Raw genomic sequence first — 72,089 nt, forward strand, 5'->3', positions numbered from 1 at the left:
ATTTAAACTTAGTTTAAATAACCAAGTGTCCCGTAACCTTTTTAATTATTCTACTCCAAGACAAATCAGATTGACATTTAGTTGAGACAGATCAGGCTGACAGATTACAAGACAAACATCGGACTTTCAAATACCAGATTCTCAGAACCGGTAATGGAAGTACATTGATGACCCAATCCAATTGATTACTCAAAGGATTATTAGAAGCAGTTTTCTATGTTCGACAAAGATGATTGTGATTCGTAAAAGATTCTATTGAAGACTAATTTGGTACTACTAACAGTGGATTTTGAAGAAGGTACTTCAGGCCTTGATCTGAGAAATTACTCCGACTTGATTATCAGATCACCAGATCAGGATGGGAATTTGCTACATATGCAATGAAGCATCTTTCCAGGGCTCGGAATGTCAACTTTGAATGATACCACTAGTAGTAGGAAAAGAGAAGTTTTTGTAGAAGAATCTTCAAGGGATTTCAATCTAACTCAGTGATTCAGGGATATACAATTACACAGTGAATTGTATCAATGCTAAATCCATCCAGAATCAACTGAACCAAAGACAGAGAACTGTGGAGGTTTATAGATATTTATCGAGTTACTACCACATCAAATCAGTTTCGTGCATTAATGTCAGAACCTTAGGATTGAACAGAAGAGTTTGTAACTGCTGAATCTGAGGAAGCTCAAGTCGATGAAAGTTTAACACTTTTAAAGAATGTGAGGACAAAACTTCAAGGATTAGCATAACACTGTCTGAGAGGTTTAGTCATGTCAGATTCAGATGGAATCTATTGGTTTCAAGTGGAGACTCTTCGGGGTTCAGTTCGACAGGTTGTTTGAAAACTGAGTTGGTCAGTGCACACAATATTGATTGGTATCTTTAGCAAAGAAGGGTTGCTATATATATTGAAGCCTCGACAAACAACGATGATGGGGGCTTGTCTGAAATTCAAGTGGATGTTTTGAAAGAAGCATCACAACAAGTTCTTATGCTATTTTAGGAAAGGTGTGAGATGGATCAATTGCTGATGAGAAGGATGATTATGGTTATCTGGCTATCCTAGCATTCTCTGAAGATGACTCAACTCGCACATCTCAGGTACGAATTCTTTCTAACTATGCAATACTTATTTCTTTATATTCAAAGCATGTTATAAATCTTCGAGTAGAATTGTTTAACACACAAGCACAAGCATGATAGCATCACAATAGATAATGTTGAACTAGTATGCTAGATCGCTGTTCTGGTAACTAGGATTGATGATAATCTTGTGCATGTGTCTTTAGCAAATTCTTAACATGTGTATGAATATTTAGGATTTGATTATTTGCAATGGTGAGATTAGAAGCTTTCCTTTCCAAAACAACTCTTAGTTTTAGGGGTTATGATCCTAGCATGTATAACTTTGTTAAAACACTTACTTTCAGATTCCCTAGTACAATTAGATTTGCTTATCTAATCTGAATTGTTTGTTAAGGATTTTATTTTGTTCTATGATGGAATGTCTACCTTGTGTTAGTAGAACTTTTAGAACTTCATGTTAGATCTAAAACTGACTTAGGTAATAGAGATAGTATAATGCCATATAACAACAGATTGGAATCAGATCCTTATGCTCTTAGAAGATTATTGAATATATGTAATTCTACTTGCTACCTGTTGCACTTGTGATAATTGGTTTAAGTAGAGAGTACTGAATCTTCTGAATTGCATAACTGCCTGTCTTGCTCTTGTCTTATCTTTGATTGTTTGTCATGTGTATTCAACATCATGTATGCTTATTTTCATGTCGTGAATGCATGTCTTTGTACTTGCATTGAATTTAGAAAAGCATGTTTGAGAATCACATTAGGGCAATGTCTAAATAAGAATTAGCATGTTAAGGTTGCTTCTGTTGTTACCATTGTTAAAGAAAAATCTCTAATCCATCTGGACCCAGTTATGATTGGGAACCATAGAACACTTTCCATTTGTCTTGCAGGTTACATATGATCCATATGATTTTTGGTGCACTCTGTTTGCTGAGTAGCTGAAATCATGTGATTCACCAAAAGTACCCTGTTAGCAAATGTGATCACGTGAGCAGTTCCGTCAATAATCTTTGAAAGATGACAACAAAGATTCTCTTGCGGGACATGCCTTTTTTTTCCTGGAATGTCATCATGGAAGCATATCTTTCTTGCAAGAAGTCAAAACACACATTCCTAGTATCAGACGGTTCTCTGACAAAGGACATTATGTCAGTTCATGGAATAGTATATTATCTCAAATCAGGAAAGATGTGAATCTGGTCGTAGCTAATATAGAACTTCAACTGAAGATGGAATGAGCTGTTTATATAGTAAAGCTTCATCAAATTAGTGTTAGCTATGGCATTTGAAGCTCTCGCACTTGTATGTCAAAACAAGGAGCTCTTTCTATTCGTAAGAAGAGAATTCGTGAGAGGACTACCTCATCTGGAATTCATTATGGATAAAGATTATGAGGTATGTCAATAGGGAAGTCGAAGGAGCAAAGATATGATCAACATTACTGAGCCGCTTCAGATGATACGTATGGATTTCTACGGATCAGCTAATGTCATGTCTGCAAACAAAGCTAGATATCTTTTTGCGATGATCATTAACTACTCTAGATTCTTTCGTGTTGTTCGTATGTGTTCGAAGGACAAGACATCACAAATAGAGGTTGATCAAGATGAACCCTGATTGTTGATAAATCCAGAAAGGCACCATTCTTGTTAGTGGCCAATCAGAAGCAAACACTATCCTTGGTATGTGTTTGGAGGAAAATGCTTCATCTCGAAATTAGTGTGAGCATCTTTGCAAGTCTTGCATTTGAATCTCAAAGAATACTTTCCTCGGCTACTCTATGGAGTCTACAGTCTACAGGGTGATTGTGATTAATCAATAGAAGGTGATTGTAAGTCTAGACAGGACATTGAACGACACTTTGCTCCAAGCTGTTAAAGGTGATATTATTTGTATTATAATGATTCAGATCCAAGCAGAATCTCTTTGCAAGGATAAGGATTGTTAAGGAAATCCCAGCAACAGCTTAGAGGGAGCATTTGGTGGATCCACTAGTCAAACTCAACACCACATTGAAGATGAACGGGACATATCAAGAACGTATCTGCTTAGACAAAGGGTTTGGATTCAATATCATTCCCGGGTTCTAGTTCTTAAATGTTCCTAATGGTGAAATGAAGACTAGGAGAGCTATTGTCAAAGAATGTTGTTTCTTTAGGTTTCAATCTGAATTGAAACTTGAGGAAGATTCGGAAGCTCTTAAAGGGATCCAGATTGAGTGATTGCACAGCAAGATGATCTCAATCAGTTTGAAAGCAGATTATGCGGAGTCTGATACCCTGACCTAATGACAATTCAGTACTTAGTATTTGTGGGGTATTTAGATTCCAACTGGATGTTTTTGGCTCTGTTACGAGGGACAAGCCAATTTGGTTGCTTAGAGTTATTACAAAGGAGAAGGTTATGAAGATGATGGAAACAGAATCTTCAAGTTCAGGACTCTACATCTTAGGGGACTCAACGACCTTCATGATTTAACTAAAGCACCATTGACGAGACTCGGGTTCAGGATATTACAGTGAGCTAGAAGATGAAGATTCATACAATATTTCAAGGACTTTGCAGTTGCAGATCCAACGGAATTTGTATACCTATTTCTTCACCAGCTCTCTATGAGTTGCTATCCAACACCTGATGATCGTCACAGACATGGTATGACTTCTGACTAGCATATTATTTGAATATCTATTTGCTAGAGTCATATTTGGTATTCAAATTATTACCTCTCATGATACAAGGCACACACAATATAATTATATGTGCTGTGATACCATGATTATATTATATGTGGACTAACGTCACTTGTGCAAGATAATTGCTAAGTGAATGCAGATTAGTAATATGATGAGTTTGTTGGAAAGTTGCAATTCTTTGTCGTCTACTAGTTAGCCTAAAGAATGATGGCAACAAAAGGAAGTCAAAGATCTTTTGAATATGCGCATTTTGGAAGATTCTAGACCTGCCAAGACTTAAGCCAACAACCACTGAACTTGATCATTACAAGAAAGGTACATCAACTGAAATGTCAAGTCTTAGAGGTATTCAACTCATCACTTTACTTAACTGCAAAATGATCACATGTTATATTTTCTTTATGTCAATGTTCATGGTTCCAAGTGGATTTTGGAGAACCTATCCATTTAGTTGTTAACAGGTTTATAGTTATTTTTGGGGATTGCCTAATCTATTGGAATGGTACCCTAAAGATACTGTGCTTATCCTGTACAACTATATAGATATTGTTTTACAGATTGTCAGAAAGACAGGGGATTTATTCTCTCATGAAGCCGTCATTCGTGGAAGGAGGTTGATTTCTTGTTATAATAAGAAGATGTCAAGAACAGGAAATAACTCCATTTCCAGCAACTCTGTGAAGCACTTTCTACTCCCTAGAACCTAAGGATCTTGCTATTGGAACCTAAGGACCTACTGCTCGATCTAGTGCTCGTTGACATAAGGTATTACTTCTTTCATGAGCATGTCTATCGTATTTCTTGAATGAATTCATGAGTATTAAATTGTCTATACATAGGACTTGTGAATTTATTTAAAATCCAGTACCTCGTGCTTTTTGCTATTATATGTAATTACCATGTTTATTGCTTTGCATGCTTAGATGGTGATTATGTGTTTTAGCATGAGTGTTTGTTATTTCAAATTATTTAAATTATGGTGCATGACAATTAAGTGACTTATTTGTTCATGATTTAAATGATTAGAGATGACATGAAGCATGACTTAGTTATGTTATTTTTCTTGATCTATACCTCTTTAAGAATTGGTATCTATTAGAGAAACTTATCATAATCTAGTTGCGATATATCTGTATTTGTGAACATACTTAGGATTATTTTCTAGGTTGAATTCATTTTTATAGGTATAAAATCTGAAGCATGACTTATTTATTTCTAGACTTGTGACTTGTATCAGTAATTGGCATCTGGTTAGAATCTAGTTAGAATTTAGTCATGATATACTAGTATTTGTGGAGTTACTTAGATTCTCTCTAGGCTGAATCCATTTATATTAGTGTATATATTTGAAGCATAGCTATTTGTGTTAGATATTTGATGATTTATTAATTGATATTTTATTTCATGTCTAACTGCATATAGTTTTGATACTTTTAGTGTTAGTGATATTATTGCATGCTTATATGTAGATCACTAATATTAATTGTTAATATTTTTCTGCGAGGAGTTGTGTGCGTTCACGTGTGTTTAATGATTATTTGTATAAGATTCGTGAACTTTTCTTCAACTTTCCCTCGGGATTGCGAATATGTTTGTATGATTGTCATGATTTTAGTTGTTATATGCTGATCTGACAATTATATGATATTGCGTAGGTAATTATTATTTTATCATAGTTATATTGTGATCCATGACAATTATATACTTATTTGTTTCATGATTGACTTTGATAGAATAATAGATGCATGATTAATTCATTTTTGAAATATTTAATTGGTATCTATTTTTGATGCTTTATTGATGTTTTATTTGTGAATTGATTGTGATGTATTGGCACTGGTGAAATATTGTTGCATATTTCTTAAAACCACTGGTGCTAATATATTTTAGGTGTTTAATATTCTGAGTACAAGGGAGACAACATAATCTTTATTCTGTCTCATATTTATGTTCTGGAGTGGTGAGTTTCTTCAAAGAAATTTTCTTATCAATTGATTTCAACAATTGGTATTCACTACTCTATTTCATAAATATTTCTTAGAATATTTTGCATCTATACATGTAGCGTCATAGGACGAGACATTGATTATCTTGTATTGGTGTACTTGGTGATCTTTGTCACTTGCAGCGTCTGTTTTGACGATGTGCTAGTATGAGGCCTTTTCACTAATTATTGTGGCGAGTGCTTTATACACTGTAGCGCATAAATTTTCTTGTTCCCTTTTTAAATTGTAGTGAGAAACAGGAGTCTGTGTCTTTTTCAAAGACAAGTTCATTTAAACCTTTTATGCATAGATTCAGACTCTCGTACTCAAACCAGTTTATAATGGAAAACTTCGATTCTTTCATCGGTTGTGATTGTCATTCTTTATGAAAATCATTTTACAGTCACAACTGATTCATTTTTCTCAAAAGATTAAATGCAATTGCTTTCATTCAAAATCATAGATTTTCTAAAATGCATTTATATCTCTTTATGTTCTTCGGAACTTAATCAGCCTCTTGGCTTTCCAAGATAGTCATAAGGTTGAAAACCAACAATCTTTATCCCAGACTATAAAACCAAATTCAGAACACATCCCAACTTTCCCCCTGGAGTGATAAGGAACTTATTAGACTAGAGGTCAATGAGGGAGAAACTGTACTTGTTGCAGCAAATAAGGATGTGAGGGATAGTGTACCCACAGCTCTACCTCTCAAGGAGAAAAGGTGTTTTTGAACTTGAGGTAACTGTTGCTCATCTGTATTCTCTCAAAAGAATATAGAGCTGAAAAGGCAATTAAACAGTCTCTGGAATCATTCTCTCAACAGGATGAGTCCATTGAAATTCGCTCGTCAGCCAGAGCATCTTGTATTGAGTCAAGCACATCATCAGTAATCACTCTGATGAAGAGCCTAAACAGAAAATCTTATGGACACAATACAAGAGAGTGCACAGTGAGGTTAAAGGTTTTGTTCCAGAAGCAACTTCTTCATTTACCATTTTACGGTAGATAAGATGGTTGATGCCTTTACAGGTGTAAGGAGGAAACGAGGATCTCAATTGCCAAATCTTCAGGATTCTCGTCTCCCTCCCCAGATAAGAACAGATCTGGATCCAATCGGAATGGATTTCCTATTTATAGGAGATCGGCAACTCTCTGACTATAAGTCAATTTATTGATGAGTCAGTTGAGGATCGGGGATTTACGAAACCCCATTGCACCGCCGGTGACCTCTCTTGAAGGGGCTATGGTGATTTTCTCATGCAGGTACAGAAGACCATACTTTGAGTGCTGAGAGAAACACTGTGAGCCAAACACTGAGAGTTAAACACTTGGTGAGATTCTGAGAAGAACTAGTGAGACATCAGAATGAGAAATATGTGAGCATGAGTGAGTGCAAACACATAGGATTTTGAGAAGAGTGAAACACTTGTGAGGTACATATAATACTAATTGGTATTGAAAGCTCACAAGTTGTTGAAAGAATTGACGGAAGCAACTATGGTTCATTCCATTTCACGGTGTGAACTTATGGTTGATGATTCTCTTGAATCAAGTGTCTTCACAGACATTGAGGAGGACTTAGGCCTTTGCCATAATTAAGCCTTTGTCTAACCTCCCAGAGCAAACAACTCTGGATCCTTAATTGGATAAGCCACTTAGTGGTTGGCAACTTGTGGACCATGATTCGGATTTATCTGATGAGTCTGCAGGGACTGGGAATTACGAACTCCCATTGCACCACCGGTGACCCCCTTTAAGGGTGGCTAAGGTGATTTTCTTGCAGGTACTCAGCATTTTGGAAGCTCGGTATTTGTGTGAAGGGATACACTTACAGAACTCATGAGTGACACCCTTACCCAAAAACCAAGAGAAAATTGAGTGTTGAGTGATACACCTGCAGAACGTTTAGTGAGATAACCACTAATTACCAAATTTATACCTAAACGCAAAGTGGATACTATCACTGGAATGTTCGACTGACTGCCGTTGGAGCCATGTTGAAGATGTTATCGAAACCTTACTAGGGATCTAACAATTGGCATTGCGACCTAACAATATCGGGAAGCTTTATCATTTGGTAGCACCAAAGGGACACGGTTGTCAGATTTTACTCATTACTTTTCCGTTTGGAACCTATTCTTTCAGCATAGGGACCAACCCAATCAAAGTAAACCCTTCTTCTGAACTCTTTCTTCGACCCCAGCTTTAGCGTTGTTTAGTTCTCTATGGGGAGATTATCTTTTGGTACAGGAAGTATTGTACACATTCCTTGACCTATTTGATACCACATATCCTCGGAGGATTCCACAACTAAGGGGGAGAATATATTTAAGGGGGAAAATATATGAAAGGGGGAAGAAAAAGTAAGTTAGCTTTCTTCTGCTGTCTACAACTAAGGGGGAGTAAACTACTCTTTAGCTGTGTAATACGGAGGAGGAGATTCATCTTTCAACTAAGGAAGAGGATTGATCTTTCATCTAAGGGGAGATTGCTACTTATCGCCAAGGGGTACCTGATCAAGGTAATGGGAGGAAAAGTAATAAAAACTCATGTACACCTCACCACTGTATTGCATTCTTATTCAGGAGGTACGTGGTATGATTCCTAGGAAGTAGTGGTATTGGTTCACCACTATCTTTGTCAGAGGGAGAAGCATAAGCAAAGACTTGTTTCTTTACTTTTGAGGAATCATGGTGATACATTTATTCTTCAGAAAGTGGTACACAGGAACTTATTCATCACCACTGAAGAATTTAAAGAAGCTGCTGATTGTTCTTTGCATAATGGAATGTTTTGAATTCTCTTCAAGACAGACTATGAGGATTATCAGGCAGGTAAGCAAGAACCAGAGAAATAAAGGTGATATGCACATCTGTTATTTCTGTTCATGAAATCTGGAAATGTATTATATGATCCAGAAACATTGTAGCATTATTTACTAGTCCAGGACTTTACTTTTTCTAGTGTTAGTTGAGTTATCCTCCAGAGGATTTGCTTGTTATGATTAACAAACAAATAGGGGGAGATTGTAAGTCTAAATGTAAAGACAACCCTAACTGTTACATAGGGATGATAACTCAACAATAGAATATGACAAGTAAATAACACTACGCCTGCACCGAAATCGGAAGATACGAAGACAAAGGTTGAAGAAGCCATCTACAGTCTTGAAGGAATAAGTTCACTGGAAGAAGTTCATTAATATGTTCATGCCTCAGTGAAGAATAAAGATTGAAGTATTCAAGATTGTGGAAGCAATGAAGATGTTGTCCAAGTACTCGAAAGATTTCAGTGCAACCCCTGAAGCAAGATATTTCAGGATATCTTGGTTGGTTATTTATAATCAACAAATTGAAGCAATACTCAAGTCTGGTGTGACTGATTAAGTACATTGTCAAGAAAAGAAGACGGAGAATCAATTCTGTATTAGTCGTTCGTGAACCAGACCAGTGCACAGGACGTCAGTACGTGTGAATTGGATTCGAAGGATTCAATCAAGAATAACTTAATCAAGTCAAGGCAAAGCGACCTCCAAATTAACTTGTAAACACTTATATGTATATATGTGTAACATATATGTATATATATAAGTGTGCTAGATTGTTCTAAGTTAGAACAAGGAAGAAATGGAGCCAATTATCTTCCTGGCGCCACATGATATTAAAGGAGGAACAAGGAAGAAATGGAGCAAGCTAGAGAGGAACAAGGAAGAAATGGAGCAAGCTAGAAAAGAACAAGGAAGGAATGGAACAAGGAAGGAATTAATTATTTTAATTCTTCCTTGCGCCAAGAATGGAACAAGGAAGAAATTATTATATATAATTCCTCCTTGCGCCAAGAATTGGAGCAAGGAAGAATTTATACATAATTCTTTCCTTGCGCCAAAATGGAACAAGGAAGGATTTAGTATTTAAATTCCTCCTTGCGCCAAGTCCTTATTCTGCCATTTCTCCTTGCGCCAAAATGGAACAAGGAAACAATTTGTTTCCTTGCGCCAAGTTATTTAATAACAACTCTGTGAATTGTTTTGAATGGAACGAGGAAGGAAATTGTCCTTAATTTCTTCCTTGCGCCATTTAAATCATTTTAACAATTCTTCTGAATTGTTTTGGCGCAAGAACGAGGAAGGATGGAACGAGGAAGCTTTAATTTGATTGGTTGAAAGCTTCCTTGCGCCAAGAGCAAGCACCAGCTGAGTTTGTCCCCCAAAGTCTATAAATAGAGGCTTTGTGATTCATTTTGAACACACAACTACAACTACCCACATTACACACTTTGTAAAGGGCACACACTACACACATACGAGAGCTTAGATAGAAGATCTGTTTTGATAGGCGTTTGTGTGTAGAGTGTATTGTAGTCTCTGCAGCCAACCTTCGGGTTTGGATTTATAGCACCTTCGAGGTATTTATCAATATACAGATATACCTTGGAAAATATTGTGTGTTGGTTTAATATTTTCATATCCTCAGAAACCGACCCAATAAATATCCGGAACACGAAACCCATTACAGGACTGCAATTTATTTATCCGCAAGATTCGAAAGAATTTTAAATTGTAATGAGTATCGTATTCAACCCCCCCTTCTACGATACTTTGGACCTAACAGCTTTAGACCTAGATTAACTCTTAACAATTCTTGCAACATGGTAAATTATACTTCTACATTGATGTTGCGAGCAAAAAATATATCATATTAAATTTTTACAAACAGCAAACTAAAACAAAACTCCATTAATAGACAATATTCTAAAGGGCTAACCAATGCTCGATAGTTTGATACTAGAAAAATATCAAAATATACATGTGGTTGACGTGCATAATTGACATGTATAATATGATTTTCATTCTACATTTTAGAATGATAAGGATAGCCTTTATTAATAAGCGAAATCACTTCTGAGTAGAACATAAGTACCAAAATTTGGTTATGTTCATATAATTGTTTTTATTTAATAATAATTAATCATTATACTATTATTAAAAAACTTCCATATTGGTTAAGATTTTATAATATTATTATACTATTATGAAAATACTTTCAAGTCTTCATTTGTTCACGCAAGTCGTGGAGTAGTAGGACTGTTAGAGAATTTTGGAGGAGGTGGCCAGTAGAGCTGGTCAAATGAGAAGGTTCGAACCGGTTGTTTGGAACCGGACCGCCGAGTTACTCCTTAAAATTCGGCTCGTGGCAGGTTTGATTCGGTCTGGCTCAACTCGTGAAAAATTATGAATCAAATACGAATTGTTATATTGGAAACCGGAACCAGCCCGGACCGGCCACGAATCAAACGACTCAAGCACGCTAGTGGTTAAAGGAATCAACCGAACGAATCAGGATCGAATCAACCGATGAATCACGAACGAATCAAGCGAATCGGCCCGATTTGTAATTTTAAAACTTGTCTAATATAAGTTTTTTAAGTATCGATGTGGTTTGTTCCCTTTATTTACAGAGGAGTCCTCTCAAATTATTTGAAAAATATCTTTTTAATTAATAAAATATATATGAGTTACCGTCCTCTTTTATTTTATTTAGAAAATAAAAAATTAAATCACCTGCTTGGCTGCTTTTGCTCGTTAAATCGAAATAATTTTATTTTTCTTTTGATTTCTTTTATTTACAAAGTAAAAATATTTATTCAAAAAATAAAATATTTGATTAAATAAAACTGAAACATAAAATTTAAAAAAATTAATCGCCCCAACCCGCGATTAATTTTTGAAAAATGGCTCCAAATCTCAAATATTATTGAAGTAATGCCCAAAATAACAGAGTTGGAAAAAATGACCCCAAATACAAGTGTTATAGACGCTGATAATCTTGCGATTTCAATTTTGGGATGAAAACGTTAGATCGTGTAGCGTTTTGCTGTTTTAACAAAACGCTACACCGTCCCTAATAGACGCTACAGACGATGTAGTGTTACTAAATGGTATTTGGGGGGCTTTTTTTGGATCCGGGTATTTAGGGCATTAATCATGAATATACGGGTATTCAGGGCCTTAATTTTTTTGTGTGCTAAGATGTTATTTCAGTCTGCGCATCTGTGTGTTGAGAAATTTCTGTAACTTTTTAATGTTCTCTTATGTTGTATTTCTACTTATAGAGCGGCTTCTGCTAATAGTGGTTTGAGAATGTCGTCTTAGACTCTCAGTCATCTGGAACATTCATCTAGATTCCGCTCTAACTTGATTCATGTGTAAATGTTGGATTTTTAGAGCTCCTTCGGCCTTCCCTTCAGAGTCTAGCTCACATATGCCGACTTTATTAGGCCTTGCACCTGCATTTTATTTTTCTTACCGTAACAGTATATAATGTACTAACATATACCGAATCAGCATTTTACTGTAATGGTCTGCTTTTCCAACTGAGTAAACTGTGCTGTTGAACCGAATAACTTTACCGAACATAGGTTACTCCACGTCCAGGATATACATTTCATTTCTGACTAGGAAAAATTACTGATCTAGTAAATTGTGTTTGTGATAGATGAATCGTGTCGGTTGCTATGGATGGTTCTTGTGGTTGTGTGATTTTATGAAACAGCCTAAGAGTTTAAGTATATTAAATTTGTCAGGAGTGATTAGCAAATCAGGTTGATCATTTATATGATTAATGACTTCACTGTTATGCAAAAGGAAATGTAAATATATCGATGACACAGATCCATTATATTCATCATTCTCATTTTTTATATCACTCTTAACTTTAAAACACCAGAAGTCAGAAAGAAACATCAATGAGTTGCATTTCTTAGCATCCTTGAATCATGTATAGAGTCAAGGTCTTTATTCAATAACAAGTACAATCTTATTATTAATCCATAAAAATTTATGGATTATTATTAATTCATAAAAATTTATTAAAATCTCGACCTTCGAGCTTTTCCATGCATAGTGATTGGCGCTCCTCAGTTTATCCTGCATATGTGTGTATTTATCAATTTCAAAGGAGATGAATAAAGGAAGATTTTTGGGATAGTACTGATCAGGCATATGTAAAATTACAAGCATAATGTAAGACGAACATATGTGAATCATGATGGAAAATGGAAAACATACGTATTGCAGTCGAATTTAGGATCAGCTGAGAAGACAACAGGCGTTCCACATTTGTGAGGTAGAGAATCAACTCTTGTAATATTGGCTGGATTAAGTCTGGCATTTCGCTGGACACAAGCACAAAGTTGCCTCTTTTCCTCTGTGGTGTCGGCTGGTCCAACGAATGCTCGATACGCTCTGCAGCACTCACTAGACGGCTCTGGTTGACCCCTTCTTGAAAATGGACTGCACAGGTTTGTTGCTTGCTGGTGTCCATTAGGACCATCGCACTGAAAGGTCGACGCCTCTCCTGCATCCAAAGACGCCACCACTACTAACACCATCACCAGGATAAAACTGACATTAGCCATTTGTATATAGTATATAGAATACAATTTGTATGTTTAAATTGATTGAAGGTTTGGTTTTTGGAGTTAGACCAGTTCACTATATATAGGCAGCTTAAGGGAGTACTTTAGTAATCTGTAATTCGTCGTTAACTAACAATTAGCTAGGACACCACAGACATTGGCTTCAATGCTTCATCGATCATCATATATACGTGCCAAAAGTTTTTTCCATGTCCCTCTAATATTGTATAAGTAGTTATGAGTTAGGCTTCATATGAAATCACATATGCAAGATTCTTGCAGTCATTTTAATAAATAGATTACTCGTGTAGTCAAGTTCTGTACCACAAATTGTCATCTGCTAGCTGGTAAGTTCGGTGAGTTCTGAATGGCCTCACCACAACTAGGTTCAGGAGTACTTTGCTATACTGTTTTTCATTTTCTGCGGATCTCCAACTTCTAGTTCTTATCATTTCAGGCATGTGTATACCACAACTAGGTTCAGGAGTACTTTACTATACTGTTTTTCATTTTCTGCGGATCTCCAACTTCCAGTTCTATCATTTCAGGCATGTCAGCTACACGGTCCATGTTAGTAACCGCAGGTCAAATATATGAATGCAGTATAGAGGTTGAGCAACATTAGCTTCAGCTGAAATTTGATTTTGTTTTATCACATGTGAAGATGTGCATTTATTTAGTAAAATTCAATTTGGATTGCAGTAAGTGGCGTAGGCTGTCACTGGAGAGATATGCTGAGTTTATCATATATGATGGGGTTGGCTAGGACTATATAGAAGTAACATGTCAAAAAATTCTCAGGTTCACAGAAAGCCTTTGCTTGCAAGGGCTTAGAATCTTCTGCAAAAGTAAGTGTTTAAAATAGATAAGTACAGACTTCCAGAAGATATCTTCTACCCTTGAAGTGAGGAGCCATTTGGATGTTTGATGGTATTAGAAATCAGATATGGTTGATGATAATAGGAGTGGGGAATGAATTAAATGGCTCATTGTAACAGGAATCAGGAATCGAAATATAGTGAATGCCAAGATTTGTTTAGAGAATGATTCACCCGGGCAATAGGAACGAACTTAGATTTATGAACCAGATCCCCATCATCCAAATTTCTAATCCAGATGCTACTAATCCATGCTAGATTCTACTTCGCGTTAACCATAACCATAAACCAAACGACCACAAGGTATTTGTGACAAAAGAAAAAAGTAGCATCAAAGGAACTGTTATTCACACTTGCTTGAGACTTCAGATTTCAGTTTACATTTGGTAAGAAAATTTTATAATATTTTTATTACATTTGGTAGTTCCACATTTATACAATATACATAAAATTAAACTAGCATACTAATTTTCATCCAGAGTTTGGCAAATACAGAACAAAACACTTACATAACAATTCAGAACAATAAAGAGACTACTATAGGCCCCACTGGCCATAAAGAGGCGAATGAGATATGGTAGCTGCATTTACTGAAAGACACTCGGGTGGAACTGTCACTTGAGATAAAGTTTATAGAACTTGAGCACAAATTTCGGATCATACACCAAATAAGAAATACATGCAAGAGAAGTCCTTGTTACAAACTTTCCCTCTTAGGCTCTTACCGTCTTGGAAATTAGGCCAGGCCCACATGCCTCTCCCACCTAATATCCTGGGAGAACTCCATAAGCGCAGCCCGAGGGTCACCATTTGATAAGGAGTAGTAATATTCAGCAGTTTCATCATCAACCTGCATGCTTCTCCTCAAGGTGTTCAATATCTTTTTCTTTCCTTGTTCTGACGTCACCCTATTCAGACTGCTGTTGAGCTTTATATCTGGGGCCCCCTCAAGATACAACACCGCTACTTCCCTTTTCGCATATGCATCCAATTCTATGTAGCAGGTGCCATCAATGAGAAGATCTGGATTGCTGATAGGAATTAGTAACCTCTCCCTTGAGTATATTCCATGGTCACTAATCATGTTGTTCAAGCGTTTAATATCCGTAACCTACAAATATAGAGACAGTTTAAAATAACCAGATCTCCGATATATGATGACAAAGGGAAAAAAATATTAACAGTGATAATCTCAGAGTGCAACCGGAGAGAAAAGAATTTTTCTCATCAAAATACAATTGAAGAACAATCTTGTATATATAATCCCGCATCAGTCAATTTATGTGCTAATCCTATTAATGATCCTGGTCAACCTGTCAATGTTATGAATACTTAAAGTAACAAATCAAGCGGACAGGAAAAAGCACTTTGTAATTTTTGGGGGAGAAAGACCCTAGAAATGATGCTTCCTGCAGATCCATGTCTTCTAAATGTATTTGAAAAGGCAATCTTTATGTAAAATAGGATGCCCCAATTACAAAGTAATTGAAAATTACCAATATAAATATATATTTTAGCACCGATTAAAAAGATTCTAGTTATTGTGCTCTTCTGCATAAGTACAGTATGCCCAAGCAAATCGGTAAAGATCCGAGTTTTTACCAAACATCCCAAATCAACACGCAAATAGACTATCCTTAGATGTTTAGCAGAGCTACAGACTTTCGTGCATGACATAACAATATAACAAGGATAAAGTAAGTACTCCCACAACCCCTTCGAAAAATGTACTAGCTTAAGAAATATCAATCACTTATATCAGACATCATTACATCAAGCCTTATGCAACTAAGTCAACAATCTCAAAAATTATAGTGATATATAGATATCATTTACATTTTAAACGGTAAGGAAACAAATTTGTTCATCGAACATGGCAAAAGACAGTTTGGTAAAATCAATCTCAGATCTATAATTCTGCCTCAGTCAAATTATATAATATTTCTAATAACGATTCTGGTGAATATTCAGCCGTCTTGAAGAAAACCCTCTCAAGCTGTTACAATGCATTCTTTACCAAGGTATATTACCCCAAAAATCATAGATAGAACATATCACAAAACAAAAACAAAAACAACATTCAAAACAACTACTACATTGGAGGATGAGTGTGAGGATTTTCACACTGAATTATATCAGAAGTTCATTTTTTCCACTGTAATCTCCTGAAAACAATAAAATATATATAGATTCTAGTAGAAACATTCATCCATGAGATAAATGCAACATTCAAAAATGAAAACCCATGACAATTCTAATAAAACACAATTGCCTTGACATTGAGAATACAGTACAAAGAAATTCATAATTCCATATGACAGTTAACAACTTCAAGGCACAATGCTTACCTCCAAAATATGTAACAAATACTACGTACAGCCTATAGGGGTCAATCGGATATATTCACAAACTTACGGCCTGTTTATTAAACACTTAACAAACACTTAACGACCCCATATTCATTACATTTTTCTATGAATAGGAGTACAATCAATCCTTACTAGAATCCAACCAATATTCTCTTATTCGGCAAGTGATTGCAGTCTAAGGGGTCATTTGGCAAATCTGAACTAAAAATATCTGATTGATTATGTTATCTGAATGATCTGGATCAATAAGTTGCCTGAATTCAGAATCAACAATATCATTTGATAAATAATTTTTGAAATATCTAAATGAGATTAATTTATAATTCTACTTTGCTAAATAAATAAATATGTCAAACATAAAATATTTCTGTAATATAAAAATATCATATTTAAAGATAATGTTGAATTCAATTAGTTTCCAACTAATTAATATTAAACTAAATTAAAATATAATTTTTTGTTATAACTAGCATATTTTAAATTAACATGTGATATTATAATATTATACAAACTTTCAAATCTTATACATCGTTTTATAAAATTTTGATGCTTATGTCAGTGGGTTAGTTTTTAATATAAAAGTCATCTTTTGTATGTATGTCAATATTAAATTATTCACTCTATTTGCTATACATGCAAGATTGTGCGGTGAAAATTTACTGCTGAATCGCTAGGTTGTCATTGTTAAACTGAATCATTGAGCGGTATCTGATTCATACTGCCTACCTTGGAATTATTTCCAAACAAGCTGATTGTCTGGTGCGCTCAGAAGTATGTTCATTCAGCACTATTAAGGCACAAACAAATGACCCCTAAGTTACACGGTCATTGGCAATTGGCATACTAAATGAATTCATTCATTTCTGCGATATCCTTTTACAAAATTCAAAAAGCATAGTTATCGATTAACATTCCACAAACACAAGTATTAAGAAATTACCTGAACAGAGTACTTAACAGCGAGACTAGCAACAGAATCCCCTTTCGCTAACCGATGCGAAATCGCAAACTTTGCCAAGCTAACCTCCCTCCAAAACCCGCCAGAGCTAGGCTTCCCCACCACTTGTTTCAGCTTCCACGGCATCATAAAAGCCCTCACCTGAATCTCCTTATCAGAAGCAACTTCGTTCCACAGCCTAGACACGCAGGCAGCTCGTGCGAGATCATCAACAGAAAGGTGCTCAAGAATTGAGATGAGCACATCTTTGCAGACTAAAGCTGGGAAATTTGAGTTCATTGGGGAAAAGATTGTGTTTTGGATGTGGGTTTGAGAGGAGGAATTGAGGGGTTGGAGAATTGGTGATGGGTCTGAATCTGTGTCCGAGTCTTGTCCACAACAGCCCATTTTTAGGGAAAGAGAGATGGAATTGAGGATAGATTGGGTGGTCTCTGTTTGTGTGTACAGTGTGTATATCTCTATAGTAATTTTTAACTAGCTCTAAAACCCGTGCTGAGAAGACACTGTTGCAGTTTCTAGTAATCGATTTATAAATAAGTTAATTTTTCTTTTTGAAGAATTTAATGCGACCTATTTAATATTATAAAATTAAAAAGGATTGTTGATATATATATTTTACGAACATTTAATTAATTTATAGTCTTGATTATCACTCTAATTTTCTAATATTATCGTGTTCTAACCATAACATGCATGTCATTTTTTACATTAACTTTAAGAATTTTACTCGTTTGAACAATTTCACTTGGCTTGAATTTCCTATATTTCTCCATCCATGTTACAAAAAGTTTGAGTTTTGAATCTCATCAATAGCATATCACAGTACATTATTAATTCAAACACATAAAAGAAAATTAATAACTATTATACACACGTGCATCACACGGGTTATACGTCAATATATTATTAAAGCTAAATATGAAAAAATAAATATCAAATATGTTTTTGTTCACACGACAGATATATATCATATCTATGGTATCAAAACATAAACGACAACCCAGCGTAGTGGAATGAAAGAAGTGTACATTAGTGGAACCACTCAAGTTCGATTCTACAAAACCACAAACACATTAAATGAAATAAAACTCAGCACCACAAGTAGAAAGCTCAGTGTTCACACCAGCAAAAAAGTCCTTTAGAATGGTGTTTAGCAGATTATTACTGAGATTATTTATGTTTCAGTGTGATGTTATAGATTTAAAACTCGGGGGTGTATTCGATTGGGATTTTAATGGATTGTTTCTAGTCTATGGATTCTAATGGATTGTATGTGATTTTGATTTTGTGCGGATTCTTGATAAAATGTCGCAGAGTTACAAAACCACAAACACATTAAATGAAATAAAACAATACTTCCACATATACATATATAAAGCATATATTTGTTGTGCACGTACCTTCGCCAGTGCTCATCGTCCTTCTCCCTCACCACGTTCTCATCGTCCTTCTCCCTTAATTTTCCGGATTTCAATACTGAATTGTACCACTAACTACTTTCTAATCATGTTGTATTTTGAATATGAACTAACTTAGAAGTCCGTGCAAGGCCTTGCACGAGCGTTGTGATAAAACCTTTTTTATTTAAAATCATGGAGGGCTATTGCTGTATTGGTACGACGAAGCTATTTTTGTTAGTTTCCATGATAAATGAGAATGGTTCACATGAACATGAGATGATAAAAAAATCACGACCTAACATATAGATTTTAACTTGCAAAAGATGTTTATCTTGAAGTTGGACCATCATAAACCTCTATATTTATATTATATAAAAGAAAATAACACAAATTCATCATATACAAGAAGAGACACTTTTCAAGCAGGCAAATAATTATTCGTTTTTGAAAAAAAAAGTGTGGCTAAGCCACTTCTTCAAAAACTTACAGTGAGATCATTTACCCAAGAAGTGAAAACCTTATGCTCGAAAACCTTATGCTCGAACTCGATCTAATCCTACTTCTTGTCTATCTTCATATAATTTACCACATTTCTCATTTTTCCATTCTTCTGATATGCACTTCCCATCCCAGTAGCACCTCTTGTGGTTGACAATTGATCCAATCTTTTGCCATATCCAGCAGCTCAGAGTCGGTCACGCTATTATCACAATTTTCTTTCATAAAGAGTTTGAAGAAAAGATTTTCGTCTGAGTTGAGTTCAGACTCATTGATGGTGTTCTTTGCCTTCACTTGTCGAAGCAATTCCTCTTAAATTTTACCTGAAATTGGTATACTCTTCTTTATTGGCAGGAACCTATTTTTTGTAGATGGACAACAAAGAAGATCCAACCAGTTTATTCTCACAGCACTACTAGAAATAAGCTAATAGACATCGGCTAAAAACCGATGTTTGAAAAAAAAATAGGACGGTGTATATGTCACTTTAGACATCGGTTTTAAACCGATGTCTTATATACTATTAGACATTATTTTTTTTAGAAAAATAATGTATTTCCATTACTTTTTTTACAGTTATTGCATCATTTCTTTTAAGAATTCTATATAGTTTGAGTAGTACAAAATGTTAAACACATTTCATGTAGGACTTATGAAGATAAAGACATCGAATATTTATAAATAAATGATGTAAAATACGTTATTAATTACATCATGTTTTTAAACAAAGTGATGTAAAAGAGGTTTATTACATCGGTTTCCTTTTCTGGAATATTTATAAATAAATGATGTGTTATAGGGGAATTAACATCTTTTTATAAAAAACTGATGTCTTACTTTAAATTTTTTGGCATGACCAGAATGCCCATGCTTCTTAAAATTCCCACAACGTGCATAGGGGCAAGGGATTTTATTATGATTCTTAGCATTTTCTTCGGCAAATATCAATAAAGATTCAACCCCCACTTCATATTCTAAAATCTCTGTCTTTTGAAATCCAAGACTTGTCCATATTTCGTTAATCAACCTATCTTATTGTCATTTAATAACATATTAGAAATAGATTTATTACAAATTTCCTAATTAATAGCCCAATAATATTATATCTAAACGATTAAACAATCATAACACCAATATACTTTTACATAAATCACAAGTACAAGATATATATCACCTAGGTTGATTAACACAATCAAGTGCACAGACTAGTCATAAAAAGGCAATTAACAGAGCTAATTAACACAATCATGTGCACAATCAATATGTTAAAGGAACACAGAGCTATTACAATTTGAAAGAAAAAAACACACACAACACATACGATACACATGACCAAAGCGTAAATGCTATTTAACATCGCTTTTTATATTTATGATGTGATAAAAGTATTTAACATCGGTGGCTTTTGTGGGACTTGAGGTTTTTTTTTCCAATTTTCCACTACCAAGGAAGCAACTTTGGATCATCACAACTCATCCATTCCTTAGTCGTTTTGACTGAATAAACATGCATTGGAAAGCTCTCTCGGAGGAGAATATAATCCAAGCATAACCCGCCATGAACACGTAAGTGGTGGAGCAATGCATTAGTAACACATTTAGACACTACCAAAGTGTCTTGCTATATAAAGCCTTCAAAGGCTCTTTATCAAAACAATGTGGTACTTATGGTTTTTTTTTCCAATTTTCCACTACCAAGGAAGCAACTTTGGATCATCACAACTCATCCATTCCTTAGTCGTTTTGACTGAATAAACATGCATTTGATGAAAGCTCTCTCGGAGGAGAATATAATCCAAGCATAACCCGCCATGAACACGTAGCCGAGCCTCACTCAAATTGATTATCAAAATGACAATATTCCAACAATTCTTATTTTGAAGTTCCTAAGGAAATGCTTAATTAGTTAGTTTTAATAATTCAATGTAACTTAGATTCAGAAATTATCAACTTAAAGCTGGTCTTTTGGGGCTTATATTCCATTGTTTTCGGGCTGGATCTCCCTTAGTTCAAAAAATGCCACATCGCTAAGCTTTTTGGCAAGTAGTTAAGTAGTTTCCCGATGAGTTTTCAGTCCACTGGGAACGGATATTGTTTGTTTCTTCCACTTGTGATGAAATTGAGGAAGAGACAACTGAAGAGCAGAACACCTGGCGACTTCCGAATTACTTAACTTGAAAAATTAGGTCAAGTTGTTTTTTAAAATAAATGTTCTCGGTATATAGAGCTGATAATATTCCAATGTGAATCAAGATACCTAAGAATTGGTTAACTTCACTGCTCTTGCAATTTACGATACTGTATTCTGCACTATATATGATACAAAAATTCTCTCGAAATTACAAATATATAAACTTGATGAATATTTTTTGGCATCAGACTTGGGAAATCACTGTTCTTAAAAGTGCAGACACACACACTGGTTCTGCAGATTTCTTATTAATAATTTCATAACATTCAAGACATTATTCTTTATATATTCAAAGAAACTCCACCGGGTACAAAGAAATTCCAGTGAGTAACATTCTTATTATTATTCATAAATGGTGAACAGAGTCCTCAATTATATATCTTTATTTCATGTGGCTCCTCCGACTGCTCCTTCCCATGCCAGATTGCGTCTCACATGACACTGCATGTACAAATATATTTTGCAAGAGAATTATGCAAATTAATTAGTTCAGTTAGTCGAGTGAAAGTTTTTTGACTTCAGTAACCTAATTGCAAGTTTTGAGTTAGTTCAGTGATGTTTTAGCCTATTAACCCGTTAATAAAGCGTTCTGCCAACCCACTTCGAGTTATGAAGGAGAAACAGGTGTGAGAACCGAATGAAAAACTTACGTATTGCAGTCGAAACCACGAGCAGCCGAGAATAGGAAAGGAAGGCCACATTTTCCCTGGAGAGAATCAACCTTGGTAATATTGTTCCCAGGATTAGTTCTATCATTGTTCTGGACGCAAGCACAAAGCGCTCTCCTTTCAGCTACAGTTTTGGCCGATTCGACGTGTGCTTTGTACGCCTTGCAGCACTCGGCAGAAGGCTCTTTATCTGCACCAGTTCTCGTATATGCTACGCACTTGGCTCCTGCTTGCTGGTTTAAGGGTCCATTGCATATAAAGGCTGCCTCTGCTACCGCTACTGCGAGCACCATCAACAACAACACAGCGATCCTCGCCATTGTGGGTTGTATTAACTCTTAATTGTACTTAAGTTGATATGAAATATGGTTAAGGAATGAGATGTTGCAGGGGATGTGAAGGTAGCTTTGTATTTATAAGAGCAACTGGGTAGAAACTTTAGTATTTACCAAAATCTTTTAACTTTTTAGGCCGATCAGCAAGGTAGTTTCCCAGACCTAAAGTTAGGACATTAAACATATATATTTGTCTTCATTCATCATATATGATTAATAAACTATACAAAGCGTACACATGTCGAGCTAATTAGAAATAGTAGGATTCAGTTGATATATATACCAGCTTATGGCGTGACAGAACATAATTGAGGAGCCGGCACTTGTATGTTTTTTGCAGGGCAAAGTATATTGCCGCAGGTGTAAGGTATTTTTTGGGAGTAAGGTATTTTGCTGCAAGTGGAAGGTAGGTCTTTATGATCATCTTCCTGCATTACATCATGCTAGCTCATGTCATGCCCATGTCTAAGCTGAATTTTAAACAATTTTTTAAATTTATTATATATCAAAAAATTAAGTAAAATATGTTTTTATTTAGTTATGTTATCATCTTTTTAATATGATTATTTAAATTATTGTTATCGAATTAATATTTCATCCTATTTTAAATTTTGACTAAAAAACGTACCTCAAACTACCGTCTGTTTCTGGCCGTTGACGCTTTGTTCACCCGCATTTGCTTGTGGTTCTTTATGCTTGAATTGTGGATCGTATTTCAAAATTTTCTGAAAGAATATCTTCGATATATAATTATTTATATTTATTTTGTTATTTATGATAGATATTAAATTTAAATTCACTTAGTAATCCACACTAACTAATAGGAAATTGATTTAATTAATTAATCAAAGGTTAAAAGTTATTATTGGAAGACATTTCTAAATACCTGTTTATTCCTTTATACTAAAATTAATTTATTTTAAGAAATTCCCAGTACGCAATAAATTTATATACGAGGAATATTAAAATATTAATATTGTCTTAGTTTATTTTTCTAAGTATTCTGGTGTCCAAATGTTGGTCAAAAGTCATACTCTATTATTCAAAAGACAAATTGTGTTGGTTTTCCGTCAAACGGTTGTTATCTTAAAAAAATCGGTTTAAATACTCTAAAATATTTTTCATATTTCCAAAGTATTTATCTTTATGAGAATATATTATAAGTATTTATTCGAGTCTTACTTCACTACGCCATAAGTGCTCATATGCAACGCTGTTTGTAAAGTGTTGCCACCATAGTGTTTCAATAGTTGCCTTCTTGTGATTTTGTGCAACACTGTTGAAAATAGTATTGCATTAGAACCAGTGTTGCAACGTGTAAACGGTGCAACACCAGTGTTGCATTAAAATAAAGTATTTTTACTGGCAAAAAAAAAATAAAATATTTTTATAATCATAAAAATTAAATATATCATTAAGTAATGTATATTGATATCTATGTTCTAATACTTTTCCCTTGAAAATTTAATATTAATTATACTATAATATTTAACTTATTATTATAATATATAAGTAAATATTTCACATATATATTATTTAAAATTTTAGTTTTAACAAATTATAATTTAATTAAATAATTCAAAATTTTTGAAAACCAGTTCTTTAGAGTGGAATCGTCGAAAACTCCCTACAAGCGAAAATTCCTCTTACAATACAAAGACACACAAAACATCGAGTAACTTCAAACCCTTTCACCTCTCTCACGCCTCACATTTTTGCCCATGCCCATCTTACATCACAACATCAGATCTCCATTTATGATTGCGGGTCTTCTCAATATCGAGTTCAGCAGCATTGCATCTCTAATTAGGGTTTTTGTTTTCGGAGATTTCACTTCTCGATTTGGGGGTTTTGAAACACACCCGGTAAATTTAATTTAACATTTGAGTTTGGACACCTCACTGTTACTTATTTTTATATTTTATCTGATTTTATAGGTAATTAGGGCTTCTGATTTGGGACTTTCTACTTTGCATATGGATATTTCAGCGGGGGTTGAGATGAATAAGTGCCAAAACGGCCACATCATCTAACCCTCAGTTCAATTAATGCAGTTGGTTTTTCCTCGCAGAGCTCTGGTTTCATCTCTGAAGCAAGATTGACCTTAGACTTTATGCATTGGACCTTGGCAGAACAAATTTTCGGGTTTTGCAATTACATCACAGGTATGTCTTTGTCGACTGAAGTTTTTACCTACATTGTTGAAGAGTCTTGTTGTGTAAAATTGAATTCGATACGTTCTCCTTTCAGGACCTTTTTGATTATATTGCAGCAGAACTCGCAAAGTTTGTTGCTCTGGAAGAGGATCACATATTTCATCTTCCTTTATTTGAAACCAAATCGTACTTTATTTGAAACCCAAAAAACGTACTTTATTTGAAACCCAAAAAACTCCTTTACTCCTTTTAAATCTAAATAAAATACTCCCACTTTCCAAATTGACTAGAAACTTGATATTAGACATTTAAATATTAATATTAGTTCATGGTAAAAGTGTCGTAATTTTTCGAGAACTTTCATTTCGGAGCGTTTTCTGACCTGTCAACCCCATCAGAGCGTTTGACCTAGTTAGAATTGACCAAAAACTGCCAAATTTTCAAGGATGGCATTTTCTAATATTCTAAGATTTATCATATTTTTTATGAAATTTATTTCGCACATAAAATCTCAAGATTTAAGTGTAACAGATTTTTATCAGTAATTATCTTGATAAGCGTGCCACTTTCGAGAGCTTTAATATGGTGAGAATTCATGTCAAAGATGCTCTTTCAATTGTCAAAAAGCCAATTTATGCTTTATGAGGAAAGGGATAAACTTGGAGGCCAAGATTTATTTTATGCCTTTTTATTTATTAAAGTAAATCTAAATTCATCGTTATTTTGGTTATAAATACTACCCACCTCGCATTCATTTTTTCTAAGCTAAAAGCCAAACATATATTGAATGTTGAAGTCTCTAAAAATTTATTCAAGTATCCACTTCATCTTTAAAATCTTCGATCCTTCATATATTTCGATATACTCACAAGAATTTAATCAATGATGTTTCGTACCACCCCAACCCAGGGCGGCAATTTCGGGTAACAAGTCGTGTTCGTGTCAGCAATCGGGTCGATTTCGGGTCAAGCTAAAATCACGTAAAATTGAATAAAATTGAAAATTGAAGTTATTAGAAACGAAATTCAAATTTCGGCTCATTTCGGGTCCATTTCGTGTCAATCGGGTAATTTTCGGGTCACTTTCGGGGTTTGAATCAATAAATCGGGTTCGGGTCGTGTCTGATATTGCCCAAAGCTCACTTATCTCGCTCAGCCTGGTAAATATCTCACTTAGCTCACTCATAAATCACTTTTTCCGGCCTCCTTATGGACTGCCCAAAGCTCGTTCATAAGCCAAAATCCGATCGAATCTTCGATGAATTTTTCTGACGAACTTTCTTAATATCTCTAATATAGCACTCTATAACGATTAATATTTGAATAAAAAGTTCAATTTAAAAACTATATATACATATATATATATATATGGTCAGTTTCGAGATAGAACCAAGTTATTGTTAGAACTTAGAACTCGCTAAGGACCATTAGATCTAAGTATATTATATGGTTGAGATTGTAATTACATTTAATTACGAAGTACTATATGCATTAAATATGTACATATTTATGACCATTAACTAATCACTTTAAATAAAATTACTTACTTACCATAACTAGTTTTAGTTTTAATTATAATTATTATATATTGCTGCAGTATACTCTATTTTTATGTCATATATTCATTAAAACAAAAAATACTATTGCAGTATATCATAAATTATACTCTTACACTATTGTCGAACTAATACAAAAATAACATAACCATAGTATATACCATTGCAATATATGTAAGTAATAGATAAAATAATAGATTCAATTCAGAAACACGATATAAGTCAAAATGAAATAATTAGTGAATTCATTATTTTATCTGTAACTTAAATATACTGCAATGATATACCATAGTATATTTATGAATTGATTTGATTTTTTTTATCTATTACTTAGATATGCTGCAATGGTATACTATAATTATATTATGTGTGATATATTTCCTGAAATAGTGAGATATGATATATAATTTATTACCTAATATAATGTAAAATATAATGTGTGATTTAATGAGGGAAGATATTAAATGATTTAATAGAAATGCTCTTTAGATCACAGCCATAGATTTTAAATAAATCTGACGGATGTCTACGGTCCTAAGTTCTAATTCTAGCATAGGTTCTGATTTGAACCTCACCCTATATATATATATATATATATATATATATATATATATATATATATATATATATATATATATATATATATATATATATATATATATATATATATATATATATATATATATATATATATATATATATATATATTATGTAATCATATATATAGTAATATATATATAATATATAACACTTAAAATTTGAATATAAAATTAGTTTTCAAAATTGTAACAATAATTCTGGATAATCATTATTATACTGTAATCATGTAGGAATATTCAATGGTTCTTGGAATAAAAAATTATATAAATTTATTTTTCCATTTATTATATGTCAATATATGTATCATGTATATATTTATTATGGTGTATTAAGTAACTCTAAATAAAAGTTTATGCTATTGCGTTGAATCCTTTTTTTTTTTTGCTTTTTTGTGGTATAACTTCAAATTATTCTAATCGATCTACTTATATTATAACCAATCTTCATCAAAGATCACAAATTTATTTATTCTTAAATATCATAATATAAGATATATGACTATTAATTTTATCTTATACGTCATTATTCATCCTCCTTTGTTTAGATCGTTAAATATTTGAGGCAACTTTGAAATATGCATGGTGACTATTTTACAGTAGTGGTATAGGTATCCTAAATTCTGTTTTCAAATCTTTTTCTCAAATGATTTATGACTAATTTTAATTGGATGATTGATGCGAATACAAAAGACTTATTATACTTTGCCAACTAGATTGTGAAAAAAAATTTAAAAAGACTTTTTGAATAACTAGCATTTTCCTATTAGAATTTATCAAGGAAGATAAGCCTACACGTGCTTCTTGGGATGATCAATAGATCCTTCAACTCAATCTTTACCATATAGAGTACATATCTATCTATCCAAAAATACTATAACAACATAAATTATAAAGATAAACGGAATAAGAAAACGTTAATAATTAAATACATATGATGTTTGCATGTATTAATTGCATATGTATTTATAATAAATTAACATATTCACGTCGATTCGTATAAATAATAACTTAGTTTATGGAATAATTTACGAATTTGGCAATGCAAAGTAAACATGCAAACCAATTTTACTTGAAAGAAGAAATATTTTTTCTGTTACTAATAATTTTTAAGATGTATAATTAAGTAGTTGGATAAATTTGATAATATTTTAAAATATTTGATTTAATTTGATAATTAAATTTTGACTAAATTTTTGTTTCTACAAATGTTGTCATCACTGAAGATGCTAGTGAAGATAATGATGATGGTATCGATGATGATAGCACCGACTTAAAAATATGATATATTTAATATGATTCATCCCATAGCATTAATATAAATTAAAAATTAGTATATATTAATAAAATCCAATAGTAGTTGTAGACGTAAGCCAATCTCTATATTATTTATGTTGACTATTTTATTTTATCCCTTTTATTTGTATCTACAAAATCTCTAAAGGTTTTTTCAACTCCCTTTATAAATACTAGAGCCTTGGGAAGTTTCAAGAACTCTAAGATTTATTTTATCGTTTTTTCATAATAATCTTAAGATGATAGGATGGAATGATGTTTACAAGGTGGTGGTAGCAATGGTACCGCTCTATGTACCGCTGATCTTAGGGTATGGCTCCGTGAAATGGTGGCATATGTTCAATCCCGAGCAATGCGAGGCGATTAATCGAATGAATTGCTACTTTATTTATCCTCTTTTTATGTTTGAGTTCACCACCCACATAAACCCTTTCAACATGAATTATCTCTTTGTTGCTGGGGATGTCATTGCCAAGTGTTTTCTTGGTTTAGTACTAGGGGGTTGGACTTATTTTTTCAGTGAAAGATACGAATGGTTTGTAACTGGCTTCTCTATATCTGCTATAAACAATACTTCTATCGTCGGACTGCCTCTTGTAGGAGCCATGTATGGTTCATTAGGGGAGGAACTTGTGATCCAATCGGCCCTTTTGCAGTTGATTATTTGGGTTATGATTTTATTGTTCATGCTCGAAGTTAGACGTGCAAGGCAAAGTTTTGAGTCTGTGTCAGCCATTGAAGTGTCAGGGAAGGATTTGGAAGAGAATATTGGTGTCCAAGTAAATGATGTTAGGGTGGTGAGGCCATCAACTTGGGCAGTGATAAAAATTGTGCTGGGCAAACTTGCTAAGAATCCCAATTGCCATGCTTGCATTGCTGGATTCATTTGGGCCCTGGTAGCCAGCAAGTAAGTGTTTTTTTCTTGGGGATTTACTAACTATACTACTTTTTGGATCTTATTTGCAAATTTTTCCTTCTCTGAAATCTCGCAAATATACTATCTTTTATAACATACAATCAATTATATTGCTAAAATACTACCTTCCCTTCCCCCATTCCGTTCTTCTCTCTCCTCTCACTCTCTCTCTCCTCTGAACTCTCTCTCCCCTGGACACCGGCCATGACTGTTATGGCAAGGAACACGGTGGCGTCACGGTTAAGCCGCCTTCCACCGAGCTCCTCCGATCTGTGACTTTCGACACACCGCTGCAACAAGGCTAACATCGTTGGCCTTGGAGCAGTGCTTCAACCAAACCTCCTGTCAACAACACAGCCCTCACCTTATCTCTCCCTCTCTCCAGCCTCACCTCTCGCCACCTGTAACCTCCATCACCATCTTCCTCCGGCGGTTAACGCCGCCAGACAAGCCAACCACTAGCCTCAACTCCGTTTCTCCCCCACAACACCACAAACAAGCAATCAACTCCACAATCGCCACCGGATATATTGATTTCTAGTTTGTTGTTTTAGTTGCTTTTGCAATGTTGATATTAGCATTGGCCCCGCATTGGCACTCATTTTCGCGATTCGCAACCAGTTGCAACTTATTATGCAAATAAATATAATTTTTCAATAGATTTTTCCAAAGTTACATTTGTGATGGCATATATGGTAGCTAGCGGTTGCAGACATGGTTGCACATGCAACCACCGTATTTTTGCATATATTTTTTGGAACACAGTATTTTTTCAATTTGTTATAAAAAGTGACAGTGTTTTTGCAAAAATTATTTTAAACTTGGTTATTTATGAAAAAAACCCTTTTTTCTTCTTCTCACAATTAATGTATATTTTTATTTCCTGGAAATGATTTTATGAATACCGTGTTGGCATGTTTTATTAAAGAACTTGAATGTTCTTCTTCTTATAGTCATCAAGGTCTCTATATAACTTTTCCCCCACTTTTCTATAACTAAATTTTTTTAATGAGTAAGCAAAATTTTACTAGCAATTTTGTCCTACAAATTATGTCCAAACATATTTACATGGCATAAGAGCTAAATCTAAACAAAAATGATCCAATGATTAGTCATAAATTTAAAGAAACACAGATAATATATATATATATATATATATATATATACATACTTCCTTCTTCCCACCTTATTCTTTAGATACACATGTGGTTTAGAGTTTAAAGCAAACTAAAGTAAAGTAGCGCAAAAGGTAGTAATATGGATAAACTGGTAGGCTAGTAGTAAAAATAGTGGTCACAAGTAATTTTTATAAAATTTTATTATTTTTAGAAAAATTTAAAAATAAAAACATAAAATAATATGAAAGAATATAAAATAATTGTTAAGATGGAGAGAATAGGAGGAGCCTCTTTCCCAACATCAATTATCCCGAAAATTAGGAACAAAATTGATAATATGGTCAAAGGAATGCCAAAAAACTATGTATATCTGCAAGAAAGGAAATTTTTTTTGTGAAACTCATAGGCTATATATTTATGTATATTAATATATTTCATAACATAAACACTATGTTTCAATGTTTAAGTAAAATGTTTTGGGTCTTAAATATCCAAGTCCGGAAAGTTTTTTGTAATTATTGTAATTTTTTAAACGAATTAGAAAAAATACAATCTTCCAAATAAAAAATGTAAAAATAATTTCTTCTTTTTTTTTTTTTTGCAAAAAGCACGAAGGTTGCATTTGCAACCATATCTACAAATGTCACCAACCATATATGCAATCACCAATGTAAATTTGAAAAAATAGTGAAAAATTACATTTAATTGCATAATAAATTACAAGTCGTTCAAAAGATCTAAAACTGAGTGCTCCTGTCGGAACAATATTAATATCATAAAAAATAATTACAAAATAAACTAAAGTAAAATTAGAAAATCTGAAAATCAACCAACAAGATTTCTTTCTCCATCTCTCTTTATCCTCTTTCACCATCTCAATTTATTGGCCAAGTTGGTGGGAGCAAGAACTAGAGTTTGACATTAAACAACACATTAAAAATCAAGCTGACCATACTGTTTTCCATTCTACAAAACTCCATAATGGAAAGATCCTCTACTGTTGAATTGCGGATGGCTTCTCAAAACCTTAAGAAAACACAGAAACGAAAACAAAAGTATGCATGGCAACCTCTACGAATTTGGTAGGGCTGAGTGAGGGAGATTCATCGCTTAGCTGCTTTGCTTAGCTTGGAACCATGGACATGAAATCTATCTCTATTTCTATCTCTCTCCCTCTCCCTCTCTCCAAAACCCCCAAATCCACTTTCTCCAAAACCCTAACTTATTTTATTATTGTATAACCGTTTTTAATATTAATAATTCATAAATTATTAAAAACTTATTAAATTCATAGATTAAAAATTATTTAATGACCTCTTACTAATAAGTAATTAATAAATTTTTTTTTTTGATATAAGCCAAACAACCTGTAGTCCTCAAAGTTTATGTGTCGCTAACTCGGTTTTATTGTATTTCTTGTAAAATTTGGAAACTTGTGATTCAGATGGCACTTCCAGATGCCAAGCATCATAGAGGGATCTATTACAATTTTGTCAAAAGCTGGCATAGGCACTTCCATGTTCTGCATGGGTAAGTCAAAGTATTCCTACTAAACAGAAATATTTACTCGATCGCCGTGATCAATTGATCATTTATGCATATGTCTGTCTGCCCATGATGATATTATCTAGCTATCCATGTATTTGGTACTGTATGTTTCAGGGTTGTTCATGGCTTTAAATGAGAAGATATTTGCTTGTGGTGCCAAAGCAACATTGTTGACAATGATATTCAGGTTTATCATGGGACCATTCTCGATGGGCTTAGCTTGTTTAGCTCTGGGGTTGCGTGGTCAAGTGTTGCGGATTGCTATAGTTCAGGTATTATTTTATAATTATATATACAGAAAAAAATATTCATGTATTAAAGAATTTGAAACATGATAATTTCATATTGTTTCATGGTTACTGATATATAGTTTTAATTTTTTATATTTCAGGCTGCACTTCCCCCGGCCGTCATTTCCTTCATATATGCAAAAGAATATGGATTGCAGGCTGATGTCACAAGCACTGCGTAATTACTTATCTTTTGAAATAACTGATATTAATTCATATCGATCTGTTACGAAATTCTTGTAACATCTGAATGGCTATGGGTTTCTGCAGAGTTATCTTTGGCACAGCGATCTCTCTGCCGATTGTGATCGCGTTTTATGCAATCTTGGAGTGGATAGATGTTTAGCTAAAGTTGGAAGAATACTTGCTATCATTTTATCTGGCATTTAGTTGGATTTGAATGTCTTGAAATATTTTGTTTTTTTGTGGTTATTGCGTTTTTCACCGACAAGTATTGGTTTCGTTTGAAATTACCGGGGCTGCCAATGATACCTACACTATCCCGTCGTGTATTGAAAACGATCTAAATATGGCGGAAAAATTAACTCCAATAATATATGATCTAGGATATGAGCAGTACTTCTGTACCCACTCAGATTATGTTTCATATAGTTTTCATAATATGATTCTAACCGAATAAATGGATTTATATTCGATTCGAACTCATATAGTATAATATTTTTAGTCCATTACATTTATAAGTAAATAATAATCATTTTATAAAATTTTAATATCTTATTTAAGTTTTTTTTTTTAAAATTCTAATATCTTATTTAAGTTTCTCGGTAATTATTAGTATGAATCAAATTAAGAATATTTAATATTTATGCAACCCATTCCAGGATTATTCATAACTGACTACTATATTCTAAGCTCCACTAATTTATTGTCAATTCATCATTATTTATTCCTTTATGCAATTATTAATTCAGAATTCTAATATAGCTTTATTTACATACTTATTTTTTTTCTTTCTCAATTTCCACTACATTAAATCATAATTTAATTTTATTCACCTATATTAAATCCAAAGCTCTTCCAAATTACTAAATTATAATACTTATTCACTTATCTATTCTTTTACTAATATCTCACCTTTAAACTTGAAATTTTTCATTCTCGTCTAAATAATTCCAATTATTTTATTATTAAGTGTATAAGTGTTCAAAATTACCATTAATTAAATGAATCAGTGAACTTATTATATACTTTAATTTACTACTCCTAAACCCTAATTTATCTTTTGTGTTAAGGGAAGAACGCAACAAGGCTTTACAGAGTAAAACAATTAGTTCACACAATTCTGCCAAAAAAAAAAAATTAGTTCACACAATGAGCTACTGTTATAAAAATAAAAGCAGGTCCTACAAGGCAGTAATCAATCATATTTTCACCATTAAAACTATACGGTGTATATATTTCCTAATATAAGATTTTGAAGAGAAGATTAATGCTACCTTAAATACCAGATCCTAGCCTTTACACCCATGACCCAACCTCGCTGAAACCTCTGCTTCTTAAGATTTTTTCCTAAAAACAGCAATGTCCCAAACTCTCATGTTTTTATACTAATTTTTAATCATGACTAGTGACTTAATTAATCTTAATTAAAATTAAATCTTGTAATTACTTGGGCACTAAGTTGTGAACCTTTGGGCACCAAATAGTTTATTAATATATATATATATATATATATATATATATATATATATATATATATATATATATATATATATATATATATATATATATATATATATATATATATATATATATATATATATATAGTAGAGTAAGACCCTATATATATATATAGGGGAGGGTTCTGGTACAAATTTACAAACTTACAAACTTTTTTTGTTCAACACATATATAACTTGAGTTCAACATTTTTTAAGATATTTTGTTGAACATCGATTAAAATTGTGTTGGAGAAGTATATAAACTAATTTTTGAATGTAAAAACGAAGTTAAACCTATTATATAACCAATATTTATATTTCTAGACCCTAGGTATAGTTTAAGCATCTCTATACATGTATTCAACACAATGATAACTACTGTTTTACACCCAATGTTGAACCCCAGTTACAAATGTGTTGAATGCACGATTTATCTATGCGTTATTTTTTAAAATTGTGATGTTTTTTCAATAATTTTGAACATAAATACTTTCTATAACTAAGGATTAACAGGTTGGGAGAATAAAAAAAATTCAAAAAAAAAGTTTGTAAGTTTGTAACTTAAAAAGTTTATATTTGATCCTATCCCTATATATATATAGGGTCTTACTCTACTACAAACCAATTCTCACCTACAAACTAAAAACCAGACCCAACAAGACACGAAATCACTAAAAACACCATATTAATCACTAAGTATTACACACACCCAATACCAGATTCATACATATACACACATCAACTTCCGATCAACGCCACCACCACTGATTCCCAGCCACCATCATAGGTTCCGACTACCACCGAAGTCGTCAATTTATTACAAATAGGGGGGCATTAATTGATTCATTAAAAATTATAATTAAAAATGTATAAATTCGTGTTTGAAGAGTTGAAAGGACGAGAATGGTGGTGATAGGGCTCATGGTGATGGTCGGAGTCGTCGTGGTGATGGTGATTTTGAACCATGGCGTGGGGGTGGGGGCTGGTGGGGATCCAGGTTTTCTGGTATAATGTGAGTTTATTATTTAGTGATTAATCGATCTGTTTTAGTAGTTCCGTGTCCTGATGTAAGTTTATTATTTAGTGATTGCGCCGCTTGTTTTAGTGATTGCGCGTCTGGTTTTTAGTTTGTAGGCGAGATTTGGTTTGTATTTGAGCAAATGCCTATATATATATATTTCTTATTTTTTCCTTTACTTACTCAACAAGTTACGTCTCGCTTGATAAATAAATTTGCTCATTTTATTCTCGAATATTCTCGGCTCGGTTTGCTTAACGCTGCTATTAAATATTATTCGATATTTATTCCATTATTTTCTAATAATCTCATGATTTATATTAATAATAATAAATATTTATCGTAGTCAACCCGTAAGATTTATTGTCGGGTCGTAAAATAAAGCTTTATGTCTACTAGTTTACTTACGTAAATAATATTTTGAATTTTAATGGGACGTTACCAAATTTAATTCGCTAGCCAGCACCAAAATTTATTTTAGACTTACTAAATATATTACGTACCAACATTTTTATTAAATATAAAATTCACAACTTATTGGAATACTAATTTTAACCGCATAAATTTAATAATCAAATTATTCACGTACTTGAAAATTTGCTGTTGTCATTTTTTATTTATGAAATCCGTGATATTTAAATTGGATTTTGAAAAATTATTAGAATCTTGGTGTATTTAATTAAGAGTCAATATACTTATATAAAGGAGAAGCGAGGGGCGTGTAGGTGGCGACTCTCATATCGCTCCGTTCTATTTTTCTAATTTTCTAAAATTTTTGGAAGAAATATTAAAAATTAAAGCTACCTTTTTTAGTTTCAAGTATATTAGAAGCAAGTTTCAGAATCTGATTTTGTTTCAAATTATTTATGAAATATAGTAGCTTGAAAGTTTTAATCTGATTTTATTTCAGATTATTTAATTATGTGTTTCAAAATATTTATGGAATATAGTAATATGGAATATAGTAGCTTGAAAGTTTTAATCTGATTTTGTTCTCACATCGCTCCGTTCTATTTTTCTAATATTCTGGAATTTTTGGTTATATAAAGGAGAAGCGAGGGGCGTGTAGGTGGCGTCTCTCATATCGCTCCGTTCTATTTTTCTAATTTTCTAAAATTTTTGGAAGAAATATTAAAAATTAGAGCTACCTTTTTTAGTTTCAAGTATATTAGAAGCAAGTTTCAGAATCTGATTTTGTTTCAAATTATTTATGGAATATAGTAGCTTGAAAGTTTTAATCTGATTTTTATTTCAGATTATTTAATTATGTGTTTCAAAATATTTATGGAATATAGTAGCTTGAAAGTTTTAATCTGATTTTGTTCTCATATCGCTCCGTTCTATTTTTCTAATATTCTGGAATTTTTGGGTGAAAAATATCAAAAATTAGAACTACCTTTTTTAGGTTCGGATATATTAGAAGTAAGTTTCAGAATCTGATTTTGTTTCAGATTATTTATGGAATATAGTAGGTTGAAAGTTTTAATCTAATTTTGTTTCTATATAAAGGAGAAACGAGGGGCGTGTAAGCCACGCCACTCACATCGCTCCGTTCTATTTTTCAAATTTTTTGAAATTTTCGGATGAAAAATATCAAAAATTAGAACTATCTTTTTTAGTTTCGGATATATAAAAATATCAAACATTAGAACTGCCTTTTTTAGTTTCAGATATATTAGAAGCAAGTTTTAGAATCTGATTTTGTTTCAGAGAATTTATGGAATATAGCAGTTTGAAAGTTTTAATCTGATTTTATTTCGGATTATTTAATTATGGGAAAGAGTAGTACCCAAGTATCTCTGCACCTATAAATACCCCAATAGGTTGTAGGATTTTGGATCATCTAAACATAGCCTCCTCTCTTTCAGTACCACAACCCTACATCTCTCTGGTGATAGTTCTCTTGCTCGATTTCTAACTCAGTGGTGCCGTTCTTCTGCAACGATAAGTGAAGGCTGTTTATACATACAGTATTAAAAAAATAAAGATTTTTGCAAGCAAAAGTAGTTATAGACCACTAAATGGGAGTCGACAAATCCAAACACGGGAGAAGAATTTAGTCTTGACATGATATTGATGGATGATATCAATAAATTAACTATTGGTGATGTATTTTTGTTGGTTATTATTTTATAATATTTGTTTTGTTCATTGGACATGTTTGTTGTTAATTTTTATATGATTTACTTTGTATACACTGAAAAAATTATTCATGCATAATCAGTTTGCTCCGTTCAAGCAACTTTTAAGTAAAAATTGTTTATACAGTATTAAAAGATAAAGGTTGTTACAAATAAGGGTAGTTATAGACCGCTATCTAATGGATTTAAGTTAGATGTTTTTGTGCACAATCAATCCAAAAAAATTGGAAGAAGGTGACAATGTAAGAACATGATTACTTTTAAAGAAAAACACACAGATAAAATTAAGATTCGTCGTGTTTTAAATTGTTAATTACATGTATAAATTTATTTTCATTTTTTTCACCATAAATTATAGTCCAATTTTGCAATTTTATATATTAGTATTGGTATTACATCAAGATTTTTACAATATAAAATTTATTTTATTCTACAAATATTAATTTTGAAACATTAATGTACATTTTATATACAGTCACAAAATTATTTTATTATACAAATATTAATATTGAATCATTAATATAATTTTTATAGACCGCCGCAACGTGCGGTTTCTCAACTAGTTTATATTATACTACAAAATCTAGAAATATTCAATAAGGATTTTAAATTATATTTTAAAATCCGATGGTATCTAATTGGAATTATTTAAAATTCATCATTTAATGCTAATATTTTTTTAATTTAATAAAATGATAAATTTTGTGGGATTGTTCACTGTATTTAAGGATATTGAAATCCCACCAAAATCAATAAGATTTTTAAATATTATGTTTACATTCATGAGATTTTGAATTATTAAATGCCATCTCTACGATATTTTATCATAAATATGCATGAAATCAAATCAGATTGGATCCAAAAATTATATGAAATCGGTTAAAATCTCAATTGAAAATTAATGTACCTGGCTCGTGACAAGAATATAGACCCAAGTCAATCCCAATACAAACTCTGACAATTCATTTCATAACCATCTTGCCGTCACAAAATCTCTAAAATCTCTTCATCTTCCGACACAGAAATTTCCAAACCTTAAACTTTTACTTTTCTCGTTTCTTCGCTACTATCTTAACATGATAGGATGGAGCGATATTTACAAGGTCTTGGTAGCCATGGTACCACTCTACGTGCCTGTAATCTTGGGCTACGGCTCGGTGAAATGGTGGCACATGTTCAATCCTGAGCAATGCAATGCAATTAATCGAATGAATTGTTACTTCATTATTCCTCTTTTTATTTTCGAGTTCACCACCCACATAAACCCTTTCAAGATGAATTATCTCTTCGTTGCAGGGGATGTCATTGCCAAGTGTTGTATCGGTTTAGTACTCGGGGGCTGGACTTATTTTTACCGTGGAAGTTATGAATGGTGCATAACTGGCTTCTCCGTGTCGGCGTTAAACAATAGTTTTATCGTGGGAGTACCTATTCTGAAGGCCATGTATGGTTCTTTAGGGGAGGAGATTGTGATTCAGTCGACGGTTTTGCAGTTGATTATTTGGGTTATGATTTTATTGTTCATGCTCGAAGTTAGACGTGCAAGGCAAAGTTTTGAGTCCGTGTCGGCGGTTGAAATGTCCGGAAAGGATTTGGAAGAAAATAGTAGTGGTGTTCGAGAAATTGATTTTAGGGTGGCGAGGCCATCAGTATGGATAGTGATGAAAATTGTGCTGGGAAAACTGGCTAAGAATCCCAATTGTCATGCTTGTGCTGCTGGACTCATTTGGGCACTGGTAGCTAACAGGTGAGAGTCACTTGTTTTTTCTTATGATTGTGCATATTCATTTCTTAGCTGGTATTATTTTATTTTATTTTTTGAAAACACCTGGTATTATTTTTTAATATTCAAGTTTTTTTGAAGAAAAAAACTTGAATATTCAAGTTAATACATGTGTATATCAAGTTAATACATGTGTATAAATTAAGTTTATATGAAACAATATGTGAATAGGATGATCCTATATATGTTGTTAATGATTATTGTTAGTCTTGTTGATAATTAAAATCCAGTGCTCCTTTTGCCAATTAAAATCTATACATACTAGCTAATTTATTAAGGTTTATATAGTTTATATTATCAGATATAGTAAAAATTTGAGGCTTATGTTCAGGTGGCACTTTAAGTTGCCGAGCATCGTGGAGGGATCGATTACGATTATGTCAAATGCTGGCAGAGGCACTTCCATGTTCTGCATGGGTAAGTTTAATTTCAGACACTTCCCCACATCATTCGTCTGTGTTCATGCATAATTATATCATCTATTCATATATTTCAGGTTTGTTCATGGCTTTAAATGAGAAGATATTTGCTTGTGGTGCCAGGCCGACTTTACTGACCACGATAGCGAGGTTTGTTGTCGGACCACTTTCGGTGGGTTTAGGTTGTTTAGCTCTGGGATTACGTGGTCAGGTGTTGCGGATCGCTACAGTTCAGGTTTTGTTCAGGATTATACATGTTGAAGTTCTTGAAACATGGACTAGTCGTTCTTGTTATTTCATATCGGTTTTTATAGTATGTGCCCTTTTCATATTTCTGGAATTGGTATTTCAGGCTGCGCTTCCCCCAGCTGTGCTCTCCTTCATATATGCAAAAGAATATGGATTGCATGCAGATGTCACTAGCACCGCGTAATTACTTATCTCTTCAAATATATGATATCAATACATATCAACCTGTTACGAAATCTTTGTAACTGAATGGCTTTGGATATCTGCAGAGTAATCTTGGGCACGGCTATCACGTTACCAGTTGTGATCGCTTATTATGCAATCATGGAGTGGATAGGTGTTTAGCGGAGGTGAAGAGAAAACATGTGCAGTCATTCTAGATAGCCTTAATTTTGATGTGTCTGTGTTGAATATCTAGCTAAACCTTTGCGGCTCTTTGTGATTTTAAATTGTCATTTCGGTGATGGACACAAATTCATTTTTTATGAAATGTTGGTATTTACATGACTCTTTTTAGTTCTAATAGGATAAAGACGAACTCTTTTTGTTTTTACTAAATCTATAAATAGATAGATACTCTTCCCATTTTTGATGGCTTTTTACTACCACTGCCCTTCATCACTCTCTTAATTACATATCATGCTATTGTATTTCAAAAACTTTTGTCTCAAACCTACGTGTACTAGGCTGCAGCACGTTTATTCACGTGTAAAGCAGTAGGGATGGTACAACACGCTTTAATATGCAGAAATGGCCTATAAGGAGCTCATTCTTGGTGTTGGGTCTGTTTTGGGAGCTGGAGTTTTTGTCCTCACTGGACAAGCTGCTAGGGATTATGTTGGGACTGCTGTCATGATATCATACCTCATTTCAGGTTTGTCTGCTCTGCTTTCTGTCCTTTGTTATACTGAATTTTCTGTGGAACTTCCTGTTGCTGGAGGCTCATTTTGTCCTCATTTTCTGTGTTAGTTTTATCAAGTTAAAGAGGGGTCTCCTGATTCTTTTGTTGTTGGTTCTTCAAACAAACATGGAAAGGGTCAGTAATCGATTTGCTTGTGGTTGAATATGTTAAATTCTTGCGTCTTCCAACTGGTTGATTAATTTCAATTACACAATGTTGTTATCTCCTTCTTAGGACAATCGACTTCTCCTGTTTTGCCAGCAGCGTGCAGGTATTCACAACTTTAAACTCTGTTTTCGCTGTTCTTGTCTGATTTTGATGGCTGTGTAAGTGTTGACGAATATTTGTCAATTTAATTTGTGATTGGGAACATGAAATTCAAATTCCAAATGGATTTCAAGTTTCCAAACAAGCAATTAAAAATTGTATAGATATTGATTAGAGTGGAAGTCATGGACTTGAATCAAAGATTTGTTAGGTGGCTATCATGATGCTGATGATGCTCCGGATTAAAATCCCAGTATAGTTTGCTCTGTCGGAGTCTCTCAAAAAATGAATTCAATCCATTTTGCCTAGTAATGTTGGAATGAACCCATCCCGACTGGTTTGCTGGGGCACCTGTTATCACTACATTTGTTGATGCATTTGTCAAGTTTGTCAGAGGCACCAGAACCTTTGGTTTAATTGCAGAGCTAGCTTCAACCAAGATAATTTGAGTAAAATGTCCACCTTCTATCCCTTCATTGTGAAGCCTAAAGCTACAAGTCGAAAGCATTTTTTTAATTGTCAGATTTCGCGCAGGCAGAGGAGTGCAAACAGATTTGTTTACCTAGGAACTAGGCTGATACACCGAGTGGAGGTTCACGCAGACAATTTCTTAGATAAGGTTTACATTGATTTATTCTTTTATTATATTTTTATATTTTATTATATGTTATTATATTTATTTTAGTTTTATTGATGTTTAACACTGATAGATTTTCCAGTGAGAATCAATGAAACAGGGGAGACAGAGGACCGATGATTCTGCACATAAGCAGTGTTTTCCTGGTAATTAGATTCCTATATTTTTTATCAATATTGGTTGCTGTTGCAACCAGTTTGAGCGGCATGTCTTTTCTTCTCCCCCTTTCAAGTTTAAGTTTATTTTTGGTTTTACAATTGCAAACCATAGCAATGAAAAGGAATTGGAACAACTCGGTGCTTCATAAATTTCCTGGTGGAGCTATGCGATATTGTTTCCTCTTCCAGGTGTGTGAGTAACTGTCTTATATGTGTTTCCGTCCGTTAATGACATAAAAATCGTGTGTAAATATATTTATTCTGCCAAACACCCCTGCTGCTTATAGGCATGGCAGCCTCAGGTAATATAGCCTTCTTGCAGCTATATTTTCTATTTTCTATCATTTGTTATTCAAGTGACTGATGCTGGCGGGCATACATCTGGTTATTACTATCACTTACCAACACCATGACAAGTATGATGTGTAAAGAATGTATGTAGTTTTTCAATAATTATAGATATTGGTACTATTTTATCATATACTTCCATTAGTATACATTTAGAATTCGCAATTCAGTTTCTCAATTTGGAAAAATGACACATCAAGCAGTATATTGCAAACATGACATGAATGTCTCCAGGGTATAACTTACGTGGAACATGGACAAAAATAAACACTAAGCTTTGACTTAAATGTATTGAAATCCGATACTAATTTCTTATTAATCTTTAACTTGCAACTTTGGTCTTGTACATTTTACAATAGTAGTTAGCTAGTAGTTTCTGCAATCAGTAGTGGTTCTGTGGTTGCCAATATTGATCCTAACTAGAGATGTGTTCTAGCAAGGTGTGGCACGCTCTTCGTATTGATACAGAAACAGGAGCCGAAGAAGTTGCTTTCTTGACAGCCTCCTGTTTGCTCCTCTTCTCAAATTTGCTACAGTCACAGAACTTGAATAAGATGTGGTGATGGCTGCTGCTGCAAGTGGGGCAACTCGCTTTCTTCATCTGATGTGGCAGGCAAGAAGTCACGGATATCCTGCCCATAAAAAGAATTTGTTGAATGTGGCTAAGAATGATGAGTGGTGTCTACTCCATTAATTCGCTGAAATGATTTTGCTATAATTTCCGCAGTTTCCACCATAACATTCAGTTTCTGATGGCTAAGCAGCTGCTACTAGAGCTTAGTTGCCTTAGTAGCCATTTCTTTATAATGGCAACATGATTGTTAACTATTGTCAAATTGTTAATGAAACAAATCCAATTGAAAAGTGCTATAGGGATCTTACTGTACAATTAGAATCTTAACGTTAGTAACTGCAAAGAAAAGCCAGTGTATCAAAATTTTATATTTACTTTCAAAGTCTAGTATTCTGCTAATAAATCTGGCTACTTTACGTCTTGGTTTGAAAACAAAAGGGGTGTCTAGATAATAAGCAGGCTGCTTATATAGATGAAGAGTGCAATCTCATTATTTTTCATTTGTCATTTCTGCTATAGTTCATGTCACTTTTTCCTGAAGATACAGAGTAAGAAAAAAAATAGTAGTGTCAAGTGTGTATCATTTACCACTTCTACATATACAATGATAATAACAATTCTAATTTTGAACTTTTTGATAACTTTCTGGAGCCGGAGTCGATATAGGCTTCTAAGAAGAAGTTTTGCATGGTCGGAGGTGAAAATACAATAAATTTAATTAACAAGGATACAAGTTAGATATGTGTGTTTTTACTAAATGTTGAAGGTTAGAGTTTGAGATGAAACTATATTTTCTTATATTTAAATAACAAACACAAAATAAAAAGACTTAAAAATTATAGATCATACAAATTTTTTAAAATATTTTATATTTTATATTTTTCTAACTCACCCGAAGCGTGTTTTCCCACTAGTTTATTCGGGGAGAAAAACACACTTATATTCTAGTCTTCTCCTATTCCACTAGTGTATTCATGTCTGTCTGAATTTTTTTCATCCACCAGATTATCATTGTCATCCTCTACTCATGTTCTTTCATATCCGTTCTGTATAATTGTTCCTGTATTAACATAACTTTTTGTACACTTATTCAATAAATTCAAATTTATTGCTCTTCCACGTTACATCTTTGTTTAACTCTTCAAAAATTAACAAGAAAAAAAAGTCACACAATAAGCAGAGCACTTTGGACATGCATCTTGAAAACCTTCATCAAACATATTAAGACTCCATTTAAATCATAATCTATAACCTTTAAAAAGTAACACCAACCATATTTCCGATCATGACTCAAATTGCGCAATAGGCATGCGTTAATGTTTTACAAAAAAAGAACAATTAAACTTATCCAATGACACATATCACAAATTATTTACTCTTTAGTTGTAATTTAACAAATCCTAAGGCCCGTTTAAAGAACCAGAGCATCAGTGGCGGATCTGACAATAAAATTAAGAGGGTCAATTTTTTTGTAAAAAAAATTAAGAGGGATCACAAAAAAATTAAGGGGGTCAATTTCAATTTTACAACTTAAAAATATGTATAGAGGTAACTGCAAAAATTTTAAATTTATTAAAAAATCTAGTAACCGCAAAGAATGTGTTTCAGTTGGCGTGTCCATCATTATATCAATGTCACTGAATAACATGATCATGTGTGTATGTTTATGTTGTTTGTGTGTCAATTTTGGTTTGATAAGAAACGGGAGAATTGGTCAATTGGGGATTCTCATTTCTGAACTTCACTTCCTATTTATTACTCCCTCCAAGAGTAGTATACTTTGGGGACGGGGACGCGGCACGGATTTTAATACTTCTGTAAAGTGTAGTTGTGTAATTTATTTTTTAATTTTTTTTTCTGAATTAACGTTTGGATGTTATATTTTTATTCAGAAAAATAAATCTCAAAAATAAATTATGAAACTATATTTTATAAAAGTATTGAAATGCGTGTCGAGCAGTTAAAAAGAAACGTATACAATTAAATGGAACAGAGGGAGTATTTTTTTTGACGGAACTTCACTTCCTATTATTATTAAACCAATAGAGGAGGATGGCACCTAAGGTTCAGCTTGTGCCTGTAAAACAACTTTATGGGGCGGTCTGATTTGAATATCTAATTTTTAAAATAATTATTTTCACATTTTCGGATACTTGTTAAGAATATTAGTTGATAAATTAGATTTTCAGTAATAACTAAAATCTAAAATTTCTTTTCGTAGGAAATTTTGATAAATTTTAATTTCGAGGTGTGTACTGTAATGTTGATTTGGTCATGGATAATATATGCAACCAACAGAGAGGCATTTAAAAACTTTGAGTTGTCTCGCTCCCTAGACCCAAGAGCAGGCACGGATACCCTTCGGGCTACGTTTTTGAATTTATTTTCGGCAAAGTTATTTTGAATTTTGATAGTGTTTGTTCGATACTACTAGTCTACTACTACAGTACTTGTCATTGTTGAATATCACATGTACTAATTCTATTACGTTTTTATTGCGAAACATGCTTAATTCATTATTTCAGATCTAGCTTCCTTCGATCTACCGCCACTCAATCCGCTGCTGGATCAAAAGTTGCTAAAAAGACGAACCCACTTATGCGGAAATCACAACGAAAAACAATTTTCTACAAGTCATATACTCCTTTTGAGGAAAAAGACGTTTGATATTTTTAGCTACAGTTTTACCCTTTGATCTTTAACTTGGTTTTGATAGTTGAACCAAGAGCTTTAATTTACGGGTTTTTTTATATTGTGTCCATGAACACATACTGATCACTAAAATTTATATGGTTGATCGGTAATTAACGAGCCGAATACGAGCTTGTTAGTGAACAAATAAGAGCCGAGTCGAGCGAGAAAAAAATAAGATCAAACTACCAGTTGACTCTTAAAATAGCAAATCAAATAAAATTATTGTTTCCCAAAATTTTGGTTACATCACTAAAATCTATAGATATATTATATGTTGAATTCAGAGTTCAATAACATATATATTATAAAAATACCCAGAAAATATTGTATTTTTTCGAGTTTTAACGAGCCGAACTCGCTCAAGCCGAACATACTGAAAGCTCGGCTCGAGCTCGTTTTCTTAACGAACAATTTTTTGTATCCGAGCTCGAGCTCTTAACAAGCCAAGCCGAATAAGCTCTTAACGAGCCAAACTCGACCTTGTTCGCGAACAGCTCGGTTCGTCAAACAGCCCGGATACGAGTGACAATTGAGTTATTATCGGCAACTATTGGAAAAGGCACATAATATTCATCCATACGTTTCTATGTCTATCCTTACAGAGTCGACCGTTGGAAACATAACTAGTAGACACTAGGCAATAACTACACCCCAACACTTGAAACTGGAACTGACTCTCCACAACTGTAAAACAACAATGGTAGCAAGAAGCCCACCAAAGCATAAGAAATTGGCGACTCCTCTAGACACCACTCTTCTTACACAAACTCTAAACAAGGTAACTCCACTACTTTCTTCCATGCAGGTACATTGTACAAATGTGTGTGTTCAAATTCAACATATTCTTGTGGCACTGGTGTCCTTGCTTCTTAGAATGTACATGACTAATTTTTGAATGTGCAGGTGGACAAGTGCTTAGCTAGATTACAGGAGCTTCAGTACACGGCAAATGGAGGATCGAAAGTGATCTCCGGGGTGAATCTTAGTCCTCGGAGTACCAGATGCTACTTGAGAACTAGCCTCAGGTGTAAACAAGAGTCTGCCAGGTACTACATTTTATTTTATTTTTGACGGGGAACCTTTAGAAGTAAACCCCGGGTGGGACTATTTCATTTTTTGTGGTTCTGTATGTTCGTAATAATGAGAATTATTTCGTTGTTAGGGAAATTTGGATTGGTTTATGATAGACTAATTCAATTTTTTTGTTTCTCTCTGATTTCAGGATCAGGAATACGACCCCTCTTAAATCTTCATATGGGAAATCGACAACTACTGGTAAAAAATTTAGTGCAAGTAGTGACTTCAAATGCAAACACAATTTGTTTGGATATGATTTCTGGTATATTTATAATTTATGACTGATTGTTACTGTGGCTGTGAAGGGGAATGGCAAAGAATGTCACTACCAGCAATGCTTTTACGCGAAACAATGGAAGAAATCATACAAACAACTCAATTTGCACGAGACACGGTGGCTGCTATTGCTCCTGCAAATAGACCAAGCTCAGACAAAGACCCCAAAACTCCTTTATCCATAAAACAGAATCACAGGCCAAAACTCGAAAACTCTGTACTCAAGGCAAGAAGAAACAGAGAAAAACAAACCACATTACCCTCGATTCGATCAAATGCTGATGACCCGTACCTCCAACGGGCTAAAACCCACATTAATTTCAAGACAATTTCGCCTTCAAAGAGGGCAACTCACAAAGAAAATTCCCAGCATTTTAAAGCTAACAGGGTGTCCCCAGGAAATAACCTATGGCCTAAAAAGGCAGTATTATTTCCAAACCATATTTTTGATTCATCATCATCAATCAGCAAGACAAAATCTCCCCTGATCACCAGAACTCGACAAGCAACTCCTCATAAATTTTTAGTCAAGTCACCTGGTGCATCAGCTTCGAAGTTCCAAGTCAAGATCAAGAGCCCACCACTCTCTCTGTCACCCCCGAAAAATTTATATCTGAATAGAAGATCTCCAAAGGTGTCTACTGCAGCAAAGTTGCGAAGATCGTTCTCGCCATCAAGATTGGCAAACAGACTAGTATCCCCACTGAAGAGTAGAAAATTGGGTATAGAAAAGAGTGATGCAATGAAGATAATGATGAGTGGGCTCAAGCAAAGACCATCTTGTTCAACATCAATGTCATTCCTAGCTCGAAGAAATTGAGGAAGCTATTTGGGATGTCAAAACTAATGTATTTCCCTGTTTACAGTTTTCTTGTTTCTTTGTAGATATCTACTCAATGTCTCTAATCTTTCTCAGTTCAGGCTATGAATTTCAGATGCACTGATAGAAAAGTTTTCTACGATGGCCTTGAGAAACTCCCTGATTCATTATATTGTTGTGTTCTATTGTTGAATAAGCATAAATTTTTCGAATTACAAGAGGTGGAACTTGGAAGGGATCGAAATGGTTATCACAATGGCTGCAAGCAGATAAATAGAGAATTGTTTTCATATTTGAAAGATGGGCTTTTATGGAATACAAATCAAATATAGCACTGAAGCCTGCAACTATGCTCTTCAAAACTAATGTCACACAAATATATAATAAACAATTCAATTTATAAAAGATGAGCACTTTATATTGAATGAATAATTCAATTATTATTATTATAATATTAAATTCAAAAATCTATCAATAAAATATAATATTAAAAATGTGAGAAAATTGTGGAAAGTGAACATTTAATCATTAGAAACCAGATGAAAAATGTGTTGGAAATGAAAAGTGGATTCTTGCTGTTGGAGTGTGTTTTTATAACATAATTCTCAAAATTATAATTACGACATCAAATAGTTAATGTATTGAGGATGCTCTCAATTAAGTAGTAATGAAGATAATTTTTCATCATTAAAACTCCCAAATCCTTAATATATATTTTACCGATCATGCTCTGATTTGAGAAAATCTCCTATTTATCAAAAAAAATCATTGATAAACATCAATAAAACCTGAATCGGTAGATAATTGATTATTTTCGGTTCTCAATTTCGGCAATCAAGAACTTGTTAATGAAAATAGAATCTGTGAAGTGCCCGCTTTTTTAATTAAAGGAAGCTCATTCTTAAGAAAGTTTATGTAAAAGTTAATTTATATCTTTATTGATTTATAATGATATATATGGATTACTTGACTGGGTTTGCTTCCTTGTACTCTGCAATTTTTTCAGGACCTGAAAATGCTAACCTCTCAAATCATATATATATAACTGCACATAAATATTTTTTAATGATGCGTTGTCGAGTTTGTTTAGGAATTCGACACTAAAGAATAAATATAGAAAAATGCTAGATATCTCAAAATGTGATTCTAATTTTTTTTTCTCAAATTCAATTGATAATGTATTGTTAATTCCTCTCACGTAAATAATAATAAGACTCCCTCTATGGACATCAATCACTCAATTAAAATTAGTCACATGTCTACCACGTTATTTGAAAAAGTTTTTGGTACGTGGCATTACACTACAAGATATAAACTAGATTCACGTTTGGTACGTGGCATTACACTACAAGGTATAAACTATATTCACGTACAATCTCCGCAAAACCATTAAATCCCCATTTGTCGCAGCATGAAACTATAACATTATAACAAATAATTGTCATGTTGCGTATGTTAGCGCTGAATTTGCAGGCACATAATGATGAATCATATACCGAAAGTCTTACAAATGAACGATGATCGTTGAATGTGAAGTTTTGGTTTGAAAATTAGTGGTTAGTTGTTAACAGATTGAATTAAATGTTTTGACTGACGGGTTAAAATAAATATTTTGACTAGCAAATTGAATTGTCAATTTCTCGTAAAACTTTGGTAAATAGCTGATTACCTGGTTTCTTCTAATACAAACCAAAAACTCTAACTAAAAAACTCTTCAAAGTAGATTTTTCAAAATTAACTTTTGGATCCAAATCTCAATTTTAATCCGTCAACTACCAAACACTAATATTAGCGGATTCAGGTATCAAATCCCTAAAACACCTCAAACCTCTAATTTTGGCCAAAACCTCTCGACTTACCGAAGACTTTCTAATTCCTCATAAAATTAGATGGTATGGACATATTCGGCCATCGCAACCCAATACATCATATTAGTTGGGAGGAGATAGAGGGATAAAGGGAGAGTGTGGGCTAATCAACGGGAGAGCATGGCCAGTTTGGCTCGATTTTTGGATAAAACTGAATCCACAATCATATGTCTTTGGTTTTTAAAATCCAAAATCACAATCACCGGTTCGGATTTGATTTCGGTTATAAAAATCCCGATTCAATTATAATCGGCTCGATTACGGTTATAAAACCGACAACTATAAAATTGAAAAGCAAGATGCAAACGACACAAATTGATGCAAGCAATCCAATGGTAATAATTAATCCAGCAGTGAAATTCAAGTTTTAACATAAATAACAACAGAGGGCATTCTCTTTCATAAAACTGGGAATCAAAATAGTTTATGGCCTATAAAAAGGTCTTTTGCAAATCCATAAAATTGGGAATCAAAATAGTTTATGGCCTATAAAAAGGTCTTTCGCAAATCCATTACAACGAAGAGAAAGGTCGCCAGCATTCGAGCAACAACATTAAGAAGTTGTCCAGGGAATCAAAACAAATTGAAAATGAACCTGCAAAAAAAACAGATGCAAATATTTATTTTCTGGTGACAATGGCCTTATTAGCCACATATAAAAAACAGAGCCTTGGATAGTGTTCCAATAATTACAAGACATACTAAAGCTGGAAAAAAATAGTATAAAAACTTGAGCTTGATGAAGCTGATAAAAAAATCTTCAGAGGAAAAAGAGAATGAGTGAGTGTTCACTAATTTTTGTCAAGAACAGGGGTGTATATGTATAGTATAACTCATAGGGAATATCATTATCTATGCAAGAGACTTAAGAAAGTTACGTGGAGATTATACTTTATAGTTTCTGTATATCATGTGAACTTATAGTAGTAATTCTTAAGAATTTATTGCCATTAAGCCTGTCATCATGAATATTAATTTTCACATAAATGACGATTTTCAGGGTGACTTGGAAACATACCTTTAAAGGAAAGGGGGGCTTTCTATCAAAATCTCTCAAGTTCGCGCTTGATATAGCTAGGCAAGTCAACTTAAAACTTTTATTCACAAAATTGTATATTACTCCCTCCGTCCCATTTTATGTGACCTCATTTCTTTTTTGGGACGTCCCAAAAAGAATGAACCCAGAATACTTACTATTTAACACTACTTTTCACTATTACACCCACTAACTCTATATTTTATACTCTCTTATTATTAAATAAACACTATTACACTCACTACTTTTCTCCATTATCTCAAATCTATTATTAAATATTGATGGGTCCCACCACTTTACCCACTTTTCAACTACATTTACTACTTTTTCTTAATCTCTGTGAAAGTCAAATCCGTTCACATAAAATGGGACGGAGGTAGTACAAATCTTTTAAGGTTTCACTATTGAGTATTGACTTATTATTAATTGATTACAGTTTCTGATCTTGTCCTGGCTACTTGTGTTAATCAGGGGTATCTTCATGAATGTCAACCACGCCCAGTTATTCATAACGACTTAAAACCACAGTAATGATTGAACCCAGTAACTATTTTAAGATGAAGTGTTTTATAACAGCGTCATGGAAAAGAACAGCACACATTACAGAAATGGTGCAAACAGGCACCATGTTTCTGTAACTTCTACTATGACTTCCGTTATTTGCATACCTTGACCCACTGCAGGATGATACTCGATAGTATTAGACTAAGACCTATTCAGGTGTTGACAGTGTAATATATTAGAGGTAAGCGCAAGTGCAGACCATTTTGGTTTTTAATACAGGGACAGAGATCAGCAGCTGATCAACTAATATTAATATTGAACATGTAAACAAACGTTAAATCTCACAGATGATGACAGGGCCTTTTAGCGTCCATGAGAAGAGTCCAAGTCTCTTACTCTATGCATGTTTGTTACTCCGTCCCATTTAATTTTATACATTTTTTTCTATTACTTAACACGTGTTTCAATGCTCTGTAAAATATAGTTTCATAACTTATTCTTAAGATTATTTTTCTTTTGAATAAAGTTTTAACATCCAAAGTTTTATTCAGAAAAAGAAAATCTTAAAAATAAATTACACAACTATACCTTACAGAAGCATTAAAATGTGTGTCTCGTCCCCGTCCTTCAAAATAAACTATCCAGGGGCAGGGGGCAGAGGGAGTATAGTTTATCATCATATTACAAAGCATCAGCCCAAGCATGAAGCAACACAAGTTACTTGTAGGTAGCCTATACATCCTACTACAATGAAAATCAAGTTGGTCAAAGTTGGATGTACCCAGTCAAAAGACTGCGGAGGGTCTTGATCTCATCCTTTATTTTTCAATTAGGGAACTCTACCAAGCACCAATCACAACATACAATATATGTACCAAATTATTTTTTCACCCCAGTAACCACAATAAACTTTAAAGAATATTCAGAAACACAAATTGAAAACCAATTGCAAATATTGAAACAAAAATGGTTACATATTAGGAATAGTGGGAAAGGGTATCATACTGTGTTGGCTGTATTAAACAAGATAATTGCCCAATTAAGACAAATTTATGCACACAAGGCTAAAAGAGCTCAACAGCTACACCCCTCTTCCTGGTCATACCAGATGAAAATCCGAAAAAAGAAATGGTAAGATCCTAGTTTTTATGATATGCTTCTATTATCGCACACATTACATACAAAAGTTTGCTACTCTAAAGGACATGAACTGGACATATTGATATGCAGGAAACTGGATTGAGCCATCTTAAAGCTGTGAAACTGCTAGTTTCATCTAAAATAACTAGCTCGACTGCACTTCCATTGCTTCAACCAGATTAAGGAACACAGCAGATGTATGTCAATGAGGAACATCTAAGATTCCTCAAAGAATCATCAGCATAATTCCATTGCTTAAGTTTAGCATAATAGACACACTCACATGCATACAATCACTTGCCTGGTGATGCGAACCTTGACCTATCTCTTTTTCGGTTTAAACCTCGATCTTTTGGAGATATAATTTTTCCTCCGCCACCTGATTGGCGCATCATCTCTGTCCCAGTAGAAAGCACAATATTAAGAAAACATCTATAGTGATGCAGATGTGAGTTCAAGTGCTGGTCGAAATAGTAAAAACCCAATGCAAGATAAGATGCTACAAGACATCCTACTAGTTAAATGGCACATTTTTATTTATCTGAATATGTATGAATATTGATAAGAATGGTTTAGACAATTAGTTTCTGAATAATCTAGAATAGATAAAAACTAAATCCCGCACAGTGTTGCATGGTTCCCTGGGTCAGATCTCCCCTCAGGTCAACTTACATGTGCATGACTGCTTTCTTTCTTATTAAAGAACAGTGGACAGATCTACCGATCTTATTATCAGGGACTCAGGGGCCTCACTCCTCAGTGGAGCACCCTCAGCACTCAGTCTCCCCGGACACAAATTAGACTGCTGCTTATTCTTTTCTTTCTTCTGCGACTGAATTTACATGCTAGCTCTAACTAAATGTGGATATTAAACTTATTGCAGCTGTGTTGTTCATATTCGAACTTTGCACACATGTACGCTAGAAGTAATTACTAATTAGTCTACATCTATTCTACAATTGAACAATCATTATGCACCATCTTTCGTTAAACATATCATGTTACCTACATAAACTTCTAGATCATTTATTGCCCATTACATATACAGCATTCAAATTCACTTTTTTGCATCATTCAAGTCTTTATCAAATATTGAGGTCACCAGTATCTACGCATACAGGTTCCGGGAAAAGAGATCCTAAGTAATACATTAAGCCCATGTTACTCTCCACTCTCCAGGCATGGTCTACTATACATGATAGTAGTATGAAATTCCTTATTTAGATTAACATTTTGTATTTCCATCAGTTTGGGAACCGGATTTATCATATAGTTTAAACACTTATTTGATACCAGAAAAGAAAAGTGAGCAATAAGCTGACCCTCTTCTCACCCTGAGCCTCTTTAAATCCTTACAGGGAACATATAATCTACTGACACGTACCTCTCTTTCTCTCCAACTCTTGGTCAAGTTCCTCTTTCCACTTTCGTTGTACTTCAGAGAAGCTCATACTGCCAGTGAAACATTTTTTCAAATAAATAATATTATATATTAAAAATGATGCTGAATTGCTGATAAATGAATTACAAACTTATTAGCTGATTGACTAACCCTGGGCTAATAGAATTATGTTGCCCATCAACCTGAATCCCTTTCTGATCATGAAGCTGGGGTGATAGATGTTCCCCAGGACTATGATTACTTGTGCCACTAATATTTGATATGTGTGTTCCACCACTTCCAGGACTTGAATAAATTGCAGACTCAACTGCGGTGGGAGTGATAGGCACACGACTAGGGGACCGACTTTTAGGTGGTAACTTTAAGAAATTTAGTGCACTTCCATCAGATGTACTTTCAGAAAAAACTGTAGAGCTGGTAGCATTAACACCATTGTAGAACTCTTCGTAGAGGGGTGTTTGCATTTTTTTAAGTTCTACAGCCTGTGATATAGAATAAAGAGTTCAATATACCATCTGTCTATTACGTATTGAAACAGAAGAAAGAAGGAAAGAAATAAATAAAGAAAGAATGAAAAACCTTCTCATCCAAAAAGGCTCTAATCTTAGACTCAGTAAGTTCATCATCATCTTCAGATAGTGATTGTCCACAATGAAAAGCAAAATCAATTCTTTTTCCGGTTGAACAGCAGTCAACTTTACCATCTGGTTGGTTATCATCCGAAGTCGTTGGCCTTTCCAATTCATTGGTCCCATCAGATTTGCAACTCCATTCATCAGGCTCACACATGGGATTGAAGCTCTAGTACCAGTATTACCAATGTATTAAGCAAATCTAAGAAAAATAAAATTAAGCATAAATTCTGGAAAAGACAAAGTAAGAGACTTTTTCATACCTTATTAATGTCACCACACAATAGAGGGCTCATTTTAGTTTCTGCATGCACTGCAAAACCATCTTTATTGTCAATCAAACACATATCATCACTGTTATCTGCTTGCCAATCATGTCCACTTTCTGCTACATTCACAAAGTTCACAGTTGAGAAGTCCAGAGTACCCAAATTGCAGACATCACTTGAGGTGGGGCTGGTATCAAATACAATTAATGATAGTTATTTTTGTGTCCACATAACAAACCTTTACCATCACAATTATATCATACATCAAACAAGAGAAAAGAAAAAACACCACAATACTTACGAAATATCCATATCTTTCTCGTGTAATCGGATAGGAGCTTTCAAGTTCTCCTCCTGAGCAGGAAGATAAACAATATGAGCAATATATATAAACTATACACCTTAAAATTCAAATCGTGTTAAACCAACCATAGAGGTAGTAGAAGCAACAGGAAGAGATTGCCAGGATTCCTTAGTGACGAAGGGATGCTGCATGTGACTAGCAAAGAATAAGTATACTGACACATTTATTTGGTATTTAGAAAAAGACATTATAATGCTTAATAGGCTGCTGCATTCATTAAATCAGATCATAATTACCTGCAGCAAGTCGCAAGCGGTTGGCCTCAACTCTGGTTCCCTATATAACAAATATATGATATTAACATGATAACATTACAAAGTAAAAATGTAAACAACGATAATATTGAAGTAAAGCATATTCACATGAGATGGAATTATGGGAGCCCTTGAAAAATCATACTGTGAACCTAAACGCTGCCATTTAATGAAGATGTTTTGTGATTTTTAATGACTCATAACTAGAGAGTAGAGCTGTACAAAATAATTGCTTTTCTTAAAGGGAAATAGAGTTTAGTAGTTAGGCTTCCTGCAAATAGCGTATGCTGACTATAATAAAATAAATAGTAAAAAAGGATTTACATACTTTTGTAAACACTGAAGCAGAAAATCTTTTGCTTCAGCAGAGAGATGATCAGGGATTGGTGGATGAGACTTTGTACTACCAATATGGAAGAGAGCTGCGACCTGGAAGGACCTATAAATTAGTATATTGCACGAGGAAACAACAATGCATGTAAATATTATTTGAAGTTAAGACACTATTGACCTAGAATTTAAATATTTTAAAGAGACCTCTTGGTATTGTTCGCTCCAGGGAGGCTTTCCTGTAGCCATCTCAATTATCGTACATCCAACACTCCATATATCCGCAGAGCTGGGTAGAAAGCAAGAGTAAGTCACCAATTAAGGACCATTACTCAATTGCAAGATGATGTGAAGCTAATACAGTAGCAGACCATAAGAATAGTGATGCAGATTTAAGGAATAGAAATATATATATGCAGAGAAATAACAATGTCACATGTTCACACTGCTGTACCCAAAAATATATATATATATATATACAGCACTAATATTCTGCTACAAACATATATTTTACACATACATAACCACTCTGCTATACAATGTTGTGGAATTTGACAACAATTGATACAATACGAATCATTTTGTGCAAAATATTTTCTAACAAATTATCACTTCCTGAGTTTCTGGAACAAGGAGTAGCAAGTCATTTTGTGACTGAATATAAGTAACTGCATATACACATAAGTACCCACTGATAGGCTATTAAACCTTGAACCAAAACTATTAGTTGCCCTTTCAATTACTAAGTGGATTCTGATGAAATTCTGTACCACAAATATTAATCATTTTCTGAAAGTTTTTTAGTCCAGAAAGGATATCTTTTGTAGAAAAGCATTTTGTGCCGATCTAAGTGAATGCCATTATATATGATAAAAGCTCAACATCAGGAGATAGAATATTTATGAATGCGAGATTTCAGTTGGCCCCTTGATTTAAAATGTATAAAAAAAAAGTCGAGGCTTATATCAAATAATATGTAAGATTCATACTTATTGCAACAAGTACTACATTCCGTCTTGATCATACATAACAAAATTGTATTAGTCCTTACAAACTATGACCGGTTTGCAGAATTACTTCCGGAGCCATCCAGTATGGTGTACCCTTCATGGACTTGGCACCTGTTATCGTAGCCTACAGTAATTCCGTTCCAATCAAATAGGTTATTAATTATCAGACAACTGATATAATATAGAGCCACAAGTACACAGACAGTGTGAAGAAACATAAGCCTGTAACTTACCAGCTCAACAACTTTCTTGGATGCACCAAAATCTGCGAGTTTAATGCATCCTCTATTATCAACAAGAATGTTTGCCCCCTGAATGTAAATGAGAAACAAAGTTTACTGTATGGTTGCGAAAAATTAAAGATGTATCCACGCACTCATGGACACACACACATACAGATACAGAGAGAGAGTGAAAGACAGAAAGAGAACCTTAATGTCCCTATGCATGATACCATTTTTGTGAAGGTAATCAAGTCCCAACAGCAATTGTTTTGTGTACATTCTTACAACCTAAGTGAAAAATGCAGCATAAGAATCACACAATTAAAAAGAACACAGATGAAAAGCTTAGAAACAGATGATCACTTACAGCCTCAGGGAATGACCCGAATTTCCCTAGTAGGGATGAGATTGAACCTCCGGAAACAAACTCTAACAGGATATTTAGAGTTTCTTCCTCTTTCACAGTTCCTAAATATCTCTGAAAAAAATTGCCAATATAATGAGAAAGAAGGATACATCTCCGAATAAGCATCACACGTACAAATTATAAAGGAATAAAAAACCTTACTGAACTTTGAAATAGTAAAAAGAATATATAGACCACACTTACAACAATGTTTGGATGAGAAAGATTTTTCAGAAGTTTTACTTCTTCCTCGAGCTCCTTTATATGTGCCTACTTGTACCAATTAAGAGAGCAGGATATTGTCACGGTAAAGAATAATAATTTGATAACTCAAGGCCAAGCAATAGATGGAAAAAAAACTGTAATGAATAATCCAAATGAATTTCCGTCATAAAGGTCATCCAAGATAATAAATCTATTGACATTTTGATTGCTCAAGTTTTCATTCTACACCCTATCAGTAAGTACCAGTTATTCTTTAAGGATGGTAAATGGGAAGGTACCATTGGTCTGCCTGGCGGCATGACCAAACAAGAATTAGCACATTATCTACTGAAAATAGTATAAATATGTATTGACAATACATGTCTATGTTGCCCAAAATTTTGAACTTCAAGTGCCAATGTCAGACACTTGCCACTCTAATGTTCATTTTTGGGCCAAAAATATGTTTTAAAAAAATTACGAAAATACTATCAAATTAGCCCCTTGAACATGTATCGATACTGGATCATTCCAGCCAAAATTGAGGTTAGATAAATACATCTATGAATGAATTTGACTTTCAGACAGAAATATAACATAGTAACTATAACATATTTCACGACATTTTTCGGTAATCAAACATTTAATAACCTAATCAACAGACACCATGAACAGAAAGACGTTGAACAGGTAATAAAAAGACCAAGGTAAACATGTCACTATGAAATAATGTTCAGGGAACCTGCAGTACTACAGTTTTACCACTTGAAGGCTTGAACGCAAAATTATAATGTCAATAATTTACTTTCTGCAATCAGGGACAAAATAATATATCAAACTAATCAAATTATTGCTCGAGACGATACACTTTGAAGTGTGAATTCTATGCAATAGAGAGTCACCAAACAACATACATATCTTTCGTAATATTGGGAGGAAGGAGATAAAATCAACTGTAAAACGAAGCAGGTCATGGGATAGAGGTTGGGGAATTAGCCTAATGGTAAAAAGGCAATAATCTCCGATGACAAAGGTCATGGTACAATTCATCACTCCTCCCTACCTGATACTTACAAAAATAACATAACCATTACAATAAGGGGGGGAAAAAAGGATAACTTGACTGTAAAGGCAAGCTGGCATAGACCTACAGAATATAAAAGACTCATGTTTTCAAACAATAATCATATCATAATTCATTAACAACTTACCAGTCAAGTCTTTACTAGCAAGACTGATCAACGATCCTCTAATAAACTATAGACAAGTAATACTAGCAGAAGTAATAATTACCAATTGTAATAACAAATTTTTGATACATAAACTGCCATTACAAAAGACCCAACTGAACCTAACAAAAGAGCAACCCCTTTATACTAATAAAGCTTAATTGCAATACATTGTGATTATGTATGAACTGAAACTACTTTAAAACAAGCACAACTGAAACAAAAACTAAAAAATCGAAGATTAACAGAATCGAAGGGGCAATTAGCGAGAACAAAAGTTCAACATTACAACCATGGAACCCAACAAAAATCCAATGTCTTTATAATAATGAAGATAAACCTTAATTGCAATACGTGATTTACAAAACAATCAAATCTGACAACAAAAACAAATCATCAAAGCCTAAATAATCAAAAATCATCTCAGTCAAAGTAGCAATTAGCGAAAACCAACAATTCTAACCTGAGCTTTCTCCTTGGAAGCATTATTCGCAACAATCAAAACCTGAAAACAAAAGCATCCAATCACCAAACATATACCTACAATCTCAACAAATTAATTCTTCTTCACAATCTACGATATTTTTATCCTCAATAACTTAACAATATCGAAAAATCACTGCTCTTAATCCTAACTTAATAGCATATTACAGTCCCGACAAATTAACCAATACTCTCAATCCTCACACAACGATTTTTTAAATCTCAATCCTAAAACAGCTATATTTCTTATCTCGATAAATTAACAAAAGTCTCCGGTCACGAGACTACTAATTAAGAACCGAAACAACAAATTGACCTGTTTAACCGCAAGTAACTCTCCGGAATCGAGATTCATTCCCATATAAACCTGACCAAACGCGCCGCAACCGATCATCTCGCCTTTACGCCACCTAATCGTGGGCGCAGTGGGCGAATTAAGCGGCTGAGGCGGCGGCGAAAGCTTGGAGAACATTCTGGACTTGCGAATACACTTGATTTTGTCGACTAGGGTTCCGACGGCAGTGGAGTCATCGTCCGGTGATCGGAGAACGAGTGATCGGCGAACCGATCCGAAGATGTCTTGCATTACAGATCGAATTGAAATCAAGATGATATCTAGGGTTTTAAATTGTGTGCATAGATTTTGTGAGTGGAGTAGCGTTGAAAAGTGTGAAGAGAGGGGGGAAAGATGGGCGGATTTGGTTTTTTGAATATGAGACGGCAACGTCTATGTGACACAAAAAAATTTCTTGACCCGAGTCTCGCTTGACTCTTTTTTTTTTAATGATATTTTCATTTATCATCTTATTTTAAGTTACTACTCCCTCCCTCCTTCCCGACGAATTGTATACGGTTTCCTTTTTGTAACGTCTCATTAATTGTATACATTCCAAAAGTAGTAAACTTTTATAATATAAAACATCATTACACCATCTACATTCTTCCACCATCTCCATTAATATAAACACTATTAGAGCATCTTCGAGAGCTTCCTTGTTGACTCCTAAATATAATATATAAAATGTGGCTCTTAGCAATTTAGGACAAAGTTAAGAGTGTAAACTCCAACAATACTCTCTACATCTCTTCTCTATTTCATATTTTATTCATATATTGGACTCCACTATAACAAAAGAGAGGGAAAGATGGAGGTGAATTGGAGGGAAGGATTTTTTTATTGTGAAAAAATAAGTTAAGAGCAATGTGGTGGCTAGGGGTGTACACGTTTCGGGTTGGCTGGTTTACCGGAATTTAACAACCCAACCCAATTAAACCGGGTTATAAAAATTTCAAACTAATCTGAACCGTGTAAACCCTAAAACCAAACCAATTTGTAGTGTTTCAGTTTGGATCGGTTAGTCGGTTTACTAATATATATATAAAAATTGAACAGATGCTCAACTCTCCTATGCATACCAGTATAATCATATCAGACTATTAGGTAAAACTGAAACATGTACGGCTAATAATTTAAATATTTCATAATAAATTTTCTGATATATACAGGTTAAGAAACTTTACCTTTGGATGTCCCCTTGATGTTTCAGTATGTGTCTTAGGTTGTTCTGGTAGTAGTATGCAGGGTCTGTGTAATAAACTAATAGGTTATAGTAATGGCTCCTATGTTGTTTGGTCGTTGATGTAGCTACTCTCTTCTAAGAGATGGTTTTAATAAATAAATTTTGCTTATAAAAAAATATATTCGAAATGCTGGGCTATGCATATATATAATATTTATAATATTTTATTTTTTATTCGGGTTGGTTTGGTTCGACCAAAAAAAACTCAAACCCGTAACCAACCCAATTAAATCGGGTTTATATTTTTTTAAACCAAATACATACCGGGTTCAAAAAATTCGGGTTGGTTCGGTCGAAAAGTGATCGGTTCGGATTGGTTTGAACTTTGAGGAGAAAGAAACAAGAGGCTCTTAGAGCATCTCCAGCAGCATCTTAACCCATTCCTTAAATATAATATAAAATATTGGATCCTAGTGACTTAAGATAATAGTAGCTATTCTCACCTCCAACAATATTCCTTATATTCATTCCTTATATACTATTTTATTATTAAAAGTTACCATTATTGCAATAGGTGAAGAGAGAGAACATGTTTGTATTCAAAATTTATTATAAAATAAGATTTAGGAGAGGAGAGAGGTTACCTAAAGATAAGGCATGGCTAGTGGATCTTAGTGATTTAGGGAATCACTAAGATACTGTTGGAGTGGATTATTTTCCCATATTCCTCATATTTTGGTTTAAGACTCCAAATAGAGAAGCTGCTGGGGTTGCTCTTAGTGATTTATAGAGCCACTAAGAGTCTCTTGGAGCAACATTTTTCCTCTCCCTCCTCAAATTTTAAGTTAGGAGCCTAAATGAAGAGCCTCTTGGAGATGCTCTTACACCCACTACTTTCCTCCACTATCTCAAATCTATTATTAAATATAAATGGGTCCCACCACTATACCCACTTTTCATCCAACTTTACTCATTTATTACATAATTTCTTGGTCTTCGTGTCGCAACCATTTGTATACAAATGGCTGGGACGGAGGGAGTAGCTTATAACCAGTGTCATGCGCGGTTATTTATAATATTTGTAATTTTATTATTTATGTTTTAAATTTAATTGAAATATAAACTGGTCATACCAATTTTTAAATTTTAAATCTATGAATTTGTTGTATTGTGATTGGTGTGTTTGTTGTGAATGCAAGGGAGTCTATTATTATTTTAAAAAAAAATGGAAGCCAATCAAAACAAGGTAAACTTATTAGATTTATCTTTATTGTGCGCCCTAGGCACACCATAGAAAAACCGTACGTTGCATAAGGGTTTTTCTAGTCTGTGCCCGTGCGCATATGCTAACCACTAAAATCTATGAATTTGGTGTATTTTAATTAGTGTGGTTGTTGTGAATGCAAGAGTGTCCATTATTACTGAAGAATGTAAGCCAATTAAAACAAAGTAAACTTATCACATTTTGTGTTTATTGTGTGGGCACATTATCGAAAAACCGTTATAGAAGGATTTGTTTAGTGTGTGCCCATGGTCACATGCTAAGCACTAAAATCTATGACATTGATGTATTTTGATAGGTGTGGTTGTTGTGAATGCAAGGGTGTTCATTATTACTAAAGAATGTAAGCCAATCAAAATAAAGTATGTTAGATATAATTGATGATTACTAATGTTCTTAAAGTTTGTTTTAGAACAGGAATCATCAGAGTTTAATCTGGAAGCTGATCAGAGTTTAGTAAAGTCTGACAGAGTTTGGTAAAGTCTGACAGAGTTTGATAAAGTCTGACCAGAGTTTACATAGTCAAGACTCGTCAGAGTTTACACGTGGAAAGAGCTCAGAAGCGGATATACTTCAAGGAAGGATAGAAGCGGAGGAGTGATTTGCTGACTATGGAAACTAAACAGAAAACTGGAGCAATCTTTGATTGATAGAATTCATAGCAGATTTATAGGATATCAAATCAGAGATTGATTTTGTAACTGTGTCTATATAAACACAGATTAGGGTTACTCTATAAGAGTTGAGTTATCGAGTACATTGTTTAGAACCCTAGCAGCTCTTAGTGATACAATATAAATCACTGAGAGAGTTTTTGTAACCATCAAAGCTTTGTGAATATAAGAGTTTATTGATTACAATTTCTTATATTGTCTTACTGTGTTACAGATTGTGGTCACTATATCATATTATATAGTGAGTTTATAGGACCTAACAAGTGGTATTAGAGCCAGCTCTGTTAAGATTACTACAGTGAGATCTTAAACACAATCATGTCTGAAAAATCACAAGCTTCATCCTTTAGAATTCCAATCCTTAAGGCATCTGAATATCCAGTCTGGAAAGAAAGAATGATCATATTCTTAGACTCTGTTGATCCAGAATACCTTGACAGGATTTATGATGGACCACATATGCCCACCAAGCTCTCTGTTGGGATTGCAGATGAACCTCAAAAGATGGTTCCAAAAGAAAAGAAAGATTATACTCCAGAGGACATCTCATCTATCAGTAAAGATGCAAAGGTGAAACATCTGTTGCATAGTGCCCTTGATAATGCAATGTCTAATAGGGTGATTGGGTGCAAAACTGCCAAACAAATCTGGGATGCTCTGGAAACCAGATGTCAAGGAACTCAGGCCATTAAGAAAAACAGAAAAACAATCCTTACACAGGAGTATGAGCACTTTGACTCAAAATCTGGTGAGTCTCTGACAGATCTGTATGACAGATTTGTCAAACTGTTGAATGACTTATCTCTGGTGGACAAGGAATATGATCTTGAAGACTCAAACCTCAAATTTCTTCTAGCTCTTCCTGAAAAATGGGATTTGAAAGTCACTACAATAAGAGACAATCTTGATCTTGGAGAAATGTCTCTTGATGATGTTTATGGAAGACTAAAAACTCATGAACTTGAAATGGAGCAAAGGAGCAAACGACATGGAGGAAAATCAAAGTCTGTTGCTCTGAAAGTTCAAGAGGAAGCTGCTAAGAGCAAGGGAAAAGCTCATGTCACAAAGTCTGACATTGAGTCATCAAACTCTGATGACTCAAACTCTGATGTTCCCTCAGACTCTGAAGAAAGTGATGATGAGATGATGCAGTTAGCAGCATTGATGGTGAAAAGCTTCAAGAAGTTGGCCTACAAAAAGTTCAACAAAGGCAAAAGTTTTTCAAGGAAAGACAGAAACTCTGACAGAGTTTATGACAAGAAGAACTTCAAGAAGAATGAGGGCAAAGAAGGGAAAGCTGGAAAAGCTGACAAGTATACTTGTTTCAACTGTGGTGAAAAGGGACACTTTGCATCTGAATGCAAGAAAGCTAAGAAGGAAAAAGAAAAAGCCTTTATCACCAAGAAAGGAAACTGGACAGATACATCTGATTCAGAAGAAGAAGTCAATTATGCTCTGATGGCAAACACTGACAACAACTCTGAATCTCCTGCTAAGGTACCTCATTCTACTCTTGCCTTTGATACTGAAGATATAACTGAGTTAAGATTGTTTCTTAAAACTTTGCATATCAGCTTTAGAGATCAGACTTTAGAAAATGAAAGATTAAAATCTGAAACTCTGAGTGTAAAGAAAAGGAATGATTTTCTAGAAAAAGAATTAGTTCAGATGTTGGAAGTTCAGAAAGAAAGAGATGATGCTGTCATTGTCAAAGATGAATTATTAAAGAGGTATGCATCTCTTCAATCAGAACTTGCTAAGGAAAGGGAGATCATAAAGACATGGACTAATTCAGGCAAAACTACTCAAGATATCTTAGGTAGTGGAAACTGGAAGAAAGGACTAGGTTACACTGATAACTCTGAAGCTGAGTCATCAAAAACAGAGTTTGTCAAAACTCAAAAACCTAAGGTTAAACCTGTCAAATTTGTTGTTGAATCCTCTAAGTCTAAACAGAGTAGACCAAAATCAGAGATTAACAACAATTTAAAATCTGATAAGCCCAAACAGGTTAACATAGGACTGATGACTCAGAAACAGCTTAAACATAAGCTTAAAGAAGTAAAGTCTGATGACAAAAACAAGGAGCCTAGGAAAAATAGAAATGGCAAGATTGGTATAGACAAGAGTAATAACTACATGCCTGTTCCAAATGCACCTAGGAAGACATGCCATAACTGTGGTAATACTAATCATCTTGCTAATTTTTGCAGGAAGAACAAGGACATTAACTCTTTACCTACAAAGTCTGGAGTTAGAAAACGTAGTATTAGATATATACCACAAGATCCATGTTTTCATTGTGGTAGTTTATGGCATTCTATTTATACTTGCAAAGAATATCATAGTTTGTATTATGATTATTATCAATTGAAACCTTCTTTAAAGGTTAATAAAAGCTCTGCAAGTACAAACTCTGTTTCTAGTACAAACTCTGTTACAAAGTCTGTTAGCTCAAACTCTGATAATAATGATAATTCCGCTGCAAAAGCTAACAAACTTAATAAGGCCAAGGGATCCAAGCAAGTCTGGGTCCTTAAAACTAACAATTAGTGGTCTTTGTGATTGCAGGGCAACAGGAAGAATATTCTAGTCTTGGACAGTGGATGTTCAGGACACATGACTGGAAATAAGGCCCTGCTGTCAGAGTTTGTGGAGAAGGCTGGCCCAAGTGTTTCTTATGGAGATGGCAACATAGGAAGGACTCTGGGATATGGCAACATCAATCTTGGAAATGTCATCATATCAAATGTAGCTCTTGTTCAAGGGCTGAAACACAATTTACTCTCTGTCAGTCAGATCTGTGACAGAGGATATCATGTTGATTTCTATGAAGAACACAGTGAGATAGTAAGCAAGTCAACAGGCAAAGTGGCAGTGACTGCTCACAGACATGGGAATATTTATGAAATCCACTTGCCTACAAACTCTGAAGGAAAAGCAATCTGCTTGTCTACAAGAATCTCTGCAGAAGAAAGTTGGAAGTGGCACAAGAAGCTCTCACACCTGAATTTCAACTCCATAAATGAGCTTATAAAGAAAAAGCTTGTGAGAGGACTCCCTGAATCACTACTTACATCTGATGGATTATGTGATTCATGTCAAAAAGCCAAGCAGAGAAAGACATCTTTCAAGAGTAAGACTGAATTCTCAATAAAGAAACCATATCATCTTCTACATGTTGATCTATTTGGACCAGTAAATGTACCATCCATTGCAAGGAAGAAATATGTTCTTGTCATTGTTGATGAGTATACCAGATACACTTGGGTATATTTTCTTCACTCTAAAGATGAAACAGCCTTGCATCTGATGGATCATGTGAAGCAACTGGATCATGGATCTGAAGACAAAGTGAAGATCATTAGAAGTGATAATGGAACTGAGTTCAGAAATTCAACAATGGAAGAGTTCTGCAAAGAAAGAGGTGTAGTGCAACAATTTTCTGCACCTGGTACACCACAGCAAAATGGTGTAGTTGAAAGGAAAAACAGGACTCTTATAGAAGCTGCCAGAACTATGCTTGATGAGGCTAAATTGCCTACTTATTTCTGGGCAGAAGCTGTTCAAACAGCTTGTTTCACTCAAAATGCAACCTTGATTAATAAGCATGGCAAGACCCCATATGAGATGGTGAAGAAAAAGAAGCCAAATCTGAAGTATTTTCATATATTTGGGTGCAAATGCTTTGTATTAAAGACTCATCCAGAACAGCTTACCAAGTTTGATTTAAAAGCTGATGAAGGTATTTTTGTAGGTTATCCTTTGATAACAAAGGCCTTCAGAGTCTATAATCTGAGAACCAAGGTAATCATGGAATCCATACATGTGTCATTTGATGACAAAAGAATTATGGGCTTAGCAGATATGGATGATCATGAAGAACTGCATTTTGAGAATGAAGAAATATTCTCTGATTCAACAAACTCTGATGAACAGTCAAACTCTGACTGTGACCAAAATACAGCAAACTCTGGTGAAACTTTACAAGTTAATAATGATGAAGCAACTGCTGAGGGGGAGCATCAGAATGTTTCAGGCTCTACCCAAGATTCATCAGAGAATGCTGACTCAAACTCATCAGAGAATTCTGATTCAAACTCTGATAGCACAAATTTAGGGGGAGCTACAGAGAATAATCAACAGAATCAAGAGAGCATGGATCAAGGGGGAGGATCCAATGATGAAAATGGTCAACTTCCACATGCTAGGAAGTGGACAAAATCTCACACACCTGATTTAATAATTGGCAATCCAGAAGCAGGTGTGCAAACAAGGACAGCTACAGCAAATGAGTGTTTACATCATTGCTTTCTGTCACAAACTGAACCAAAGAAAGTGGAGGAAGCTCTTCAAGATGCTGACTGGATACAAGCAATGCAAGAAGAGCTGAATGAGTTTGAGAGAAACAAAGTATGGACCCTAGTACCAAGACCTAAAGATAGATCCATAGTTGGTGCAAAATGGGTGTTCAGAAACAAAACTGACAGTGAGGGTGTCATCACAAGGAATAAAGCAAGGCTTGTAGCAAAAGGGTATTCACAACAGGAAGGTATTGATTATGATGAGACATTTGCTCCAGTTGCAAGATTGGAGGCAATCAGAATCTTTCTGGCCTATGCTGCTCACAAGAAATTCAAGGTATTTCAGATGGATGTCAAAAGTGCTTTTCTAAATGGGAAACTGGATGAGGAGGTATATGTTGAACAACCTCCAGGATTTGTGGATCCAAAACATCCAGACTATGTCTACAGGTTGGACAAAGCACTTTATGGACTAAAGCAGGCTCCAAGGGCATGGTATGAAACTCTGGCTCAATTTCTTCTTGAAAGTGGATTTACTAGAGGTACCATAGATAAAACCCTGTTTTATTTGAATCATGGTAATGATCTGCTTTTAGTTCAAATCTATGTTGATGATATTATTTTTGGCTCCACTAATGCTAAACTCTGTCAAAGATTTGCCAAGCTCATGCAGTCTAGGTACCAAATGAGCATGATGGGGGAACTCAGCTATTTTCTGGGTTTACAAGTTAAACAGACTGAAGATGGGATTTTTATAAATCAAGCCAAGTATACTAGAAATCTTTTGAAGAAATTTGGTATGCAAGACAGTTCAGCTGCAACTACCCCTATGGCAACAGCAACCAAACTAGACAAAGACACTGGTGCATCAGTGGATATCACAAACTATAGAGGAATGATTGGATCCTTGCTTTATCTAACTGCAAGTAGGCCAGACATCATGTATGCCACATGTCTATGTGCAAGATTTCAGGCAGATCCAAGAGAACCTCATCTGATTGCAGTAAAGAGGATATTCAGATATCTCAAAGGAACCACATCATTGGGATTATGGTATCCTAGAGAATCAGATTTTAGTCTAATTGGATACTCTGATGCAGATTTTGCAGGTTGCAAAATTGACAGGAAAAGCACAAGTGGGAGTTGTCAATTTCTGGGTGGAAGACTTGTCTCTTGGTATAGCAAGAAACAAAAGTCCATTTCAACATCAACAGCAGAATCAGAGTATATAGCTGCAGGCAGCTGCTGTGCTCAAATTCTTTGGATGAAGAATCAACTGTTGGACTATGGGTTATCCTTTTCTAAAATTCCTATTTATTGTGATAACCAAAGTGCTATTGCTATGACAGGAAACCCAGTTCAACATTCTCTGACAAAGCACATCAGTATTAGATATCATTTTATAAGGGAGCATGTGGAGGAAGGAACCATTGAACTTCACTTTGTTCCTACTGATCAGCAGCTAGCAGACATATTCACCAAACCACTAAGTGAAGCAACCTTTACTAGACTGGTGAATGAGCTAGGAATGATATCAGGAACTGAGTAAACATAATGGTCAGATCTTTCAAATTTAAACTGTCAAATTACCATATGTATTACACATTTGCCATGATATACTCTGATTGTTAAACTCTGATGACATTCTCTTCTGATATACTCTGTGAGCTATACTCTGACGATATTCTCTGATCGTCATTCTCTGACGATATTCTCTGATGTTTGTAAACTCTGAATCTTGATTAATAATCTCATTTTTTATTTCTCTGAGAAAACAAACCTGTGAAGATACTATGAAGCATGATATGAATTAGTAATCATGAATCTCAGTTCAGTTCCTTAAATCTTGATCTCAATTTTGTGCTACTACTTTACACTATATGCATGTTGATATCATTGAGACTCTATTACTTCACATATCTTAATTATAAGTGAGACTGACTAATTTGCATTTTCTCTCAGTAAATTAGACAGTGATTATAAACTCTGATGCCATATAAATACCCCTGCAAATAAGCATAGTACTCCTTTGAGATCTTAGATATATGAAAGTGACTGGGAAGACCCAAACACTTACTGGTATTAAGTAATTGCCAAGATTTTGTAATCTATGGTGACCAGTCACAATCTCTGATTACTGGAGAAATACTGTTGCAAAATAATATTTAAAGGTCGTGATTCATTTACACTGAAAAGCGTCCTTTGAAAAAAAAAAAAAAAAAAAGGGGTTGGTTTATTTTTTATATTTCTCCATCAGAGTATATCTTTTGTCTATGTCTTGAGAGTTTAAATAAATTATTCTTGTCTACCTTATAATTACGAAATTGTGAAATTCTCTAGTCTCTGATTTAATATGTTAAATCACACACATAATGTCACAAGCATATTATTGAGCTATGGATTCTATGACAAACTCTGATTTATTGATGAATATTCTGAAAATTATGTCTTTATTCTGAGGTACTTAGAAATTTATTTTCTTTGATGTAAATCTCAGAGTTTAAAATTCGAGAGATTTAATCTTGATTTTTAAATTTTGTACATTTCAGGAGTACAAATATTCAGAGAATATGAAGGGAGTATTTCAAACGGATGTATTGTTAGTGGGTTTACATGAAAAACATTTTAATAGGAGAACGTGTAATCAGCATTTATTACTGCACATGTTTTACTGCGCTCATGATTATCACTCTCTTTTCTCTATCCCACTAACATTCAACTACCAGTTAAAATCTGACAGGTGTCCAAGTGAACAAAGAGTCCAAGCGTGTACAGCTAAACAAAATCTGAAGAGTTTATCATCAGATTTTATTGCTTCTTCTTCACTTCTACACTTAATCTTTACACACAAACTCTTACTCTCTTCTCTCTGAAATTCAAATTCTCTCACACACATTTTCTCAAACACATCTCTCTACTCACATTCTCTGTTACAATGGCAACTACAGCATTCATCTTTGCAGGTGTGGAATTTGTCACCAATAACCATGCTGCTATCCTAAACACTGCCGACGCTCCAAGGGATTATCATCCTATGCAGCAATTTCTGGCACAGAGTGCCATTGCTACCGCTCTCACAGCTCCTGCCAGACTCTCAGGAAGCCAGATCATAAACTTCTGGAGGACGGGTAAGTATGACAATGGTGGTGAAGAGGGATCACCATCGATTGTGTTTTCATATGAAGGGGAGGAGTATTTTGTTACTCCAGCCACAGTCAGAACTGCTTTCAATCTGCCAGAGCTCGACACTGCTTATATTACAAATGGAGATGCAAATCTGAGAACAATGATGACTGATTTGGGTTACAGTGAATCACTAGACAAATTGGGACAACTAAAGCGCCCAGGGCTCAGAAGAGAATGGAGTTTCTTCTTCGACTGCATCACCAGGGCTTTTCAAAAGAAGTCTACAAACTGGGATGCCATTCCAATGGACATGCTACAGATTGGGTATTCTCTGATCTACTCTACTAATTTTGATTTTGGTAGATTAGTTCTTAGAAATATTGGTGAAAGAATGCATGAGAATAAACAAGTCATATATTTCTCACGATTCTGTCAATTATTGTTCAATGCTACTGTTGGTGAGGTAGATTTTGGTGTTGATGATGAGATCAAGCCATTTAAGCTTCACGAAAGAGTGTTTAAGGACCTCATCTCCAAGGATGAGAAGTATCCAATTCAGAGACCTCTTCTGATTCCAGCTCAAGTTAGAGCTAGGATGGACATGCCCCCAGTACAACAACCACAACAACCTCAACCTCTAGTCTCTCCTACAATTCCCAATCAACCCAGAACTTCTGCATCCAAGTCCAAAAGGGCTGCAAAGTCTGATGCAGCCCCTTCTACTGCAAAAAGAACAAGAACCTCTGTTGCTACACATGTTCTGAAACCAAACACTGATGAGCAGACAAACACTGATGAGCCAGTAAACTCTGAAGCTCACTTAAACTCTGATGCTCCAAACTCTGAGATCCCAGTACACACTGAAGCTGCTACTCCTCAAAAGCAGAAGAAAAGAAGAAGACTTGTTGCAGCATATGAATATGATGATCTAGAACCTGCACAAGATACAAACTCTGAACCTACTCCTACAACAGCCTCTGAACCTGTTCAAGCTAGTCCTCAGAAGCCAGCCAGATTCAAAAGAAGGGCTCAAAAACCTGAAAGGGCAAAAATCCCAATCACTGACATCACAGACTTCACAGTTGAGGAACCATCATCTCCAGTTGCTGAACTTTCTCAAGCTCTGATGGTGCTTCCCATCCAAGCTGTTCCTCTGACATCTCCTACAGCATCTTCAACTTCATCTGAAGTAGATGAAGAAATTGTTTGCAAGGAGCAAACCACAATTGAAGCTGGAGCAAATATGTCTGATCCTCATACTCCAGTATCTGATCATGGACCCTCCACTCCAATTCCTACTTCTCCAATGAAAATTCCAGAGGGTGCCATAGTTCATGATACAGCTCCAGAAAACTACAGGTTTGATGTAGTTGATGAATCTGACAGAGTAGCTATGGAAGCTCTACAGTCTCTTGCTCAGACTGGTGAAGAGCCTATCAAATCACAGTCTGAAGCTCAAGAAAAATCTGCTCAAGATACTGTGGAGAAAGTTGCTGATCTTGTTCCTGAAACTGACAAAGCAAACTCTGATGCTGATACTGATGATGATGACAGTTCAGATACTGACAAGGATGAAGATGATGGAGTCCCTCTGACACAACAAAAGTGGGAGTCTACTAGCCAGTACAATGCAAGGCTACAAACTCTGAATACAGACTCTGAGCCACTTCCCAGGGATCTTCAGGTTGATCCACCAAATGAAGTCTGGGATAAACTCTGGTTGAGCCATCAACATTCTCTGGAGCCAACTAAAGCTGAAGAATTCTTATCTATGGCAGAGAATAAAATTTCAAACTCTGATGTTATGTCAAGCCTCAAAGGCACAATTCTCTATCTGAAGACATTTCATCCTGCTCATGCCCAGACATCTAAATCAATAGATGGTCTAAGAACAGAGGTGGCCAAAGTCAAGGAGACAAATGATCTGGAAAAGAAAAGGACCATGCTACCTCTGAAAGAAAATGTACAGAAGCTGGTGACTGCCAATGAATCTCTGGACAAACGGATGATCATGATTGAAACCAATCAAGAAAAGATGTCCAAGCAGCTGGAAGCCATCCAATCCTCACTTTCTCTAATCACATCAATACTGATTCCTGATGAGGATGATGTCAAAAAGGGGGAGAGAGTAGCTAAAGTCAAATGCAAGTCTACTACTCAAACTCTGAAGAGGAAGAAGAAGGATGATGATGATGATGATGTTGATGATTTCACAAAGCACAAAAGATTTCAATCAGGGACTGGTGGAAGAGTTTCAAACTCTGACAGTCAGAAACAATCTAAGCAAAGCACAAAGTCTGCTCCAACATATAATTTCACATCTGGATCTAAGCAAAGACCAGTGACTGGATCAGATAAACCCATGACTGATGAAGAGCTTGCTAGATTGATTTTTGAACAAGAAAATCCAGAAGCCAATTTGGATTTGGAGTTGATTGCTGCAGAGGAAGCTGAGCTGAAAAAGGAACATGTTGAAGCTATAAACTCTGGAAAGATCCAAAAACCTGCAAAGTCAACTACCAAGCCAAAAGAGAAAGGGATATTGATCAAGGAAGCTACTGTTGCTGATCAGAGTTTACCAGTCAAAAGGGTATACTCTGAAGATGAATATACTTCCAAGGGCAAAAGCAAAGTAGATGAACATCTGGAAAAAGGCTGGGAAAAGAAGAAGTCTACAACCTCTGACAAGGATCAAGTTGTAAAGGAAAAGAAAACAGAAGCTGCAATCTCTGACAAAGCTCATGTTGCAGAACCTCAAAAAGAAAGATTAACCTCTGACATAGCTCATGTTAATAAGGATGCAAAGAAGGACACAACCTCTG

General features: G+C 34.3%; 6 protein-coding genes, 1 long non-coding RNA gene and 1 other non-coding gene across 17 annotated transcripts; 4 read left to right on the plus strand and 4 right to left on the minus strand.

The window, feature by feature from the left end:
• Positions 1–12,524: 12,524 nt before the first annotated feature.
• LOC108200478 (uncharacterized) lies at positions 12,525–13,243 on the minus strand. The gene is made up of 2 exons (XR_010287301.1): positions 12,842–13,243; positions 12,525–12,700 (listed from the first exon to the last, which is right to left on the minus strand). It is a non-coding gene; the product is annotated as an uncharacterized LOC108200478 (transcript).
• A 1,183-nt stretch (positions 13,244–14,426) lies between these two features.
• On the minus strand, positions 14,427–17,845 carry LOC108201162 (F-box protein At1g55000). The gene is made up of 2 exons (XM_017369462.2): positions 17,379–17,845; positions 14,427–15,180 (listed from the first exon to the last, which is right to left on the minus strand). The coding sequence occupies exons 1-2, from the start codon at positions 17,781–17,783 to the stop codon at positions 14,806–14,808; spliced, it is 780 nt and encodes a 259-aa protein (XP_017224951.2). The 5' UTR covers positions 17,784–17,845; the 3' UTR covers positions 14,427–14,805.
• A 3,841-nt stretch (positions 17,846–21,686) lies between these two features.
• On the minus strand, positions 21,687–22,550 carry LOC108202319 (non-specific lipid-transfer protein 2). Its single transcript, XM_017370707.2, has 2 exons — positions 22,135–22,550; positions 21,687–21,925 (listed from the first exon to the last, which is right to left on the minus strand). Exons 1-2 carry the CDS (start codon positions 22,470–22,472, stop codon positions 21,916–21,918), a joined length of 348 nt encoding a protein of 115 aa, XP_017226196.1. The 5' UTR covers positions 22,473–22,550; the 3' UTR covers positions 21,687–21,915.
• Positions 22,551–28,329: 5,779 nt separating this feature from the next.
• LOC108201163 (auxin efflux carrier component 5) lies at positions 28,330–32,308 on the plus strand. The gene is made up of 5 exons (XM_017369463.1): positions 28,330–28,997; positions 31,569–31,654; positions 31,787–31,944; positions 32,064–32,140; positions 32,233–32,308. Exons 1-5 carry the CDS (start codon positions 28,330–28,332, stop codon positions 32,306–32,308), a joined length of 1,065 nt encoding a protein of 354 aa, XP_017224952.1.
• A 5,610-nt stretch (positions 32,309–37,918) lies between these two features.
• LOC108201164 (auxin efflux carrier component 5) lies at positions 37,919–39,438 on the plus strand. The gene is made up of 4 exons (XM_064085102.1): positions 37,919–38,550; positions 38,888–39,003; positions 39,083–39,240; positions 39,358–39,438. Exons 1-4 carry the CDS (start codon positions 37,919–37,921, stop codon positions 39,436–39,438), a joined length of 987 nt encoding a protein of 328 aa, XP_063941172.1.
• Positions 39,439–39,947: 509 nt separating this feature from the next.
• Positions 39,948–42,486, plus strand: LOC108202147 (uncharacterized). 9 transcript variants are annotated; one of them, XR_010287467.1, is made up of 7 exons: positions 39,948–40,128; positions 40,224–40,290; positions 40,390–40,878; positions 40,957–41,041; positions 41,133–41,205; positions 41,330–41,406; positions 42,002–42,486. It is a non-coding gene; the product is annotated as an uncharacterized LOC108202147 (long non-coding RNA). The 9 variants fall into 9 exon arrangements; XR_010287466.1 differs by having other exon boundaries at positions 41,142–41,205; XR_010287471.1 differs by having other exon boundaries at positions 40,390–40,871.
• Positions 42,487–45,421: 2,935 nt separating this feature from the next.
• Positions 45,422–47,126, plus strand: LOC108202002 (probable microtubule-binding protein TANGLED). The gene is made up of 4 exons (XM_017370359.2): positions 45,422–45,611; positions 45,737–45,879; positions 46,056–46,108; positions 46,216–47,126. Exons 1-4 carry the CDS (start codon positions 45,531–45,533, stop codon positions 47,004–47,006), a joined length of 1,068 nt encoding a protein of 355 aa, XP_017225848.1. The 5' UTR covers positions 45,422–45,530; the 3' UTR covers positions 47,007–47,126.
• Positions 47,127–49,194: 2,068 nt separating this feature from the next.
• Positions 49,195–59,128, minus strand: LOC108200645 (mitogen-activated protein kinase kinase kinase NPK1). 2 transcript variants are annotated; one of them, XM_017368866.2, is made up of 18 exons: positions 58,678–59,128; positions 58,342–58,383; positions 56,650–56,715; positions 56,407–56,517; positions 56,247–56,327; positions 56,049–56,126; positions 55,857–55,939; positions 55,013–55,094; positions 54,804–54,904; positions 54,458–54,497; positions 54,287–54,346; positions 54,159–54,211; positions 53,852–54,044; positions 53,536–53,757; positions 53,107–53,438; positions 52,939–53,006; positions 51,856–51,951; positions 49,195–49,469 (listed from the first exon to the last, which is right to left on the minus strand). In XM_017368866.2, exons 1-18 carry the CDS (start codon positions 58,945–58,947, stop codon positions 49,387–49,389), a joined length of 2,061 nt encoding a protein of 686 aa, XP_017224355.1. In that variant the 5' UTR covers positions 58,948–59,128; the 3' UTR covers positions 49,195–49,386. The 2 variants fall into 2 exon arrangements, with proteins under 2 accessions (XP_017224355.1, XP_063941086.1); XM_064085016.1 differs by lacking the exon at positions 49,195–49,469 and having other exon boundaries at positions 51,350–51,951; positions 58,678–59,091.
• Positions 59,129–72,089: the final 12,961 nt, after the last annotated feature.

This window comes from Daucus carota, chromosome 9, assembly GCF_001625215.2.
Source record: "Daucus carota subsp. sativus chromosome 9, DH1 v3.0, whole genome shotgun sequence".
NCBI lineage: Eukaryota > Viridiplantae > Streptophyta > Magnoliopsida > Apiales > Apiaceae > Daucus > Daucus carota.

Bases quoted from the DNA above. Each gene is read 5' to 3' on its own strand.
- LOC108202002 (XM_017370359.2), top strand. From the start codon at position 45,531: ATGGTAGCAAGAAGCCCACCAAAGCATAAGAAATTGGCGACTCCTCTA. The intron at 45,880-46,055 runs GTACTACATTTT...CTCTGATTTCAG, and splicing joins TGTAAACAAGAGTCTGCCAG to GATCAGGAATACGACCCCTC. The intron at 46,109-46,215 runs GTAAAAAATTTA...GTGGCTGTGAAG, and splicing joins TGGGAAATCGACAACTACTG to GGGAATGGCAAAGAATGTCA.
- LOC108202319 (XM_017370707.2), bottom strand. From the start codon at position 22,472: ATGGCGAGGATCGCTGTGTTGTTGTTGATGGTGCTCGCAGTAGCGGTA.
- LOC108201164 (XM_064085102.1), top strand. From the start codon at position 37,919: ATGGTACCACTCTACGTGCCTGTAATCTTGGGCTACGGCTCGGTGAAA. The intron at 39,004-39,082 runs GTAAGTTTAATT...CATATATTTCAG, and splicing joins CACTTCCATGTTCTGCATGG to GTTTGTTCATGGCTTTAAAT. The intron at 39,241-39,357 runs GTTTTGTTCAGG...TTGGTATTTCAG, and splicing joins TGCGGATCGCTACAGTTCAG to GCTGCGCTTCCCCCAGCTGT.
- LOC108200645 (XM_017368866.2), bottom strand. From the start codon at position 58,947: ATGCAAGACATCTTCGGATCGGTTCGCCGATCACTCGTTCTCCGATCA. The intron at 55,095-55,856 runs GTAAGGACTAAT...CTTTCTACCCAG, and splicing joins CTGCAAACCGGTCATAGTTT to CTCTGCGGATATATGGAGTG. The intron at 54,212-54,286 runs GTTGGTTTAACA...CTTCCTGCTCAG, and splicing joins TTGCTTCTACTACCTCTATG to GAGGAGAACTTGAAAGCTCC.
- LOC108201163 (XM_017369463.1), top strand. From the start codon at position 28,330: ATGATAGGATGGAATGATGTTTACAAGGTGGTGGTAGCAATGGTACCG. The intron at 31,945-32,063 runs GTATTATTTTAT...TTTATATTTCAG, and splicing joins TGCGGATTGCTATAGTTCAG to GCTGCACTTCCCCCGGCCGT. The intron at 32,141-32,232 runs GTAATTACTTAT...GGGTTTCTGCAG, and splicing joins GCTGATGTCACAAGCACTGC to AGTTATCTTTGGCACAGCGA.
- LOC108201162 (XM_017369462.2), bottom strand. From the start codon at position 17,783: ATGGGCTGTTGTGGACAAGACTCGGACACAGATTCAGACCCATCACCA. The intron at 15,181-17,378 runs GTAATTTCTTAA...CTATATTTGTAG, and splicing joins CTGTTAAGTACTCTGTTCAG to GTTACGGATATTAAACGCTT.